The sequence below is a fragment of the Armigeres subalbatus genome, chromosome 1, assembly GCF_024139115.2.
Source record: "Armigeres subalbatus isolate Guangzhou_Male chromosome 1, GZ_Asu_2, whole genome shotgun sequence".
In the NCBI taxonomy this organism is placed as follows: domain Eukaryota; kingdom Metazoa; phylum Arthropoda; class Insecta; order Diptera; family Culicidae; genus Armigeres; species Armigeres subalbatus.
Window position 1 is genome coordinate 98,571,926 of NC_085139.1, and position 72,089 is coordinate 98,644,014.

Sequence of the window (72,089 nt, forward strand, 5' to 3'; positions counted from 1 at the left end):
ATGGAATGAAACTTCATTTCAAAATACATCAAATCGCAATATGAATGTGTCAAATTGAGAGGTACTTAGTGACACTTTCAATACGATGGGCGCATTTTTTTCAGTTTTGGTCGGAATTTCTACCGATTGACTACTATATGCAGTCGCTGCTATATTCGCACACAAATGAATCAAATGCAAAGGTTCTGAGATACATGATTTATTAGCGACTCGGCCAGTGGTGGTGGAAAACCCATAATGATTCCACTCATGTGCCTCGCCAATTTGGCTCGCAACCGCCTCACTTAGTTGAACAACTAGAAGAGAAGCATGCAACGGTGATTATTGGAACCTGTGTGTGTCATATGACAATGACATTGTCTCTCCATCGATACATTTATAGCGATGTTAACGCGAACGCGACAAAGTACCGTTGAAGAATATATATAATTTTAATTTAAACTTTTACTGTCTAACGTAAGATAAACCTATTTGTTATAATAAACATTAATCAAACAGTTGCAACTTTAAGTTTTGTTAATCTAGAGTCTAATGCACCTTATAATGCCTCAGCTCACATCCTTATTTTTCTTCTTATTGACATTATATCCCCCACAGGGACAGAACCGCCTCGCTGCTTAGTGTTCATTCAACACTTCCACAGTTACTAACCGCGAGGTTTCTAAGCCAAGTTACCATTTTTGCATTCGTATATCATAAGGCTAACACGATGATACCTCATGCCCAGGGATGTCGAGACAATTTCGAAACCGAAAACTGCCTAAGATTGGCACTGGGAATCGAACCCAGCCACCCAGTTGTTCTTGCTTTATAGCCGCGCATCTTACCGCTAGAATAAGGAGGACTCCACTCAACTCACCTTATCAAAAATCATAATTTCATTAAGACTTTTCGTATTGCACTTTTCATCAGTTTCTGAGAAATTGCAACTAGTCAACTTTGAGGATGATGATGTGGACTGGTGAGTGGAGCCCCGGCTTCCCCCCATTAGCTAGTACGTTTAAGTTTGGAAGATGATATTAGCATTTCCATATCATTGTAAATCGTTTAACTTCACGTAGAAGTAATACACTCATATCATTAATTAGTTTGTGAAGATTTCAGGCGAACATTCCAGTTCGTTCACCCAAAACAAAAAGTTGTGACATTCTTTGCATTAAGTTTTAAATATCGAATTTCGCATACAAACCGCTAAGAGAATGTTATATTTATAACGCCAGCTCATTGCATTAAATCGGTTTATTTGGTTTCGATCAATACATCTTAACAGCTCTCGTTGGTTCCTCCAGTAAAAATATAGGCATCGTGTACAGCAGTCTTCCAGACTCTGTTTAACTTGATAACGGACAGGAACGCGGATAAGCATAGTGCCAATTCCACTTACATCACCCTTTGCTATCTCTATTACCCTTCTACTTGTGATTATATGATGGTTATCACATTCACATAATACAGGACGAAGACGAGTCTTCTATCACTCCTTTTTCATCTGGTGTATAGTCCAGATAGCTAGCGCGTAAGTCGAAAAACGCTAGGCTTGGGGCAGGACTTTAGGTTCAATTCTTGTCTTCGGCCATTTTTTTTTGTAAGCAAATAAAGTTGACGGAGTATATAAAAAATCGTTCCTCGACGGAAATTCAAAAATGATGTAGACGCAAACACATATCTAGCTCTTTTTTCTCGTGATCAGTGACCAGTGCAATGGCTTGCTATATTGACTTAATGCAATCTGGACATGGGCCTCAGCTTAATGCAATCATTGCATGAAATTAATGCAAGATTGTTATAAAATCATGCATTCTCTGGTTAGGTGTTTGAATCGCGCCGGGGACCAAGACAAGGTGATGAACTTCCATGCCTGTTGTTCAACATTGCGCTAGAAGGTGTCATGCGGAGAGTCGGGTGTAACAGCCGGGGTACGATTTTCAACAGATTCAGTCAGTTTATTTGTTCCACGAATGACATGGACATTGTCGGCCGAACATCTGCAAAGATGGGAGAACTGTACACCAGCCTGAAACGTGAAGCAACAGAAGTTGGACTGGTGGTAAATGCATCGAAGACAAAGTACATGTTTGTGGGCGGAACCAAGCGTGACAGAGCCCGCCTGCGAAGCAGTGCTACGAAAGACGGGGATGCTTTCAAGGTGGTCGATGAATTCGTCTACCTTGGATCCTTGCTAACGGCTGATGATAATGTTAGGCATAAAATATGAAGGCGCATCATCTGTGGAAGTCAGGCCTAATACAGGTCCCAGAAGAAACTGTGGCCTAAACAGATTCACACCGCAGAAAATGTGTCATGTACAAAACGCTGAAAAAACTGGTAGTCCTCTGCGGACATGAAACTTGGACCATGCTCGAAGAGGACTTGCAAGCATTCGGAGTATTCGAAAGACGGTTGCTTAGGATCATCTTTGGCGGTGTGCAAGAAGACGGCGGCGAAGGATGAACCACGAGTTCGCCCAGTTCTATGGCGAACCCAGCATCCAGAAGGGGGCTAAAGCCGGAATGGTGCGATGTGCGTATTGCAAGAATGTCGGTCAGCAATCCTGCAAAGATGGAGTTCGGTTTCGACCCAGCAGGTACAAGAAGGCGTAGAGCGCAGCTAGAGATGTGGACTGACCAGGTATAGACTGCAGAAGCACTTGGCGAGCATGGGGCGCAATAGAGGATGGAGAGATGTGACCTCGATGTGTGTATTGTAGCATAAAATTGTTGATTCAGTGTTATATGTTTAGATGTAAGCTAAATAAATTAAGAGTGAGAGTTTAGCAGAAAGAACAGAGAAGTAAGAAGTGAGATATGCAAAATGAAATGCGTTCCTTCATTCTTCTTCTCTTTTCCTTAATTCATTTTCCTTTCTTCTTACTTTTCCCTTCTTCCGTTTTTATTTTTTCTTTCTTGTATCTTCTTCCTCCTTTTTACTTCTTTCTCCCTTCTTCCTTATTTCTTTTTGCATATTTCTTTTTTCTTATTACATGTTCTTTTGTTTTTCTTCCTTCTTTATGTTTTCTTTTTCCTTTCCCCTTTTCCATCCTCCCATCTTTCTTCTTCTTCCTTTATATTTCCTTTTTCCGCTTTTCTTAATCCTTAATTATTCCTTTTTCCATAGTTTATAGCTCCTAACTAAGGATGTAATTTCTTCTACCTACCTTCTACCTACCTTCTTCTACCCTTTCGCATCTACCTTCTTGATTCTTTCTATTTTCTTCTTCTTTTTCTTGTTTCCTTCATCTTTCTTCTTTCTTCCTTCGTCCTTCTTCTTTTTTGGGGTTTTCTTGCTTCTCTCTTCTTCCCTATTTCAAGTTTCTTCCTTACATCAATTTTCCTTTTCCGTTTTTCTTCTTTTTTCTGTTTTCCTTTTTCCTTGATACTTCTTCTTTTTCTTATTTTGTTCTCTTCCACCTTCTTCTTTCTTCTTCCTTCGTCCTTAATGCTTCTTCCATCGTCATTCTTCCTTCTTCCTTTCATCTTGTATCTTCTTTCCTCCTTATTATTTCTTCCTTTTTCCTTTGTTCTGTTTTCTTTTTCTTTTCTCCTCCATCTTCCTTCCTCCTTATTTATTCTTTTGTATTTCTTTCTTTGAAAGCGAAAGGAAGGAGCAATAAGGAAAAAGGAAGATAAAAGATGAAAGGAAGAATGACGATGAAAGAAGCAAGAAGGATGAAGGAAAAAGCTAAAATGAAAGAAGAAGAATGAAGAAGTAGGAAGGAAACAAAATTGAAAAAGAAGGATTAATAAGAAAAAAAAGAAAATAGATCTAAGGAAAAAGGCTAGAAATTAGGTAGAAAAAGGAGCAATGAAAGAGAAAAAATGAAGAAGGACGAAGGAAGAAAGAAGAAGATGGAGGAAAAGGTAAAGAAAAGGATAAAGAAGAAGGATGGAAAAGGAAGAAGAAAAAAGGATGAATGAAGAAATTATATCCATCCTTTGTTCTTCTTTTTTATTTTTTCCCCTTCATTGTTATTCTTTATTTTTCTTCCTTATTTCATATTTATACCTTTTTCTTCTTCCATATTTCATTCTTCTTTAGTCCTTCTCGTCCTTGTATCGTTTTCATTTTTCCTTCTTAATTCTTCCTTTTCTGAATTCCTTTTTTCTTTTTTCTTTCCTCTTCTTTTTTCCTTCCGTCTAGCTTCCTCTTTCGTCATTCTTGCCTCTTTCATCGTTATCCTTCTTTCTTCTTTCTTTAGAGTTTAAACGTCTGTAATAAAGACAAATAATAATAATTTCTTCTTCATTCTCCCAATTTCCCTATTCATTTTTTTCTTCTGCTTTCTACATTCTTCTTTTTTTGCTTCCTCTTTGCTTTTTCTTTATCCCTGCTTACTTCTTCCTTCTTCCTTTCCATTTTTTTTCTTTTTTCTCCCGTCATATTTTTTCTTCTTCTTTGTTCCTTCCTGTTTCTTATTTCTTCCTTCTCCTTCCATCTTCATTTCTTCTTTTATCATCCTGCTTTCTGCTCTACATTTCTTCTTCCTTTTCCCTTCTTCGTTCGATTTTATTCTTCCTTTTTTTCTTTGCTTTTTTCCTCTTCTATTCTCGTCATTTTTTTCGTTTCTTTTCTTACTTCTTCATTTTTCTAATTCCTTTTTCCCCATTTCTTCTGTCTAGCTTCCTTCTTCGTCCTTCTTACTTCTACCATCATCCTTTTTTATTCTTTCTTCTGCCTATTTCATTCTTCCTTCTTTCTTCTGCTTTCTGCATTCTTCTTCTTCTTTCTCTTTATTCCTCTTTTATTTTTCCTTCTCCTTGCTTACTTCTTTTTTTCTTCTTTTCCCGTCTATTCTTTCCTTCTTCTGTTTTATATTTCCTTCTTCCTTCTTTTTTCTTTCTTCCTTATCTAGTTCTTCTTTCTTTTTTTTTTCTTCAACACTTTTCTTTCTTTTTCATTTCTTCGTCAATCTTCAAGATTTTAACTTTTACATTAATTCTCCTATTTTCCTTCTTCATTCCTTCATTTTTATTCTAACTTCTTCCTCTTTCCTTTTTTCATTCTCCCTTCTTCTTCCTTCGTCTGTATACTTCTTCCATTCTTCCTTATTCCTTCTCCCATCTACCGTTTGCCTTTTTCCGATTTTGAGACATTATCAGGCCAGTTCATACGTGCAGCACTTTTTCGATTTTTAAAACAGCTAGAGGTTTAAAAAATATGTTTTTTTTTTTGGAAAAATTGACCTTAAATTAATAAAATAATCGACAATAAAATGTGTAAGTTAGCATTTAGGTACTAATAGGCGGTAGAGCATGTACTTATCTTTGTCTCATCCCAGGGGCACCTAGCCTGATGAGAGTTTAAGGGGAGCTACGATGGCCCACACCGTCCTTAGCCGCTGGGTTCTTCACGAGGGTATCGGCTCAGACACTACGCGCACACAATGATTTGCCCGCTTGGCGTGGAGGGCAGTTAACCCTGGGAGGTGGTTCGGACCTAGTTTTGCACTTCGATTTCAGCGATCTAGTTCTTAACACTCGCGGGTTCGATCTGTTAAACTCAAATCCCCGTCGGGACGATACACGACCGGATTCTCCAGAGTATAATCTTCTTCATTAAGGTAGAAAGCACCAGCACGTTTTTAGTCACTTTCTCGCTAACGACGTTTAATCACTTTTTCACGCACCTTCTTCGAACGGAGGCTCAAGCCAGAAGAGACTCGATATGCCTACTTTTCATCTCTCCAGCCCCAAAAAACTCCCTTTTTTCGTCTCCTCTTCATAGAACATTTTCCGCTACCTCTCGGTGCGTATGCGTAGGCGTACGCGTAGCCGTATCGTGGGGATAGAACGTAGTGACGGTGTGTCAAGCGGGCAATTTTATAGGGATTTTTAACAATTTTAATTCTTACTCCTATCCTTAAGAAAATTACATATATTTTATAATAATATTAATTCTATGGGACATGGCATATGTTACACATGAGACAACATTTGCAACGGGAAAGGTCATTTGGGCGATTTTGATTTCCATTTCTTGGATAGGTCAACTTCAAGGAACATTTGTGATTATTCTTGCTAGGAGTGAACGTGTTTCGGATTACAATTCTTAAAAAAAATTACGCACCGTTGGCCTTTGCAGTTCCATGGTTCCATGTTCCAACTTTTTTGCAGTGCCTATTTTTCAATACCTGGGTCGTTCCTGATTGTTTCGAGTTTTAAGTTGTACGTAACGATTAGTTTTCCAGTTGGCTTATTGGGCCTCTGCATTTCCTGGCCGTCATGTCAGGTCTGTTTAGACTCTAACTCACACCAGGGTAGGGCTTGCTTGCGGATACATACAAGAAGAATAATTAATTATAGGATAAATGCTGCTTTTCTGCATGAAATGCGAAATAGAAAATTAGCTTTGCTGTGCATTAACCTCACTAAGTTGAATCCAACACCACAGGGGAATAAACTTAGGGTTTTTAAGTGGAAGTTTTAAATTGTCGTTTCCAACCAGAGACGTCCTACACATTTGGCGAAAATCAACTCTTTTATTTTTCACAATTTTTAACAATTAAATAAAATTCATTCAGTGAGTGCCACTAATAGATGGAGTGATTTTTGAGCAGAATGTTTGCCAACTGTGTAGGACATCTCTGTTTCCAACAATCATCAAGGCTTGTAACATAAAAAATCAAATCAATTAACTGATGAATATTATTATTTAAGAGGCTTTCTGCCATTGCCTGGCTCACCTCTGGATTAACTTATGATATTCAAGCATTATGGCACTACATTATTTATGGTCCGTCTGGAGAATTAAACTTAAAAGTGACAGTTCGAAAATTAGCAAATAACCCGGTCATAAGAATGCCTGGTGCTACCCAGAAATTCCAATAAGACATCGATGCAAAATGATTCAATATCTGTCAAAAGTAATCTTGCTCTGCGAGCAGGATTATTCGATAATTATTGAAATGTCACTTTAAGTTTAATTTCAGTTTAATTATCCAAATGAGTCACAGTGACTGATATGTGACAAGTGTGCTACTCGGGTAATGCACCAAACGTAGTTTACGTCGAGTGGTCGTGTCTTGAACATAACTCTTCTGTTTTTTCTATTCTTGTTTAGGGACGAACGAAACTTTCGATCGAATGCAGTTCATTCGAATCGTTTCTCTATTTGATTTTGCTGGCGTAAATGAGAATACGCATCAACTTTCGTTCGAAAGCGCGTTCGTACATGAACAAGAATAAGGGTGATTAACAAGGGTTTAGTCTAGAGATGAGCCAGCCGAGGACTGTAAATCTTTTTAATAAAGATGTAAAAACCCAATTAATTCACCTTGCAGTGATACCGAAAAGCTATCATTTCACTCCGAAAGCGAACTTTTTACAGAAGGCTCGTAGACCCATAGTGTTATATACCAATCGGCGCAGCTCGATGATCTGAGCAAATGTCTGTATGTCCGTGCGTGTGTGCACAAAACATGGCTAAAATTGTAACCATCTTTTCAAATAGTAATCCTCAAACGATTTTCCCGTAATAAGTAACATTCGAAAGGTGGTAAGTCTTGTTGATTACTATTTAATTTGATAATGATCGGTCATTGCGTTTAAAAGTTATATAGAAAATGGTGAACTAAACCAAAAAGGTTGGTTACCTACAGGGATCGCGTTACCTTTATCGCTGGACACCAGGCAGTCGCGTTTTCAAACACACCTCCTGGTGAACAGACGGATGTACCTTCTTACTCTATCTGATGTCAGAACAGAAGGACAAAAGGCATTATCAGCTTAGTACGCAACCCTTAGCTGTTGGTCTTTTGTTATCAGTCGACCTTTGGAAGTGTGAGATAAGAACTTGAACGAACCAGAGCTGTATCAGATGCTCCTTTCTAGAAGTCAACTCATCGTTAAGCAGCCCTATATTTCATAAGAATAAGAATCCAAAATGGTATCTTGACCGCAGTGGAAGTCCTCAATGAATTTTTATTTGCGGGGCGGCAATGTCCCAGTTAAGTATGAAATTAGAAATCGCTTCTGTTTTTTAGTAGTATTTAATATTTAAGGTTCTCCCAAATACCTATCGCTAGGCGCCTGCGATTCTTTCGCGGTTGGTATGGAATCGTAAATGGGACATTACCGACAGCGATCTGACGATAGATTTGCGGCGACTAGTTGTCTGGGAGAGCATTTAACCTCTATTCAACTGCAAGTTGACAGTTAACCTAACTAACAACTTTTAATAGTAAATTGAGAGCTTTTTGGGAAAACTTCACCTGTCATAAGACTATTATTAGTACTATCTCATTTAATTAATTGTCCTCAACAGTAACGGGGTTTTGCATGTCTGGCCACTATCAGTCAAACCAAATGTGTGGTAGCTGACCTTACTTGAGGTCTAGAAATACATATCTGCGCAATTATAATCAACTGATGGAATAAAATCGGATAGTATTAGTTCGTGTTTCATGCAAGTCAATAGCATATTAATAGACAACTAAAATTTCGCCCAACGGTGCTTGGACCATCAAACAAAAAAAAAAGTGTCTCAACAAGTTTGTTAGAGATTGGTATACCATCATTGATGTTATCTAGAATCTCAATTGTACGAACAGAATCTCATTCTCTAAATAACAGTACGGCCCCTACGGCGGCTGCGCGCATCTTCAATCAACACATTGAAACACTCTCACTTGCAGTCCCGAAGCGTTGTCTTATCAATCATCCAAGCTCCCTCGCCAGCGTGATGACGCTACAATTGATGATAGCGCTGATGATGCTGGTTTATTTCCATTCGTTTGCCGCTAATGCAGGGCGCTATACTAACTAGGCACGTACGCTGGTGTTTGCGGAGCTCTCCATCACGACTGAAATACAACCGCCAAATATTAGCACTTGTTCTATTGACAACACCGGGCACGGTTCCGCTATCGCCATTATCAGCTTGACTCGAAGCCAAAGCGGACTCTTTCTTTCTTTCCGTTGATTTTCTTGTGGAATTGCGGAAAAGTAGTGCGAGATCGACGAGGATGGTTTGGACGAGACCGGCGAGTGTTCCGTTTCCTTCGGTGTGGCACACCTTCCGCGCTAAGGATGTGGACAGCGACCAGCTGGTGAACTACGTGGTGCAGGATTTACCGGAGGACCGTTTCGAGGAGGCCATCAATCACATGCTGGGAATATTCATTCACGATGAACCGATGTGCCATGCGAAAAGTGAGTACTTTTTTAAATGGATTGGAATGACCGTTAGTGAAGGCTTGACCGTAATGACCGTGCATTGAAATGTTTCTAAGAAACTGATACTCACAGTGACAGTAATGACTCAATAAATCATGATGATCAACTAATTCGTTACGTGGAAACGCAGTGATTGCTGTTAGTATTCATAGGTCAAGATCATTGTTGAAAATTTGATGAACCAATTAGTCAAATTACCGCTCATATTTGTACGATATAATAGCCTGGCAACATATGCCAGAAAACCGCAATATCGTGTTATGCTGGGTTGAGATTAGTTAATCGAGAAACTCTGCCTTGACAAAAGTTGACCAGGTTCAACTTTCTTTCAATATATGTGAGTCAAATAGCAGTGTTTATATCAAGCGACTTGCAAAATCAACTTGAATAGTCTAACCCAAGCTTTAGTTCATCAGCAATGATGATTGCGAAGCATGTGCAAACTTTGTTGACACGAAACTGTGTATGAGGCTCGTCGCATTGTTTGGCTCCATACACATTATCTAATACAGGAAATGTTGCATTTTGATAAGAAAGTGCAGGGAGACGTGGGGTCCCATAAGCCCAATCAGATGATTATGAATCGCTGGCCATGCAGGTATTCAGTTATTCACAGCAATTTCACCATCAATTGGTCTTCAATTGCTATTTTATTCATGGACGTTCCTATGCAAACAAGCCAGGAGCATAGGCAGGCCTTACACTAGTCCTTCGGAATCGATAACATAAAAACCAAGCACGTGTTTATATCTGCATTTTACATGCATAAGAAATTATTTATTGTATATTTTTCGGACATTTTCTTATTTTGAAGGTGTGGTTTAAATTTTAGTCAACTTGCTTGTCATAAGAAGAGTTAGTACTATCCAAATTTTTATTACCAGTATTTGGTGCAAGCGGAATTACTTCCTGATGTCCCCAAGCGGTGAAGAGGTTTTGACGAAATGTGTGCGTTATCACATTCAATCATTGAATTGCTGGACGGCTAACGAATACGATAAATGTGGCAGTCGAAAGGTTGGTGTCATGCTAATTGAAAATCGCATTTGTTGCGAAACATACAAAAATGGCTTCCACTTGTCTTGGCTAAATTGCCTCATTGGGAACTAGCAGATCTGAGGGCCACAGCTGTGCCAGAGTTTCTACAGTTATGCCCAATAGTTTGAATGTTTGGGTAGTTATACTCCTAGCGTTTATACTCCGTAACTAATAGAATTAATACAACGAAGTGTTAGGCCGGGTTGTAGAAAAAACGTCACGCCTAAAATTCAGCAAATTACACATTTTGAAATTATGCCTCTGAAATAAATAATTGACAAACTACCAAATGCTCAAACCTTAACCAACAAATAATAAGAAAGATCTGTTAGGGCAAATTCCATTTGGCCGAATGGAACGTTTGGCTGAGGCCGTTTTTGGGCCGAGTCTGGCCGAAAATGTCATTTTGCTTCAAGTGACTTACGGTCGAACTGGTCATTTGGCTGAAAAATTTGTTTGTCCTAACAGGCCATTTGATCGAAAGTGTGGTTTTAACTAAATGGTCGTTTGGTCGAAAATGTAGTGGACGGCATTTACAGTCGTATGATCTGTTTGGCCATACAGCATTGGTGATCAAACAGAACGTTTGGCTCAATGGTCTTTTTCTGCCAAAAGACAATTTCGGCCAAACGGCATTTTCGACCAAATGGGGCAAGTATTGTTTGGCTCAAGATTTGATTACATTACTACACTACTCGTATACGAATTCTATAACTTTAGTGAAAACCAGCAACAAAACTTACGCAATTAGAAAAAATAACTCAAAATATATTTAGGTTATTGGGTGCAAAATATGACTCTTCATTCCAACTGGAACTTGTCCTGCTTTTCAACTAAATAATCTATTAGCATTTTCTCAGTTTGTATGTGGGGAAGGGTCGTTTGGCCGAAACCCATTCATAGACCGAACAAACCATTACGCCGAAAGGGTCATTTGGCCGAAAGGGTCATTAGGCTGAAAGGGTCATTAGTCGAAAGGGTCGTTTGGCCTGTGAGAAATTAGGAATGAGAAGAGGGACGTCTCACTACTCACTCTTCATTTATCACGTCTCGCTTTAAAAAAACGGATCGCGAAGTGAGTAGTGAGACGTCTCACTAATCACTTTGCGCTTCTCACTTTTTACAGCGAGAAGTGATAAATGAGGAGTGAGAAGTAAGACGTCTCCCTTCTTACTCCTAATTTCTCACTTTTCAAATGACCTATTCGGCCAAATGTCTTATTCGGCCAAATGTCCTATTCGGTCAAATGACCCATTCGGCCAAACGACCCTGATAGTTATAAATCTTTTCACTGGCCAGATTCAAACTACGGGTCACTCGCGGAATAGCGCGTTTCGGAAGTTGGCTTTAAAAATACTGTTTTAAACTTAACTGCGACACGACAGACAATTTATTAATTACGAACAAAACTACAAAACGTGCGATATTAAATGGACTGTATTTTTTCTTCCCGACCGGCACGGGTGATATGCAAGAGCGAACTAAAAAATCTATTAAGTGCTGCGATCACTGCGATCGACGCGACGGCAGTTAGCTGCCGAAGAGCTACCTATACTTTGACCTGACTCGCTGGTACGCATTTACATACGCAATAGATATAGTGTGAAAAGGAATATACGACGATGAAACACACTCGTATTGTCTGTCTTGCTGCTGCCTATCTGATTGCCTAGTGAGGTGCATCTTGGGATGCAACATTCTAATTCTGTACGTAACATGCCGGCGGCCTTGAGTTTTCTCAACACAAACTTAACTAACAATTCGAATAACATTCTAACTGACTTAATATAACACAATATGCTCAGATCATTGATTGTAACAAGCAGTAGTACTTCACATAATACAGAAATGTCGATCCTGTTTGGCAGCTCACTGATGACGATGTCCTAATCACGTAAACGATGAATCCGTGAACTGATGTCATGCGTCTAGCAGAAATGGAATTCGCCACTGGAGACTCCGATGATGAACCGATCGAATCTGTTGAAGATGAAACACGACTGTAATCCTAGACACGGACTTACAGAGGAGACACGTAACTTATGGTTCGGCTCCCTGGCGGACGGACTGTCCTAATGTTGCCAAAGTTGCCCCGTGGGGGCATTGAATACTCATCTGTTGTGCAGCTCCTGCTGCCGGTGACACGATGAATTGTACTGATGAAAAATGGAAAAATGGAACTAACATCCGATGGGGTAGGATCTGCGACTCTTGCACTTCAGTAGGCTAGTAGATACCGATGACTAGCGATGTACAGGTGAACAGGAGATCTGTTGAAGAATACGAAGCGATTTGGATCCAGAACAAACACAAAAGCGGATCGACGTAACTTATGGATCGCCCCCATGGCGTAGCGGTAATGCACCGCAAAATGCCGACAGTTGCTCCATATGGGGGCGTACTTAGCCTTATGATGATCCAAAGCAACTGAAGAAGTCTCACTGATCAAGCAGACGATTTGGCAGCGACGATGTCCGGAGCAGGTGCAGTTGATGTTCACATCCCTAGTGAAGGAAAGCAAAGCAGTAGGTTCCAACTGAATACTAAGAAGGGATGCACGTAACTTGAGAGTCGCCCCCAGACATCAACGGCTAAATAATTGCCGCCTGCTGCCTTAAGTGCCCCAACGGGGGCAGAAATACTTATTTTACTTGACGAACTTGTCTACTGAGCGTGCTCGACTTGATGCTGATTGTCCCGGATGGGAAGTATACAAATCTTCTGGATACCTCTACGGAAAGTTCTATACTGCGTACGAACTGTAACTACTCGAATGATGTCATCGGCGCCTGGGTGGATCTCCGTCACTCGTCCCAAGTGCCACTGCAACGGAGGCAACTTGTCTTCTTTCAGTAGGACCATCCTTCCAATGTGAAGGTTGTCTCTTATCCTCGTCCACTTGTTGTTGTGAAGGTCCGACAAATAATCTGTTGACCATCTCTTCCACTAGACTTGACTAAACATTTCCTCTAGGCAGGCAGCCAAGAATGGCGCAGTTGTAAAATCTGCTATCATCGCTATATAGACTGCTATGACTATTAGGGAGACGAATATGCACAGGTAACACTTAACAGTAGCCATCTTGCGTGATGCTTGTCGGACGTTCAACGTATCACTAGACGGTAGTTCCTGCACTACATCTGCTATCAACGGCTTTTCCTCAAGCGTAATTGACTCCAACTGCTGCACTGTGCTGTCACTCATCTTCGGCCATGTATTGGAATCCTCTTGAAGCCACTCAGGCCCATTCCACCAAACAGAACTCTCGGCAAGCTGTACTGGTGTAACGCCACGCGAAATAATGTCAGCCGGATTCTCAACTCCGGGTACATGGTTCCACTTACCACGCAGATAGATCGCTGCTTCATACGCTTTCTCCGAGGCGTCACAGAATCCGTGTAGCTCACTTGAAATCACATTATCGTCGAATGCGATCCAGCGGGGAACGGAAACTGCATCCAGTCGATCCAACTTTGTCCGGAATTGTAGCCATTGTGACTGCAGATCTGTGCTCAACGGTTCATCCCAAGAATACTTCTTTTTCCAAAGCTCTTGGAGAAACATCTTCGCCTGCACAATCACTGGACCTGCTAATCCGTACGGATCGAACAAACGAGCGGATTCAGAGAGAACGATGCGTTGCGTAATTGATAACGACTGCTTCCAGAGTAGCATTTTGAACCAGAACTTATCCGTAACTGGCTCCCAACATAGTCCAAGGGTCTTCACGGTAGACGACGAATCGATGTCTAAAAATTTTCGCTTGTCTCGCAAATAACTTGGAATTGCCTTTAAGATTGCTGGCTGATTAGAGTGCCACTTCCGGAGATTGAAACCAGCAGAACTGAGTAGCGACGAAACATCATAACACAGGCTTTGTCCTTTCTTGATAGATTGCGCACCAGTTAGCATGTCATCGACATAGAAATGGCGCTTTAAGACCTTGGCTGCTGCAGGGTACGCCTGTTCTCCTTCTTCGGCACACTTCTTCAGACTTCGAGTTGCTAAGTACGGCGCTGACGAAGTGCCGTAAGTCACTGTACTCAACTGATACGTTCGAATTGGCTGATCGACGGACTCTCGCCAAAGAATCCTTTGCAATGGCTGATCTTGTTCGACTACGTTGATCATTCGATACATTTTCTCTACGTCAGCGACTATAGCGTACTTCTGGAGGCGGAAACGAAGCAGTATTGACAGCAAATCGTCTTGGACCACCGGTCCTACCATCAGTGTGTCGTTCAGGGAAACTCCAGAATCTGTAGCACATGAGGCGTCAAAAACAACTCTGAGCTTCGTTGTGGTACTGTCCGGTTTGATAACTGCATGGTGTGGCAAATAATAGCTGTGGATAGTTTGTCAAAACGACGACACTGTTCGATGCTATGCGGTCCACCATTGCAGACTGGACAATTACTTGAAGCAGAAACAAGTGTGTGAACTGCTGAACTCTTGAATGGTCTTCTTTGATCACTTGAACTGACGCCTGACGTAGAATGCAGAATTGCGCAATGCTTTTCCAGAAATTCAGTCATAGCATCATACTGAGGAATGTTCTTCGAACTGTGATGAGTTTCCCATTGGCGAAGGGTTGCTGTATCTAGTTTCTGCGACAACATGAATGCTAGAATTGTGCTCCAGTTCTCAGTGTTGTCTCCCAACTTTTCCAACTGCTGAAGATTGACCTTGAACGTCATCAGGACGGTGTTTAGGGCATCAAACGACTCCGACTTCATCACTGGAACAGAAAACAGCGCCTTCAGATGTTCGTGTGCTATCAGCTTATGATTCTCATATTTCGCCTCGAGAATATTCCACGCAATGTTGTAGGTGGCAGCGCTCACCTGAACTTGGTTGATCTGAAGTAATGCTTCATCTCTCAAAGATGCTCGCAAGTAATTAAACTTGTCGATTGGACTCAAATCACCGTTGTCGTGAATCAACGATTTGAAATTATCGCGAAAGTTGATCCAGTCCTGCAACTTTCCGGAAAACGATGGAAGCTTCAGCTCCGGATACTTCAACCGGGAAGGTTGGCAGGCAGCTTGACGTTCAGGAATCTCTACTTTCGTTCTAGGGCGTTTAGCAAGCAACGCTGACTTCAAACGAAAATACGAATTTTCAAAATTCTTGTATGTTTGCACACTATCACCGCAGACGGGAGCATTCTTCGCGCTATCAACACCATCGTCATCAGCCGCACTTTCATACTCTTCGCTGGTTTCGTTTAGAAGCACATTAATGTTTACCTTAATGATACAGAACCGATCAAAAATTTCATCACGAACTGCATCAAAATTATCCACAAAATCCTGCACATTCGCCAAAGCTGCGTTCAACTTCTCTTTCACCAGTTGCCTCAAATTGGACTTCGGCATTCTGAATAGCACAAAGATCACACTTCACTAGCACTGAACTACGACCGAGACCTCAAGGGAGCGGATTAACCAATTATCAACCACTAACTGTGGCAATCTCAAATGTGCCGAACTAAATAGTCAACCGGAGAACTCAAAATTGTTCCTCCAAAATTCCACAAATAAAATTCAATTTGTCCAAACCAGCACCACAGTACGGTAACAGAGCGCTTGCAAATTTAACTCTAGGGGCCGTACACTAATTACGTAAGCATGTTGTCATGGTTTTTCAACACCCCCTCCCCCCATGTAAGATTTTTCCCATACAAATTAATTTTTATTTATCTGGAGCGTAAGAAAATAGCAAACCCCCTCCCCCATCAGTGCTTACGTAATAAGTGTACGACCCCTAGACAATGCGCTTTTATTTGGCTAGCGTCACATGCAGACCACGCTGAGCCCAAGCCTCCTCAACCACACATTCACCCACACTCTACTTAGCTGAATTTAGAAGGGTAACCCTTCGGTGTATCCAAAATGTCGAAATGCAGCATCAAAATCCAATATTCAGCATAAGATGTGAAGAACGTTGATTCCAAACTGCATACACGGCCACACAGTATATTTTAAATCACTTTTGATAACTGCTATCCATTCGCAATAATTAATTAATTTGCTCACTAGCAGAAGACGGATATCGATTCCGTACAATGGATCGGAGCACACTTTGCACTCCGCATACAATTTTACAAGTTCACTTTTCACGCGCAATATCGACGGACAATGGGTCGGACACACAATTAACCCAAGCCACGCGCACTATTCACCAGGACGTGGTCCCGCGGATTGATCTTATCCGGCTCGATCAGGACCAAAAATGTTAGTTATAAACCTTTTCACTGGCCAGATTCAAACTACGGGTCACTCGCGGAATAGCGCGTTTCGGAAGTTGGCTTTAAAAATACTGTTTTAAACTTAACTGCGACACGACGGACAATTTATTAATTACGAACAAAACTACAAAACGTGCGATATTAAATGGACTGTATTTTTTCTTCCCGACCGGCACGAGTGATATGCAAGAGCGAACTAAAAATTCTATTAAGTGCGGCGATCAAGGATGGAAGAATTCATTCACACGCGTGACTCTTGACGAATGCGATCATTGCTTTCCCGTTCATTTGCAGTATGGTGAAATCTCTCCAAATGAACCAAAGCGATTTTTGATACGGGCGATTCCACAAAGCAATGAACTGAGAGAATGAATGACAGCACACTACGTGATTCAAGCAGATCGTAAATCATTAGCCGAAAATTGAATCAGAAGATTTTTGCGTGAAGGTTCACACGTGATTCAATCTGTTTATTGGAATTTGATTGCAAGATTGCATCCTTGAGGTTTCACGGGACAGTTTTTTGGGGAGCAATGCATGCAATAACATTTTTATTCATAACAAAATATATAAAGAATTGGTTGATATTCATGTTTTTTGAAATTTGTTGCATAAGTTTGTGTAAAATAGGAAGAAGGACTCCACTGCCGTAATATGAAAATTGAACGCATTGAACAACTTCGATGTGCCCCGGTGGAACCGGTGACGGGATAATTATAGTTTTACACCAAAAACATCCCGTGTGACGGCTCATTTTTCATAGTTTATCAAGAACATGCATATGTTTTTTTTTTCGATGAGCACCATGGCCACGTCTGGGAAGCTCTGTAGTGTCCTTGGGAAACTGGTAATAGGTGACAATCCTGACGGCTCTTCCTTCATGATTTTTTCAAGAACATGCATTTGTTTGTGCCGAAAAAGATAATGGACCCTATTGCCCACGTCAGGGAACCTCGCCGGGGTACCTCGGGTGAACAGGTGACGGGAAAATATTAATTTTACATCAACAAATTCCGTGTGACGGCTCATTCTTCACGTTTTTTTTAAGAATGTGCATATTTTTGTGCCAAAGAGAATTATTGACCCTATTGGCCTCGTTCGGAAACCTCTAGAGTAACTTAAGGAAACCGGCGATGGGTAACAATTTCAGATTAACACCAAAACCTGGCATGTGACGGTTCTTTCTTCATGATTTTTCTAGAATCGACATATTTTGTTTTTTTTTTCGAAGAGGACCACGGACGCCTTTGGTAACCTCCGGGACCCTCTGGAGTGCCCCGGTGGAACCAGTGACGGGACAATTTCCGTTGTACACCAAAACTCCAAAATAGGAATTTATATAGGGTAAAGTGCCCAATAGTGGACCCCCAACCAATAGTGGACCCTCCAGCCATTTTTGCATTTTTACAGCACAATGTAAACATTTTGCTATGAAACTCCATCGGGAGAACCTACCCATCTGATCACGTCCGGGAACCAAAATATGCCGGCTCGTTTTTCATGATTTTTTGAGAATATGCATATGTTTGCACCGAATAAAACTATGGAATCATGCACCGAAACTATTTGAAACAAAATTCTATTCTCTTCGAGGAGCAGCAAGTCTTCCAAAGGATATAGTCTATCCAGCCTCCCTTTTGCACCAAAAACTCTCTTGCTTTACTATATGGAATAAAAACGTAACATTCGGAAATATTTAAAGAAATATCACAAGAACAAAATTGAATGTATTAATGATTTCATGAAATGGTCATAATTCCACAGCCAAGGTTCCGCTAGAATTAACAGGAAATGGGAGAAAATGAAACGTTGATTATAATAGAGCAAACTGTAGGCGAGCTACGATTCTTCTCCTTCAATAATGGCAGCGATTTGAGGAAGCAGATCTGGATTGAGTTTCAGCAGCAGATAATTTTCCACAGCAGCGGGCGTGAGGTTCATTCTTCGATCGTTTAGCACCAGCTTCAGGGCGCTGAAAGCTCGTTCGACAGAAACTTGAGTGGCCGAAACTGATAGTACAATCACTGAAACTCTGTAGAGTTCGGGGCTTACGAACTTCTGGCTCACCCAATGCTTCAATAGATTGAAACGAACAGGCTTCGCAGCGCTCGTCGACGGACCAGGACGCGACGTATCGAGAATCGATACCTTCTCTCTCAGCTCTAGCTGCTTCAATTTGACGTTTCATCCTGAAATTCACACGCTACGGTTATAAAGCGAGTTGACTATTGAAATTGAAAAGTACTTACTTGTTCGGATAAAACCAAAAAGGTGACCAAATAACGCAAGCAATTAGCAATCCGCGAATGCTTTCGAAACAATCATCGTGATTCAACGAATGCGTTCACTTATGATTGTTTTAACAGGCAATCGTGGAGTGCTTTGTGTAGAGCAAGAATGAATCAACAGATGAACACAATCATTAATGAAAACTGTCAACTCTTTCATGTTTATGTTTTGTTCTTCTCTTTTCGCATGAATGCGAAACTCTCCACATGCTTGGTTGCTATGATTGTTTGTCACAGCAGAGGTATGTTCATTAATGATTTCAAATTGAACGCTGCGCGAATGATGCTTTCCATGCTTGGCTGCGATCACTGTGATCGACGCGACGGCAGTTAGCTGCCGAACAGCTACCTATACTTTGACCTGACTCGCTGGTACGCATTTACATACGCAATAGATATAGTGTGAAAAGGAATATACGACGATGAAACACACTCGTATTGTCTGTTTTGCTGCTGCCTATCTGATTGCTTAGTGAGGTGCATCTTTGGATGCAACATTCTAATTCTGTACGTAACAGACCCTTTCGATCAAACGATCCTTTCAGCCAAACGACTCTTCCCCGTTAGGGGAGTGTTGCCAAACCGACCCCCGGCCTATCTCACAGATGGCGCCGTCGTCGAGTATGCCTGTATTGTCAGTAGAATACTACCACAGCACTACTAATTTAGACGTAGGCAGGCATATTCCAAGGTTGTGTTTTTCGGAGGTTTCGAGCCATATTGTGTTTTGACTACGCCATATTGTGTTCGAATTGATTTCTTAGCACAGGAGATATCGGTAAAATATTTTTAGCGTGCATTGAGGAATTGAACGATAGGTTATCCTTCTTGCTTCTGGTCTTGGCCGGTCTTGGCTATGTTGCACGCTACTTGAGTTAGATAGTATGAGCTGGTATTGTTGGATGGCGCGTCATTTGTTTAAGCTTGAGCTTGAACTTGATGACCGTACAATTCGTAGTTGCTACTCCGTGATTGATCAGAACAATCAAAATTGCACAGGGAACCAAAAGTTGGGGCTTGCAATTAGCATTCCAACCTCAATGTGCACAGATTGAGAATTCAAGACATTAAATAATCAATAACGGCGCCGGCTACGTCCTTACGGTCATCTGGAAAAGGAAGGAATGTTGGGGCGACAGCCATTGCTACTAGAGACCGAGATCACCTCTGCATCTCCAGATCCACAGATGCCACATGCCAAACTGTTCAATGAATATTTTAATACAAAAAAAAAATGAAAATAAGTGAAACTTGATTTTATCACTTTGAGTCTTTGTCCAAAGAGGCTCATCTTAAAAACGAACAGTGGGTAATGTCTGTGACATCGAGTTTGACATAACCGCTAAGTGGACGTAGGACTTGACTTGACCATGCCTTCAAGATACATAATATGTCCAAATTTCTCACATCAACTATTTTGGATAAATAATCGGCGTTGCATACCATTCCTTGGCAAAATCTTCTCATCAAACCGACACATAAATCAAATCTACCTCGAACAAGAACCATCAAAAAAAATTCAGGAGGTATCTGCCCGGTCACGAAATATTAGCCTCGACAGTGGCAACCTTCCCACAAGTTGCCTCAGCAGGGGATGTAGAGATGTATCTCTAGAGGATGTATCTCAGCCCTTCCTCTGAAGAGCCTTCTAATCCGTGCGATAGCGACTGAAGGAGAACATTATTTTTAACTCTTAGAGCCTTGAAAAAGGCTGTTTGCTTCGGCTAAGTGCGAAAAGTAAGGAAATGATCTTCTCAAATAACCGCGAATTTCTAGTGATGGTATAAAAAAGACTGAATGCTCTGCGAGCGAATGCATTTTTCTTATATACCTTATTTTGAATCTTCTCTGCTTCCCAATTGGTGGGCCAATCAGCTAGTGTCCTGTATCCCGCTTTTTTTTACAGCCAAATCGTCATCATCATCAACGCGTTCGAGAAGGGCTTCTTCTTTTTTACGCTTGGTGCTCGCTGATGGCGTCTATTTCCTAACGGGACTTTTCGCTTGATACAGGCCAATAAGCCGGGCAAGCGAGCTTAGAGTTGCAGTTTAGGTGAGAAGTACGTGTTCTTTTCTGAGACAACATTATTAGTAGTAGATGGAAGGAAACACCCGGACATGAGATTTCAGGTGATAAGACATGGGACGATCATTCAGTCACGTTTGCTTTGTGTACGGTCAGTATCAAACAAAGCTTTTCTACGTATTTTTTTTATCATCGACAAAAAACCCACATTTGATATAAAATCGATTGATAGTTTATTAATGTTTGAGCTGTTATCGGTGTTTTTTATCCAAATAAGGTTATGTGAGAGATTTGGACATCTTATGAATCTTTAAAGGCATGGTCAAGCGAAGTCCTTCGTCCACTTCGCGGTTAAATCAGAAAAATTATCCACTGTTAGTTTTGACGCAATTTATGAAAATCACGCATAAAATTTTATCTCTAGAATATTGGATTTGGCACCCAAGTACAATTTCTATCCCGAAGGGTATTGAAAGCATTGATATTGATCTCTATTATTGGCTCTCTGAAGAACCGTTTGTTTTTTTGACATACATGCTGCATCATGTGGCTTTTCTTCAGCCTGTCTCGGCTCATCACCGATGCCGGCCGGTTTCGGCTCGATCTGGGTGCTGCGGCCGGTAGCTGCTCATCATTGCTTCTTTGTCGGGTCTGTAGGGTGGACTGCTGATATACTGGCTAGATTTCGGCTGATGATGGTTGCTTCGAAGGTATCGAGCCGAAAAAGCGGTCGGTGCAGACTTCATTCCCTTCTCGGCAGACCCAGACCCCGGCTGCTCATTCGCTGGTGTCTGCACCAATCAGATCGTGGTAATGGAATGATGGAAGAATTATGCGGTACCCATATTTATAGGTTCCCTTGATCTGAATGTTTTTCATTGAAAACAGTTTCATGCCTATTTAAACAAGTTTTTCGGGTCTTATCAAGCATGGACATGGAAGGCATACTTGAAATCTGTCGATTGAGGGGCTTACCGCAGAAATTCGTCCACTGAGACGAACGCTATTAACGTTTAAAATCTTTCAACACAGCGTAACGCGATCGATTTGAATATTTTGAAATGACACCCGTTTTAGTAAAGAGAGACGTAAGTCCTACGTCAAAAAAAATCAACCTCTCCGAAACACGCACCACACGATAGCACAAATTTTCCTCTTTCACGTAAGCGCAATTGTGAAATGTTCTATCGGCGGCCATGTTTCCACACATTTTTGGTGGTGGTGGATTAGATTTATATGCAATTTGCACTAAAAATACCGAAAAAAAAAATTAAATTTGTTCTAGATCCTCCCATAGAACCTTTTAGTTTGCACACGACATGAAAGAGGAGACCATATTCCTCCACGTAATGGGTGTCTCAGAGAAACTGATTCTTTAAAAATCATAGTTCCCCTTAGAGACACCGTGTTATATTTAAATCTTTTTAATCTTATCATCATTATGGTTTCCACTTGAGGTTTATAACATGTTAAAACAATACATTTTAAAAGTATGCGTCGACACTTGTTGTGACGAATCATCCAATCTTTGTTTCAAAACAAATATATAGGGTAACAGTTCCGATAGTCGTAGGTGTTCCTATAGTTGCGGTAGTACGGTTTGCAAGGAATTTACAAATTAAACGCAGTAACCCACATCACCGATCAATTAGTCGACCTGTCATAACACGATGGAAACAAAAATAACATTGGAAGCTCATTTAAACTGGTAAAGTATCTTTAAAAAACTTTATTTTTTTCTTTTCCTTGCACCAATAGTTGCGGTAGTGTTCCAATAGTTGCGAATCCCGTATAAAACTTATGGGATTCGCAACTATAGGAACGCGAATAACAAAATACCGCAACTATTGGAACACTGTACCAATAATTGGAGGATTGATTTTAGGTAACAATAAAGGATTCTGATGAAATTATGACACGCTTTGAATAAAATAGAGATAATGAGCTTTCGGATGCACTCTTAAGGTAAGGGAAATGAAGTATGGATTAGGTGTTATGGAGAAATTAAAGTTGGAACGTGCTAAGTTCCTCCACTATTGGGTCTTTTGCCCTACTTGAAAAAAATCATTTTTTTCAATGAAAAGCGAAAGTAGAAAGGTACCTAATCGAGTTCTAAACTACGAAAGTAGAGGGGCGAGGGGGGGGGGGGCGAGCTCAGCCAAACAAAAATATTGGGAGCGAGAAAAACTGCTGTCAGCAAATAAATACAGCCAACCAGGCGCAAGGCTTACTTTGATCAATCCTCTGTTGAACAGCGCGTCATTTTCTGAAAGTCGGGGTGATCCGAAACCAACCCCCCATTTTATTGCACTCTACTTTTTTACCGCTTGATTTGAAAGGGGGAAGAGTTTGAACGAGTTTCTAAATTATGTTTCAGATATTTTTTTCTGAGATGGGACAAAAATTAAAGATGGTCGGGTTTCACATTTTGTAAACCCGAGCCTTACCCGAGTGCGATTTAGATACACGCTAACTTTCACCTACTCAGTGACTAAGTAAAATTGTATTGCTCTCTCTCTCTATCCCACGGAAATTTTACCCAATTTCCGTCAAAAGCAGGACAACTCAAAACTATGAGTAATCCTGGTTTTGACGGAAATAGAGTAAAATTTCCGTGGGAAGAAAAGAGATATCAATAAATTTTACTCTGTCACTGAGTAGGCGAAAGTTAGAGTGAGCCTTAAACCCGAGCTGGACCCGAACTAATTTTTTGGCGGAAAACTTAAACTAGATATTTTATATTTCTTTTTACACCCAAAAGGGTATAGGCCTAAACGACGAACAAACCTTAAAATTACCAGAAACGAATTTAAAAAAAATCAATATTTTATTTGTTAAACTCGTACCCGACCCAGACCCGACATTTTATCATCTCACAAACCCGTACCCGACCCGAACTCGACATTGCTGTTCTAATTTGGCCCTTTCATTTTCCCCCCTGGTCAAATGGCCCTTTTCTGTCAATCGACCAATTCGGTCGAGTGGCATTTTCGTCCAAATGACCTAATCGGCCAAACGTTTTCTTCAGCCAAATGACCTTATATAGTAATGAAATCCCTAGTGAAACGTGAAAGGTCGATCTGCAGTGAGCGGAGGTGGTAGTTGACTGGTGAGGCGGCAAACAAAGCATTCAGTTGCCTTTGCTTACCTTTGGTGGGAAGTTTTGAAATCAGGAGTTCTTTTGCCCTACTCGATGCTCGATGCTTTCGGCAAGGTGTTTCACCAGATCTTCGCTATCTAGCCGCTCATTAATTTTCTGAACCTCCACAAACACAGCATTCATCTAATTTAGGGAGTCGATTCTCACTTGCAGTTGAACACCTGTCACGCACTGGATCGAAATCAGCGATGACCGCCGAATCAACCGCTTTTCGCATAGAGATCAAAAATTTTCCCTAGACCACCTTATCCACGAGATTTTTTTTTCCATTGGGCAGCATTGTCGGCGAGCACACTCACGCAAAACGTACGTAAACGGTAGGAAATCAAAACGAATCTCGTTTCCGTCGAATCTTCTTTTCATCGCGAAACCGAGCGAATCAGATCCTTCCCGTCGGGGTGTATTAGCTTTCGCAACGAAGAAATCGACGGGAAAGGTTTGTTTTAGTCGAACGTATTGCTCCTTCCTGTAGTGAACAAATACCCTATCCTACGCGGTAACACAATCAAGGGCACGAGCGGTTTGAATTATGTACCGTTTCTCACCAAATGTCACAATGACTTACATAATTCGAAAAAGTCAATCAACTTTCATTAACCAAATAAAGTTGATTTCAATTTGGTTGGAATAACCTTTACATTTGATTTAAAGAACCACTCCAGTCCAGCAAAGAGCTTTCCGTTGGCAGCCTTTAAAGAAAACAGCTTCGACGATGGCGGCTATTTGGGGTTCAATAACCTGCTCGATGACCGCAGATTATCCCAAGATGATCACGAAATGTTTTCTTCTACACATAATAGAGTAGTGGACGCTTTGACATTCTCCCAAGCGCAAAACTTCGTCGACCAAATGCGCTGAATTTTTCTTCACCCACCGGCAGTGATAACATAATTCTACACTGAAGTGTACACGTCACACCATTGACCAACCACGGTGCTCCCCTGACCGTTATTAACAAAAAAAATTCTCCATCAAAACTAATACCCGGAGCTGAATTCTGGGGCTATACTGCATCTCTGGACGAAATTTGAAAAAAATCGTAGGGCCCGTTTTGGAGTTACGCCCTTTTAAGACGTAACTGATATATATCAGGAGCACCGTGCCAACGCCTGGGCAACACTTTGTACTTATAACGGTACCTTTTAGCGCTTTCCGACCGTAGTTTGGCCTTTAGATCCGGCTTGAAGGACCAAAAAATGTTAACATGAACTTGTCTGTTCTCGAAAGATACGCATAAAGGCTGTAATTGAAATTTCCATTTTATTCACACTTAGCTTAATTATTAGTATAATTGGGTCCGACTCCAACATCATCTTAACGACAAACAGACAACTGCCTATTTATTCCCTCTCGCAACATTTGCGAATCAGGATAAGACAATTTTCACAGTCAGTGGTAGCTCCACAACACTGCAGCAGTGGCACTCCCATACATGCCACCGACAAACTTTTACGAAGCTCTTTTACTTTACGAGTTACAGGAAGCATTCAGGGTGAGATTGATTTATTTGTCTAGTTTTTAGAAAAATGTTTATTTGCAATGTGTCAATTTTATCTCAATTCATCGATATTTTTCGAATTATCTGATATGTCCAAATTTTGGAATTTGTTTAATTAAAACAATGGCCCCTTTGTGAAGTTTATGTTATTATTAAAATACTGATATTACTTAACAAGGATATAAATACAATATTCGAATAAATATTAGAGGGTTTTCAATTGTTGATTTTCCTTGAAAACGCTTAACATTAAATTACGTATTTTTTCACAGAACTGGCCGAAGACCCGGTAAGCGTGCAGGAAATCGGAGAAATATGGCGTGAACTGGTTAAGCATCGAGTGGCATTAGTCTGCTACCGCGAAGGCTCTGATGAGATCGCAGGACTCAACATGACATTTGTCTCCTGCAAGGATGACAAAAAGGATTACGCTGTAAGTACCCCAACTTGGATTTTTGGTTTTTGATTTTTTCCAAATGAATATCAGACGATTATTTTTCGATTTAGCCCAAAGGTGACCGCTGGCAGGACGTATTCGATGCGGTGATGTATTTCTCCACCAAGAGCAACGTGTTCGAACGGTACCAGGTGGACGAATATCTGTCGGCGATGGGACTCTCCGTTATGCCCAAGTACCGTGGCCGAGGTCTGGCGACGGAAATTCTCCGGGCACGGATCCCGCTGTGCAAAGCCGTGGGACTGAAACTGACTTCGACGGTGTTTACGGCTATTGGCTCGCAAATTCCGGCCGCCAAGGTGGGCTTCGAGGAAACATTTGTCATGGAGTACGAAGAGCTGGTAAAGATGAACTCGAGATTCGAGTTTCCCGGGATCCCGGGGAAATATTGTAAGAGTATGAGTTTAAAAATTGATTAAAAAGTGAACGTGGGTAATCTTTTGTAGTTTTGTTGATGACACTCACTCACTTATGGGTTCTGAATACCTCTTGGAGTACTTGGGGGCTAACTTCGACATCCCTGGCCTACTTGATCCGTGTTTTCATATCGATCTTAACTCCGCTATTCCACGCTAACTAGCTGCCATGATATTGGGAGTATTCGAAATTATTCTCTACTGCTTGCTTGGCTATTGTAGCGTTGCGTTGCGTTGAGGGGTTGTTCGTGTTCATATCCAACGATTAGGTCATGTTGTCGTTGATGGTGTGACCAGCCGTAGAGGCCATCGTTCATCTTCCTCTGCCTATCAGAGGGTCGTTGCGTAGCATAGCAACATCATCAGACAAATCGAAGTCGTTCAGGTAACCGATAGGGAAACTGTACCGGTTTTGGCTATGTTCCTATTTTGCCCAATTTTGTGAATAGCTCCAAAAATTAAGCAATTCACGAGGGTTTTATTAGTTCCAACAAGAGATATATCTTTCACATTTCTACGCTGCTTTTAACTGACCGATTATTTTGTAAAAATATGTATTTTTCAGGGTTGGCCAAATTAGGCACTAAGGTGGCCAAAACCGGTGCACTTCCCCTAGTAATAGGCTGCCAGAGTAGCATATAGTCTGTCGCACCCACATCCTGCTCCTGGCTGAGACGGCAGACGACGTTAAAGAAAAGGTCACGGTGAGTTTTGTATCGATTCGTCTTGACTTTTCAGGCAAATGTTATTTTGCTAACAGGTTCGCAGCCAAGCCTCCCTCGACATCATCGACATTCATGTACTCGATGAAAGAGCGATTCAATGTATTCGATTGTCTACATGTTGACCGATATCTCACTGCCGTTGGGTTGGCCATCAATCGCCATCACCGTGGCTTGGGAATTGCCACCGAAATGATTCGCGCCAGAATTTCCATTTGTGATGAGTTTCTCATTCCGGTGATTTGATCACAGCGCGTCACTGAGAACGTAGGCTTCCAGACAGAAGCGGATGTGACTTATGATTAATTTGCCAGAATTCGCTCCAACTTGGCCTTGGAATCAAAGATCAGAACCTCAAAATGAGGAGTCTTTGGGTGAATTCAGAATATATTTGTTTATCTAATTTAGTAGACTTTTCTTCATCAGAGATAAGAATTGTTTACAAGAAAGTGTGGTTGTGCGCAGACTGCATCGAACGACGTAAGATATATGAATCACAGCGATACTTCAGTTCAAACCGGTAAACACGTTATCATTGGCAAAAATAAACAATTGTTTTGATCGCAAACGGTATCTGAACGAAGACACCTTTTTTCTAATTTTTGTACTTTGATAACGCCACTGGACTTTATCGTGCAAGGTATCAGTTTCGAATAAGAATCAGCTGACGATGGGCTGGCAGCGTCCTGAAGCAGTTCCCTATCCTAAGATATGGCACCGGTTCCAGGCCAAAAGTTTGCGAATAGACAGCTATTCGGAGTGGTACACAGTTCAGGATCTTCCGGAGGAGCGTTTCGAGGATGCCTTGCGGCACATGAGCAGCCAGTTTGTACGGGACGAGCAAATGAATAAAGCGTTGCGACTCAAAGATGATTCGACAGCCATGGAGGAAATCGTGCAGCTGTGGAAGGACATGCTTTCGGAGCGTTTGTCTCTTGTTTGTTTCCGAGAAGGATCCGATGAGATCGTGGGAGTTAATGTGTTGGGAGTGGCGTCAAAGTCCATTGAGAACAAATGGAAGGTGAGTCAGCAGTTTTAATAAGTATTTGGATTCAGATTGCAACATTTAAATTGGTTTCAGTTTAAAAGTGATGTATTTCAAACGATCATCGATACGGTCGGCTACGTATCGCAGAAAGCAAATGTTTTTGCGCACTACGGTGTGGATCACTACTTGAATTCAATGGGATTGTCGGTGGATCGCAGCTATCGGCTGCGAGGTATAGCAACTGAAATGCTTCGGGCCAGAGCTCTGTTTTGTGAAGGAATAGGTCTGAAGGTGACGTCGGCGTGTTTCACAGGAGCTGGGTCACAGGCCGCCGCCCGGAAGGTTGGATTTCAAGAAAATTACTGCATCACATATGGAGAGCTGGCAGAAGCCGATGACCGATTTGTATTTCCTGGGTTGGAACTGAAGAAATGTAAATACATGAGTTTAAAAACTGGTTAGAGATAATATGAGTGTTTGACATTAGAAATCAATGTTCAAGAGAATTGTTGTGACTTTGGCAAGTTTCTGTGGATTCCCTTTGATTACATTGCGCAACAAATCATGAACAAATTTCTCGCTTCAAGATGAAACCAAAAATTAACTGAGGTCTCAAGTGAACCCTGGCGAAAGAATTAAAAAAAAATGAAGAGCTGCTTTAAAATCCAGGACGCAAGTTTGTATGGAAAATTGGGGATGTTCAAGCCAAGAGGAATATCAAACATTGCTGGTTGACCAATAATCGCATAACTTACGGGTGTATCAACTAGACCTGTGCGCCGGTCATGTAATCGGCGGCGGCGGCGGCGGCGTGGTGGTCACTTTTGCTTCGGCGGCGGCGGCGTCACGGCGGTGCGCCGTTGGGTTTTATCGGCGGCGGCGTAAACCGGCGTGGATGAAAAATCAATGGCTGAAAAAATTAACTTAACGCGGATTTTTGGATTCACACAGTACGAATAACCCGTATAAAAATCGTCTTCAGTTAAAACGACACTGTTGTTTCATAAGGGCGAATGTCGCAAACGTAAACAATGCCTTTTCCTGCAAATTCCTCAACAACTAGAACCGCTTCCAGCTTACAACCACTTGGAACTGGTGGCGCTCCGCGCCTTCTATCGAACGGAAGTTGAAAATACCGCCAGAAGTCTCTAATCTTCCTGAAATCAGCAAAAGAAGTCAATGTTTACGTTTGCGACTTTCGCCCTTATGAAACAACAATGTCGAAAATTGAAATATTATACGGTTGCCGATCATCAAACAGCACATTCAATAGTCAATTGCTGACGTAGGGTAGAATACGGCATTGGCAGGGTGCAACAGTTGTTGGCACCTCAAAAAAATTTGCGTTTTGCAGCAAACATACACTATTTATGAACATAATTTTGATTCAATCACACAATTTCAAGTCTAAGCTTTCATTTGAATAAGTTGTTTGTGTAAAAGTAGCAAGATTTGATGTGTTAAACACCGAAACAAATTTGCACCTACGAAATCCTTGCCATTATTGCATTGCCAAAGAAAGCAGCGCACGAAAAGCAAACTGTTACTTACTTTTTGGATCGCCTGTTTCTCCTCTTAATTGCGTATGACACGACAAATTAAGCACATAAACTACTTTTTACACTTTATCATCACTTGATTATCACCACAAAGAGCAAATTTAAGCAATATTTGCTCTATATTTCACTAAATAAAATCGGGACTGTTCGTTTTCTTTGATAGCAGCACACTTTGGAATAGAGCGAGAGAATGTGTTTGTGAGCATATAAACACGCTAAAAACACGCTAAAAACACGCTAAAAAAATACCACGCGCAATTCCATGTGATTTGATTTTAGCAAAACTACGAACAAAATATCCGGCGTTGGCATTTATTTTTAAAAAGTGTTAGAATACAAATGCTTCTATTCAGATTTTACTCAGACCATGAATTTTATCAAAAGTGATAGCCACACCGTAGTATTTTAAGCCTTATGTGGCTGACAGAACCGTTTTCCTTTTGCAACTTTAATACTTTCTAACCTCATCAAAAATCATAATCATTCCTGTTCCTACACAGCGCATTTCAATAATTGCCTACTTTTAGGGTATTATCAATTATTCGACTGTGAAACGTAGTGTACGAATGAGGTGGCTCCAGCTCAATCTTATGTGTATAGATTTGGTTTTACATAGTTTACGTCGTTGTACACAACCCCCATGATTATTTTGATGAAACAAACATATCATGTAAGGACCTTCAAATCTAAGGACCGTAAAGAGCAAGTTGTATATTTGAAACTGGTTGATAGACTTTTGCTTACGCGTGAAGACTCTAAGGCATTACAAAAGACAAAAGATGTAAATCTTGGCAACGGACAAAAAGTATGTATGTTCCCTTCTCCAAAATGGCCAACATTATTCAAATAGGTTAAAAATGGTAAAAGTTATGAAATTGTCAATATCTGGGTACACGGGTACCCTATCTGCCATTCACGTCTGTTTTTTGTTGGCCGCATAAGGGGTAAAATTTGTTTTACAATGTGTTTAAATGTTTTTGCCTATAAAATTGATGCCAAGGCTAAAATTCATGTTTTGTTTTAAGCCAGTTTTGATAATTAATAAAATTTCTTCCAAAATTGAGTGAAGCGAGATGAGCGTGCGGCCGATTATTATGAATGAATTTTACTACTAGAGGATATAAACAACCAGCATCTGGCACCAATACATTAGTAGTTTTCTACTTCCATGTCTAGTTGCTGAAGGAGCAAAATCATTGCTGATAATAGAAATTGCTATGCCAATAGAAGAAACGTTGACCTGTTACTTTATATTAAATTTACTAAGTTTGTGGTAAAAGATATTATATTAAGTGAACACCAATCATCAAAGGAAGAGCACACGAATGTATACCAGTTTAACTATACCTGTGTTTTAGTGTAATTATTCATTATTTTTATCATTCAATTTGGCAAGTGTCTTAGACTGCCAAGAATGGGTATTTTCCCCTACCTGATTACAAAATGTTGTTGAAATTAACATAACTGAAAATGCGCACTGGCTGAGTAATACTATTGGTACACGATGGTAACAATCAAAATGAATATATTCCCTTAAATTTAGTTGAATATGTCAAAAAAGTTCTTAGTGGAGTTCCTGAAAGAATTTCTGGAGGAAACCGGGATTTTTTAAATTCCTAATTACTTAGAAAATGTCATTCCTTGAGAATCTAGCATTAGCATTCAGCAATTCATAGGTGGTACAAACATAGTCTTTTGTAAGAGACTATCTCTTAGATGGAAGCAAGGCACTCTACAACAGGTGACATCTGCCCTGGCCACGTCCTTGGGAATGCTGAGGAAGAGGAAAGATTTTTAGTTGGATACCTATTTAAAAAAGATTTAGAGAACTCTACTCATAGGTGTCACGGGGCCGAGCTCGTCTTGGTAAAACCTTATGAGAATTTCTGCGAAAAATCATGTAGGTGTTCTACGTAAAATCCATTCAAGTTATCTTTGGGAAAATCATTTAGTTAAATCATATAATATTCCTGCTGGATTTCATTCGGAAATTTATTAAGGAATGAAATAGTTTTTAAAATTTATGAAGTATTCTGTTCTTCAGACGGAAACGGAAAGAATTCCCGAAGAAAAATCAGAAGGAACCTTTCAAAGAAATTTTGGAAAAATCCCTACAGACATTTAAAAAAATCCTAAAAGAATTTCTGAATGCATCCCAAAGGCAATTTTTGAAGGTATTTTCGAAGAAAATTTTCGAATAAAAAAATCTAAAGGGGTTTTGAATGAATTCCCGAGATCCCGAGAAAAAAATCACAAGAAATGGAGAATGTTGTAAAGAAATCCTGAGAGAAATGGCCAAAAATTTCTTCCTGGAGTTATAAAACATACTGGAATTTTCTAAGGTAGTTCTGAAGGAATTCCTATGGAGATTTCAGGAAAAATTGTCAAGTAGCTTGCTAAGTAATTTCTAAAAAAAAAAATCCGAAGGAATTCCTTAAAGAATCTTTCGAAGCAATTCCCAAATTAATTTCCGAAAAAAATATTAGCAAATTTTGGAAGGAAATTAAATAATTTTCGAAGGAACTTCAAAAACATTTTCTGTAGATATTTCAAAAGAAATTTGTGAAGGATCTCTGGAAGGTATATCGGAAGGGAATTACTGAAAAAAATGTTGAGGATTCTACAAAGCAATTCCCGAAGGAATTCCAAAGAAAACAAAAACAAAATCTGGAGGAAGTTTTTACTTAAAGGATTCCTGAGGGAAGTTCTGGAATATTTCATAGAAACCCTTCGAATTTTTGGAGAAATATCTTGAAATTTTCAGCATTTATTTAAGAAATCCCTGAAGGAATATTTGAACGACGTCTTGTCTTGTTGGAATGTCCAACGGATTTGTCGAGAAAATCAAAGATTGTCGGAGTTGCTTAAAGTTGCTTAAAGTTGCTTGGAATTCTTAAGGAATTTTTTGAAGAATACCTAAACGAATTTTCCAAGGTTTTCCTTTCCTTCCTGAAGGAATATGTGGAGAAAATTCCGAAAGAATTTCCGAAAGACTTCCTGGAATTCGATTACGGAGGAGTTTTGTAGAACTCCTTGAGGCAATTTCCGAGGAAATAACCGGACGAAAATCCAAAGGAATTTCTGGAGGAAATTGCGAATAGATTACTGAAAAAAACCCGAAGGAATTCCTGAAGAACTCTAGGAATTACTTCAGAAATACCAGTAGGCATTTCCTCTGAAAAACATATTAGGATTTTTTCGTAAATGCCTTTGAGATTTTTTCTTGATTAATGACTTGTGAGGTAAGTCAGATTTATTCGTTTGTCGGAAAAGATGTTCAATTTTTATACACACAGTTAAGTTTGCCATTTAAGGTGTTTTTTTATGATAAATTGCGAAAAAAGATTCGACTGTCGGAAGGACTTGAACCCCCACTTTTCTATTGAGTATTGTACGTTTACTTGCTAGGTGGACATGGTTGGTTAGATTAGCCGTTCCACCAAGTGTTCGTTAAAGTAGTCGCTAGAGTATTCGCTGTTGGTTTGAGCGAGACAAAGTAAACGTCAAAAAATTCCAACCAGCAATCTGAGTGAAAGAGCGAATATTTGTTTACCGGCAACCACGTGCTTTTTGGCATTTGCATTTTTGGCGGACAAAAGAATGAGCACGTGTCCCAGTAGGTGAGGGGTAGTTAGATGTTTATGATATTTATTACCTGATCGTGAGATATGAAATGTTTAATATTCGCCCCAAAAACCGCGAAAAAAATACCTACATTGATTCATAAAGTTCTGCGACTGTAATATTGAAGAATTGATTTCATTTGACTAAATATTTGTAATCATTAAAATTAAGTTTTATAAGACATTAACATTGCCGTTCCCCTCGAATTTTTGCGCTTACTCTGAGTAGCCGGAAAAGTAATCGGGAAAATCTTGATAGCGAGTATATCCACAATACATGGATGTATTACCAATTATACAACAGCTGCCCTTGCGAGAAGCTGTTCCATAAACAGCTAATAACAATGGGATATCAGCACCCAAAAAACAAATCTGACAATTATTGTATAAAATCTGGGCATATACAATTCTGTAAGCTTTTTAAACAAATATTGTATTAAATAATACAAATTTGTATTATTTCAATACAACAAATATAAATACAAATACAAATTTGTATTATTTCAATACAACACTTGTTTTAAAATCTTCCAAATTTGTATATGCCCAATTATAATACAGTTCCTGTAAGGTTCTTATGCAGAACTGTATTAAAATCTGCCATCCGCTGGTTGGGTGAGTCAATTCCCCGTATCCATCGAATCGACTTTGGTAACATAACATTTCACACCTTTTCTCTCTACCCATCAACAAGCCTTTGAGATTTCCTGTAGAAATTCCTTCAGATTTTTTTTATGGATTCCTCTGGAATTTCCTCTAGGAAGAGGAAGGGAGGCCTTTTAGAAATACCTACAAAAACTCATTTAGCAGTTCTTTCTGGAATTATTTTCGAAAATCCTTTCAGTTTCTTTTTAGAAAATGCCGTCAAAAATGTATTTGGAAATTCTTGCACCCTTCAAAACCCTTCATAAATTTCTTAAAAATTACGTCCATTACTAATCAAATTTTTGAAAGAATTACTAAAATAAACACTAAACAAAAAATTTCTTCGAGACGAGCCAGCCTTGGGCTGAAATGAAGACATAAAAAAACTAAACGAAGAAAAATCAGAATGTATTACTGAAAGATTTTCGGAAAGAATTCATGAAGGCATTTTTGAAGGAATTCCTGCAGATAGTTCTGAAAGATTTTCTGGAGAATGTTTTCAAGGAATTGCTAGAAGAAGTTCTGAAGAATTCCTTTAGGAAAATTTTGAAGAAATTCCTTATGCTATATTTTGAAGAATTTATTTAAGGAATTCATGGAATAATTGCCAAAGAAATTCCAAAACGAGAAATTTCCGAAGGAGTTCTCATAGAAATTTCCAAAAGTATTGCTTTAAAAAATTAAGGATTTCCTTAGCAATTTTTGAAGAAACTCCTAACTCCTTAAGGAGTCTCCGAAGGAATTCCCAGCGGAATTTTCGTAGGAATTCATGCAACAATTTTCATATACATTCCTTAAAAAAAATCCGAAGGAAATTCGTAAAGGATTTTCTGAAGAAATCGTTAGGAATTTCGTACGGAATTTTCGATGAAATACATAAAGAAATTTCCAAAGAATGTCTGAAGTAATTCTCTAAAGAATTTAAAGGAAACTTTTCGGAGGAATATCTGAAGGAATTTCCAACGAAATTTCTTTATTTATTTCCGAAGTAATTTCTGGAATATTTTCCGAAGGAATCCCTGGAGGAAATTCCGAAGGAAATCTTAAATGAATGTCGAAACGATACTTCTTAGAATATTTTTGAAGTTTTTGAAGAAACATTTCCTGAAGCTTTTACTATAAAGCATTAAACAATTTCAAAAAAAATAAAATCAAATTAAAATTTCGTAATGTTTGAAACTGCCTGACGATTCAACTAAATAAATTTACTAAATACTATGCGGCGAGGCGACAACTTCCCAGTTCTGGTTTACAGTGGCAGTTAATAAAAAAGAAGGGTTTTCAACTGATGCTCGCAATATACAAAGCGGTTTTCATATTCAAAAATTAATTTAAAACTTAAAATTTGTTATTCGGACACAAAGAAAATATTACTAAACTGTATATTGGTGAGCTGCAATGATTTGTCTACAACAATGTCAGATCGTATATTAATTGGGGAGGAGCTTTGGGCATGTATTCAGGTCCTCACAAAAGCATATGTATCAAAACAAACATATTTTGCGAGTCACATACAAGTTTAGGTGCCCGACAGAATGAGGCTTTGACTTAGACAAATCCCAGAAACCAGTTAAAAAATTTATGTATTATTTTACTAGATAAAGCCTCATTCAAACTCTCAATCTAATCAACCAACTAATTGATTAACCAAGATATTATATGTCACTACATCGACTTAAAGACACCATCACTTTTGGTAGATTCGAAATTGAATTCTGACGAGTTCCACCTTAACATCATTTTTGAATTGTCATAAGACGAGTTCAGTACTATTTATTGATTTATTGCTATAATTGCTTTAGAGATACGTATTTTGACCTCAACTGTTATGCCATCTTCAGTGTCCCGTTATCGATTCGACCGAAGTTAATTGATTTTTTCATTGCTATTGGTCATCGGCGTGGCAAAATTATGACCGGCGGCGCGCCGAGCCAAAATCGTCGGCGGCTGCGGCGTGAGTAAACCACCGGCGGCGGCGGCGCGGCGCGGTGGCGCACAGGTCTAGTATCAACCCAGCACTGCATTCATGTTTCTTCAGAATTTTCGTCGTTTTTCTGTTTTGATTCTGTTTTTTTTTCAAGAAGTAAGTTTTAAGCAATCTCAGAAATGTGAACTGGCGTGCTAGAGTAAGTATTATCGTGCGGTCTACAACTGATACGGAATCGAAGTTAACTGTTTATGTCCATACAGGCTCACAGATCCAAGGGTATTATTCACAATTAGGATTTGTCCTGTGCAAATGATCCAGGCACTCCAAATTGTTGTTGGCAATCATCTACATCTGGTTAAACCGTTAGCACCCCATCATGGCTATACTGTTCAGAAGATATGATTTGATACTTGATACTTGATAGGCTACATCTTTTCGATGAGCCTATGCCGAATGGAGTATCCTCCACTGGACTCGATCCTGGTCCAATCGCTCCCAGTCGCCCTGAACGTTGAGTGCCCTCAGGTCTTCTTCAAATGCAAAAAAAATTATCGTGTACTGTGTACTGTGTGTGTATCCACGAAGCCTACTGCTTTCCTTCTACTAAATATTATCTTCGCTGTATAAATAGCATTATCTAGCCCTTTATTGACTTCTCCAAATGAAAAATAGTGTGCGTGATTGTATTGTATTCCTCTCGTAGTATTTGTGACGTTTTTGCTGTAAACAGGATTACCACACAATTTTATTTTATACATCCTACACATTGACATTAGTGTTGGTGATTCTGGCTTTGGAGAACTCAATACACCTGGTAAAGCTTGATCCACTTAGTAATTTGGCCGTTTCTTTCCAATTACTGTGGTGCCTCTGGTGGCCGTACCGAGAAGTAAAATACATCGCATCGTTACGGAAGGTTTGTTTGATTTATGGTGAAATTTGAAATATTGATGCTCACGTTAAAAATTTATCGAAAATGGAACGCGAGAGATGGGATCAAATTTTGCACACTCACGTTGGAAATCCAACATGGTCAGGAGGAATGATTTCAAAGTATCTAAAATTACCAAAACTAATTGTAAAAACTGTCAAATGTTATCGGGAAACACTATTGCTGGATCGCGTAGAACAAAACAACCGTAGAAATGGAACATACGACCAGAAACTAAAAGTGCAGTTGTGGAAAGAAAACTAAAGTTTTCATCACTGTAGCGACCATAAATGGGCAAATATACAAGGAAGAGTGTCTTCAGAAACGATTTTTGCCATCCGTGTAGTCACACGACTGTCCAGTGTTGCTTTGGCCTGACTTGACATGCTGCCATTAAAACCCGGAATTGTTGCGCCTACCTTGGGCTTCTGGTGGGTTTCGGTGATGACAGCCGCGTCAATCTCCTTCTCCTGGAGGAAATCGCTGAACTCGACAATTTTTTTCTTGAGAGAGCAAGCATTCCAATTCACCAGACCCAACCTAGTAGCCATTTTCAATTACAAAAAGGCCCAAAGTGTAAATCTGGTCGAACCGGGATTTGCAGCTTCGAAGCCGACCCGCAAGTTGGCTGAATATCGGAGCCACCTGCTCCGGTGGTGTAGAGCGGAGCGGAATCCTCCAGGGGTAGAGGGTGCTCATCTTGCTGGCGGAATCCTGGGGGAGGGGGCGGCGGCCATTCGCTGGTGGACGGGCTGGATGTTGCTTTGCTTTACTTGACTTCCGGTGGGACCGAGGCAGCAGCAGCGGCGGAAGGACCGGGATCGGCCGTCGCGGAAGCGAGATTGTCGGGAAGTTTCGTTCGTCGAGCAATGGGGGCGAGCTTCGGGCTGGACGATTTCTTGTGGAAGCTTTCTTGCGGATTTCGCAGAACTCCGCACGTTTCGGGCAGGCCTTCGTGGTGGCCCGATACTTTTCCCCACAGTTGGAATCACCCTCTTCCATTTGCTCGCACTCGTCGATACCGTGGTCACCGCCGCACCGAGTGATGCAGAGTGCGTTCATGAAACAGTTCCGCGTGCTATGGCCGAAGCGGAGACAGTTCATACACTGCGTGACGTCACGATGCACGGGCGTGTACTTTGTCCACTTAGCCCTTTTTCGTCCACTTCGTCGAGGCCACGCAGCACGACATTGATGGGTTTGCTGCCGGGAACATCGCGGGTGTAAAACTGGAACCGTTTCGCATTAAGGTACTCCAGCACATTGTCGAAATGAGACCTTCTCTCGGTCATTAACTTCACACCTTCGACGCACAGTCGAAAGGTGCACTTTAGGCCCCGGGAGAACAGTTTCCGGAGGTCGGGGCGAAGGTCCAACGGGTCCCCTTTCATGAAATTCGGCGGGCATTTCTCATTCCGCTCTGGTAATTTATCGTGGAACAGAGGCTGTTGCTTCTTCCGTTATTTCTTGATACCCAGCAGATCGCCAGCGTCACCATCCTTGAGCGAGGAGTACTTGTTGCTCAAGAGAAGCTTTTCACTTCCCTCGTCGGGAGTATAAAGCCACCAGAAGAATCAGAGTAGTTACAGCGTGAATTTGATAATTCGGTTTTATATTGTCCAACATCTATCTTGCTGTCGTGTCTTGTACACAACCCTTCTGTTTTTTTCCTTCCGATCTACCGATAACTACCGATTTTTTTACAGTCAAGTTACCGATTTACAAAAAAAAGCAATGTGGCCACTCTGCTCTCAGGCGAATGACAAAAAAGTTTTACCCTAGCGGACATGGATCTGCCCAAAAAAATTGAAACGCGATTTCTTTTTCTAAACTCGTAATAATTTATCAAAATTAAGTGAAATTTGAAAAAAGAACTGATCGCAAAATTTAAAAAAAGGTAAGTACCTAACAAAGTTTTGTGTAGTTTTTTTATACATATTAATAATAAGTGTGACGAAGGGGGACAAATTTACAAATCATGTTTATTTTGTGTTTGTTTCTTTATTAAGGAGACTTTCAGCCCTAGGCTGGCTCGTCTCCGACATCATGTTTATTCGCGGTCATATGACGGGTAAAGTCTTGCTTAGTTTATTATTTTGCAGAATAAATAGTAGAATGAAGTATTTACGGATCATGTTAAAGCTAGTTAACTGTGTTGAATCTAAAGACATATGGCCCTTCTACATATTCGCTAGTATACTATAAAACTTATTAGCGCTTGAAGATGAAACTGAATCATGCATTTTCCCAGCAGCTGCTCCATTTATTGTTATAAAAACAGTCGACATTCAAAAGCGGAGACTGGATGACTTTATTTTCAATTATGAACATGCCAAGGGGGAAATAACGCCAACTGCTACCACAGACTGGAATGCGAGTTCAGGTTTTTGCATTCTTCCACATGGGCGCAGGTCATTCACAGATAGAAAAATCCACTGAAACTAGGGGAATTGGGGGTAGGACACCCAGGTTAAGGAAAATGCCGTTTTGCCTTTCTCGTACAACAAAGTTGTACCGAAAGGCTATAGGACTACTCCAAAAAACAACTTTTGATAGAAGGGCCGGAGACCCATAGTGTTATATACCGATCGACTCAGTTCGACGAATCGAGGTGACGTCTGTTTTTTTAAGGCCATAAAAAATCTGCGCGACAGACACCTTAAAGGCGAACAGGGCTGGGCTCCTCCCGACCTGCTAAAAATGTGCCTCCGGGGTGATTCTGGGTCCCTTATCATCCTTGCCTCGATCCCCCCGCGACCACCGGATGCTGCGACTACTTCGGGGGGTGGGGGGGTTGCTGTGCTCATGCACTTCTTCTAAAATTCCGGCCCCTAGCTTATGCTAATCTACTGCTACTCGATCCCTCGGCGGTCGTGTCACAAACTTCCTATCTCGAATCCTCCTGACTCCCCCCGGCGTCGAGGGTGGTCTACCAGTTCCGGTGAAGGAAACTTCCGCACTGATGGTGTCCCGACTACCGGCGGCTATCGCAGGGGACGCTTTCGCGCATTGCGCCTACTTCGTCTTCGGGTTGCAGAGGTAGTCCGACAGTTCCGGTGGTGGATGACGTCCGCACTGGCGGTGTCCTACATACCCGAAGCACTTCCTTCTTCTTTCTTCAGCAGGTTCTCGGTTCGAGTACCGAGGTCCGACGATTCCGGTTGGCAGAAGACTTCCGGTTCATTGGCGCCTCGACGACTCGAGACCAAACACTGCTCACTAGAGTGATTCAAATTTTGACTTTTTTGCCCCCCTATGCTTAAACGATTGCATTTGCCATTTTAATAATCCTCCTAAATTTTTAGCAAATTTGGATGTAATTTGATTGTGCACACGTCATTTGAAGTTTGTATGGAAATTACTATGAAAACTGACCCTTATTTGAAAGACCGTTCCGTGAGGTGGCCCATGAACTATTAAAATATAATCAATAAATTGACTACACAGAATACTGAAAGGCTGAAAGGCAGTTGTTGTTGCGAAGCGATTTGCCGTTTGGAAGCAAAGTTATGAAGAAAACAAAAATGCTCATTATTGATATTGATGTTATTCTTTTACGTGTTAAATTAAATTTTCAACGATTCAGTATTTCTTCAATAACTTTTCTTGTGAGCATCAAATCGCTTTGCAACAAAGACGACCTGTTTCCTAGTAAAATTTCCTATGTTGTCGATTTACTCATGTGTTTTTAGACCTTAATGGGAAGCGTTGGGAAACGGTTTTCCATAAAAGTTACTGTTTTCATAGTAATTTTCATACAAACTTCAAACCGCGCGTGCTCACTCAAATTACATCTAAATACACCCGGTTCTTTTTTACACGGGTGGGTTTAAGCTAAAATTTAAGAGGATTATTAAAATGGCAAATGCAATCCTTTAAATATCGGGGAGCAAAAAGTCAAAATTTGAATCACTCTACTGCTCACTGTGCTGGATTTCCTCCAAACCGACGCTTACTTGCTGGTCCCTTCTCCATCGCCGCTGCAGCTCTGACAGTATTTGCGTCACGACTCTGGTTACTGCATTCCACGTACATACCTTCATCGCAACACAATCGCTCTGCGATGTTGTCCGCCCTTATGGCAGGCATTCTGCTACGTGCCTCCGCAAACCTCGGGCAGTCGAATATTACTTGCGCTGGAGTCTCCTCTACGTTGATACACGCCGGGCAGAATGGCGATGACGCATGGCCACACCGGTGCAAATATTAGCGGAAACAACCGTGTCCGGATAGGAACTGAGTGAGGTGAAAGTTCACCTCCCCATGCTCCCTGTTCACCCACGTCGACACATTGGGGATTTCTTTTTTTTTTTTTTTTTTTACGTGGGAGAATGCATTAACACACTAACCCAGTACACGTGCATTGTAGTTGCCAAACTACCACACGGAAGTGTACTGGAGTGTCGGACTCGACCATCCCGGAAACACCGACAAAACCCCCTATGGCGGCACCATCGTTTCCCCCAGGAACTACCTCGCAGTACTACTTCTGGGGGGACGGCAGTACTAAGCGTACTCACTCATTATCGCTCACACAGGCACTCGTCCCACGCGAGACTGACTCGCACCCCATTCACTCCATTTGAGTCTTACTTGGATGCTCTCCCGGACGCTTCGCTGCCATGCCTCGAGGTGTCAATAGCGGTAACTGCCTGGGCCTACAGATATTGCGCTACGACACTCTGCCTCAGCACGAGCAGATCAATCACACCACTGCCGAAGCAGACCATACGCTACCCTGCCGAAGCAGGGACACTCCCCATGCACCACATGTGCACAACTGTAGGTGTGTGGGTACAACCCACTGCTACCCTGCCGCCGAAGCAGCTTCTCCAAAGACCATTCGCTCCATGTGACCCTTTTCAGGTGCTCACTCTAACACTCCACTGCAAGGCACGTCGACACATTGGGGATGAGCCGATGGGTCCACCTTCCATTATCCGCATTGTCCCACTCCTGCTGCCACTTCACCATAGAGTCCTGTCTCACCGTCTTCCTCACATTTCTGGTATCTCTCCATTGGTAGCACTCGATATCCTCTGCTAGGGTTAGGCAAACTGCCTCCGACGAAATGGTTCGTTACGCACTCGTGACTCGAATGGCCATTAGACGAAACACGCTGTTCAACTTTCTGCGGTTACGTTTCGTCTTCAGCGCAGCTCCCCAGGCTGAAGCTCCGTACTTCAGTATCGAGGATGATACTGCTGCCAGAAGACGTCTACTGCGGCTTTCAGGACACGTTCGGCATGATCCTTACATACGCGCTGACCATTTTAGCCGCCTTTTCGCAGGAATCCGCGAATCCAAAGATCTTCACGCCTTTGGGCAACTTCAGTTTTAGAACTCCGTTGTACATAATGTTCCACAGCGTTGGGCCTAGTATGGAACCTTGCGGAACACCTGCCGTAGCCCTAATCGACTTCTGCCCCGAATTCGTTTCGTAGACCAGGATCCGATTCTAAAAGTAACTTTCCAGGATTCTACACAAGTAGTCAGAAACCCGCATACCGTGCAGCGCTGCGGCGATGGCCTCCAGCTGGCACTGTTAAAAGCGTTTTTAACGTCAATCGTTACTACAGCGCAGAATCGATTGTCACGCCTCTTTTCTTGGCCGCTCTCTCTGAAACTTCAATGACCGTCCTGACTGCATCCACCGTCGATCTGCCTTTTCGGAATCCGAACTGCTTTTCCGATAAGCCAGTCTCGCTTTCAGTGAACTGCATCAGCCGATTAAGGATAATCCTTTCCAGAAGCTTCCTCAGTGTATCCAGTGGAACGCAAATGGGCCTATACGATGCTAGATTCCCCGGCGGGTACCCTGGTTTCGGTAGTTTCTGGATCTTTCTCTAATCCGGATAATAACCAACTGCAAGACATTACAGCAGCACCATCCTGAACATCTCTGAAAACGGCAGTATCGCAGTTCTTAGAGCTACGTTTGGAATTCCATCCAGACCCAGAGCTTTCTTCATCTTCAGACCTGATGACAGCTCGTCGTTGGAGACCTGCATACCTGGTTTCTCCATCTTCATCTGCGCACGGTGTAGGCGGCCACATCGTAGAATCACGCTGTAGGAAGAGACCGTCAACGATGATCTTCAGCTTGTCAGGACACATTTCCGCTGGCGTCGCTGGACCCCTGATCCTCGCTGTTACGACCCGATAAGCGTTGCCCCAAGGATCAGCGTCAGCTTCCCGGCACAACTCCTTGAAGCAGTTAGATTGGCTGACTTTAATCTCCCGTTTGAAGGCCGATCTAGCTTCACGGAAGATTATCTTACGCTCCTCTCTGACTGTTTCAGACCTTGCTCTCTGAAAGCGTCTTATGGCTCTGAGACACGCAGCACGAAGACTAGCAAGAGTTTCGCTCCACCAGTAATTTAGCCTCCGGCTTCTCCTTGGCTCCAGTCTCCTTGGCATCGTCGCATCGCATGCCCTCGCAAGAGTTTCTGTCAGCTCATCTGCATCGAGATTTGTAGCGCCGCTGTCTGCTCGAAGTGATTCGATAAAGAGAACCTTTTCGAAGTCCTTCGCCTTCCATTTTCGCCCGCTATTCTTAATCTTTCGCCGTACCGTCGGCATTCGTGTTCCAACACTATACCGAATCGCCTGGTGATCACTATGTGTATAGTCCTCACTGACTCTCCAGCTCATGTTCCTCACCAGCGACGGACTGCAGAACGTGACGTCGATGATGGATTCCCTGCCATCTCTGCGAAATGTACTAACGGTACCTTCGTTGCACAGCCTGACGTCCAGCTTTGCCAACGACTCCAGCAAACTGTGACCTCTGGCGTTAGTCAGTCTGCTTCCCAAATCCACTGCCCAAGCATTGAAATCGCCTCCAATGATCACCGGTTTTCGGCCGATCAGCTTCTTCGTGAGTGACTCCAGCATCCGCTTATACTGCTTCAAAGTCCACCTTGGGGGTGCGTGACAGCTACACACAAAGATCCCGTTAATTTTGGCGATTACGAAGCCCTCGCTTGAACTGTCTGCCACCTCTTGGATATGGAATCTGCCCATCACTTGGATAGCCGCAATCCCAGTAGCATCCGCCACCCGGTTGCCGTTGTCAGAAGGAATCCGGTACGGCTCTGTGCGGTTTTGCAATGATTGAGATTTAACTGGATGATCTTCATTAATCTCGACCCGCCATCGCCTTCTTGTAGGCAGGGCATTGGAAGCCACCCGTCATATGGTCGGTCCCATCCTCCGGTTTGCAGAGCAGGCATCTTGGTTGCTTCGTGCAGTCCCTAGCAACGTGTCCTTTTTTTTATTTATCATCAGACTAAGGCCGGAGTGGCCTGTGCTGCACATAAAAGACTTCTCCATTCAGCTCGGTCCATGGCTGCACTTCGCCAACCACGCAGTCTGCGGAGGGTCCGCAAGTCGTCCTCCACCTGATCGATCCACCTTGCCCGCTGTGCACCTCGCCTTCTTGTTCCCGTCGGATCGTTGTCGAGAACCATTTTCACCGGATTACTGTCCGACATTCTGGCTACGTGCCCGGCCCACCGCAGTCTTCCGATTTTCGCGGTGTGAACGATGGATGGTTCTCCCAACAGCTGATGCAACTCGTGGTTCATTCGCCTCCTCCACGTACCGTCCGCCATCTGCACCCCACCATAGATGGTACGCAACACTTTCCTTTCGAAAACTCCCAGTGCGCGTTGGTCCTCCACGAGCATCGTCCAGGTCTCGTGTCCGTAGAGAACTACCGGTCTTATAAGCGTTTTGTAGATAGTCAGTTTGGTACGGCGGCGAACTCTATTCGATCGGAGCGTCTTGCGGAGTCCAAAGTACGTACGATTTCCAGCCACTATGCGTCTCCGAATTTCTCTGCTGGTATCGTTATCGGCGGTCACCAGTGAGCCCAAGTACACGAATTCTTCAACCACCTCGATTTCGTCACCACCGATAGAAACTCGTGGTGGGTGGCTCACATTGACCTCTCTTGAGCCTCTTCCTATCATGTACTTCGTCTTCGACGTGTTGATGACTAGTCCAATCCGTTTAGCTTCGCTTTTCAGTCTCATGTAGGCTTCCTCCATCCTCTCAAAGTTACGTGCCATGATATCAATGTCGTCGGCGAAACCAAATAACTGGACGGACTTCGTGAAAATCGTACCACTCGTGTCAATCCCTGCCCTTCGTATTACTCCTTCCAAAGCGATGTTGAATAGCAGACACGAAAGACCATCACCTTGCCGTAACCCTCTACGGGTTTCGAAGGGACTCGAGAATGCCCCTGAAACTCGAACTACGCACATCACCCGATCCATCGTCGCCTTGATCAACCGTATCAGTTTATCCGGAAATCCGTTTTCGTGCAACGTGTCCTTCTCCACCACATTTCCTACAATGACCGGATCTGTCTGGCTACTGCAGTTTCGCGCCTGGTGTCCAAACCCCATACATTTGAAGCATCGCTCCATCTGTTTGGTGATTCGAGGGGTGAGTCTTAACGGACACATAGACCATCCGACTTTCACCTTGCCCACCTCCACAATTTTGTTGGCAGCGTCTACCGGTAGTCGTATCGCTGCTATTTGTGCACCACCGTACGCTTTCCTCAACCGAATGGTCATCTGAACTTCGCCCAGCGTGCATTGTGTAGTCAGTGCATCCCTCAGTTCGTCTACCGTAGTGATCTCGTCCAGGTCTCTGCATTCGACCACTGACTCCTGCGTTAAAGCCCTTACGTTTCCTTCACTACCTTCAGGAATTGACAATGAGCTCCTGAAAGGCCAAACTCTTGACCGTGTAATCCTTCTTCAGCTCGAACAGCAATTCCCCCTTCTGAGTACGCCTAGTCCTCCCCACTTTTTCATCCAAGTCCTTGAGCACCGGGTCCTCTCTCATTTTCCGTAATATCGCTGCGTATGTCGTCTTGTCGCTCACTTCGACTATCAAGGCGTCCCCCTTGATCCTCTCACGAGAAGAGCGATGTTTTTCTTTCTTCTTCTGCTCCTTCTTCTTTTCCACGTCCTTCTTCTGCTACTTTCTCTTCTCCCGCTGACTTTCCACGGTTTGCCAATCACCTTTCTTCAGTACGCTAGCACAATCTTGCACGTTCCGCTGCTTCTTCGGGATTTCCTGCTCTCCTGGAGATTCCCTGCTTCGCTTCTCCGTGCGAGTATTTTGGGGGTATATGCCGTCGAAATATACCAGGAAATCTGGAACACGAAGACTATTAGTATTAAAAATTCAAACTAGGGAAAATTAATTTTTGACGCGAGTAGAGGAAAATGCGTCCTTTCTCAAGCGAAGCTTACTGCGATCTCCTTGCCATAGCGGACATGGCTTTGCCCAAAAAAAGTAGAAAACGCACGTTTTTTCTAAACTCGTAACAATTTAACAAAATTAAGTGAAATTGGAAAAAAAAATGGATGGCAAAATTAAAAATAGGTAAGTACCTAACAAAGTTTTGTGTAGTTTTATTTTATACATATAATAAAAGCGACGACGGGGGACAACATCATGTTTATATGCGGTCGAATGGCGGATCAAAGTCTTTATTATTTAGCAAAATAAATATTAGAATGGAGTATTTACGGATCATGTTTTATCTAGATAATTGTGTTGAATCTAATGACATCACATTCGCTTGTATAATATAAACGCTTATTGGGACTTGAAGATGAAGCTGAATCATGCATTTTTCCACCAGCTGCTCCATATATATTTTTTAAACCACTCACTCGACATTCAAAAGCGATTGATTGCCTATTGGCCCTCATGGCAGCGCAAAAACAAAACGGGTTTTGGGAGATGCTTTTTTATTTCATCCAATTATTCCAATTCAAAGAACCTTGATATTCACATTGCCATGTTGTTTTTTTCTGAATGAGTGTGTCTACAGTGTCCTACAACTCGTTACAAGTAAATGTACGAAATGTGTCACTTAGGATTCAACAAATCTCCATTTTGATCATATAAGAAATTATCCGGCCTTTGTGACATGGTCTAGTAAATCCGGGATTCAACTAATCAAGTAATCGTAATCAGTTTTATATGACATACTTCGGATAGGGGACGAATTTCTTAACGCTTAATGCCTAACGAAATCTTATTTGGTTGACAACTGACGAAGTTATAATCATGTCAGGATCATCGGTAGCCGGTTACCCTTGACTGACGGTACATTCCGCCATTACGAACTAAAAATATAGGCCCCTTTCTAATTCTGATATTACCCAAACCTAAATTTTATCTCGCTGGTATATGTCACTGAGTTTTGTTCTCAAGCATAATTTAAAACCCTAAAATTTTATTCCTAAAATCCAAAAACGTAACCGGGTACTCTTTCGGTAATGTAAGGATCAATCAAATTAAATAAAATTAACGTAAGAATTTTCAACGATTCCTTAGTTCTTTTGTTATCCTCTCCATTCGGTTACATGCCGTTGACTTAAGCTCCGATAGCATTGTCAACGAGCTCCGATGCATCACAGCTAGCTTCTTGTGTAAAAATAAATTAAACCTTTGCTATTGGCAAATGTGACATCATATCTCACCGCAGTGATATCGCAGATTCGTTATCAATAATACTCAAACGAGCGAAAAACAATTGATTCGATTCGAAGATGGTATGGTAACAAAACGGGCCCACCATTCGATTCAAATTTTGGTCGTCGTACCTAGATAAGAATGGTCGCTTATCTTCCGATGTGGCCAGTATTAAACTAGAAGCGGTTGACAATGGTTTGGAAGCGCCCAGAAGCAATCCCCTATCCCAAGGTTTGGCACAAGTTCCAAGCCAAGGGTTTACGCGAAGATGGCCAACTGGAGTGGTACATCGTTCAGGATCTGCCGGAGGAGCGTTTCGAAGATGCCATGCGACACTTGAGTAAGCACTTCGCTCGCGATGAACAGATGAATCAAGCCAAAGGGTTGGATCAAGATTCAACCGCCATGGAGGAGGTCGTTCGGTTGTGGAAGGTTATGCTGCCGGAGCGTTTGTCGTTGGTTTGCTTCCGAGAGGGTTCGGACGAAATCGTGGGAGTTAACGTGCTTGGGGTGGCATCCAAGTCCGATGAGGACGAGCTGAAGGTTGGTTAATGTACATGTCCCCGCATTGAGCTAGTATAGGAAGAGATGGATTGATTTCAGTTCAAGAGTGACATCTTTCAAACGATCTTTGACACGATCGGCTACATATCGCAACAGGCCAACGTTTTCGAGCACTATGGAGTGGACCACTATCTGAATGCAATGGGTCTGTCGGTGGACCCAGTCTATCGGGGACGTGGGATAGCAACCGAATTGCTTCGAGCTAGAAGTCCTCTCTGCAAAGAGATTGGCCTCAAGTTGACGTCGACATGTTTCACGGGAATTGGATCACAGACTGCTGCCCGGAAGGCCGGGTTTGAAGAGAACTATAGCATTACTTATGGAGAGCTGGCAAAAGTCGATGATCGGTTCGTGTTCCCTGGGCTTGAAGAGAAGAGCTGTAAATATATGAGTTTGAAGATTGAATAATTAATTGAAAACCAAGACCGTTGTTATTGAGAATAAAACCAAAAATACTGCATAGATAAATTTAAGGTTGCTTGTTAAAAAGACTTGAGTAATTGATGGGTTCAAGATATTTATAGGTTTTATTTTCACAAGATGTTGTTATTTCTATGAAAAGGCCAAAAAATAATAATTCAACTATCTATTACAGCTTACTAGTGTATAAAATGAGAGTTCTTTATGAATGGATGTCGTGCAGCACCTATCAGTAATTCTCGCAGGAGCTTCGCTTGGAGCACAGTTCAGAACGGCAAGTGTGTTGTTGAGTCCATCAGCAAGCTTGGGATGATTAAATCCCATCGGTCCGGTGGATGGCATGCTTTCTTCTCCATAGTTCTATGGATCATAAAACATACCTAGAAAGAACAATACATGAGTTTAATCAGCTAAGGTTGATTGACTGCACACATCATAGTCGACCAATTATTTCATTTGAACGACGCCATATTCATGATGATGACGGAAAAGCAACGCGTGTCTAACGTGTCTCCATTTATCACTACCGAAGGCCAACAACCTTTTTTGTTTGTTTTCTTTCGTTTTGTCTTTCTCGTATTCAAAATATACGTAAAGGCTATTGAATCAATCCAAAAACAAACTTTTTATAGAAGGCCTGGAGACCCATAGTGTTATATACCAATCGACTCAGCTCGACGAATTGAGGTGATGTCTGTATGTGTGTATGTATGTGTGTGTGTACAAAAATGTGAGACACACTTTTTGGTACTTAGCATTATTCGATTTGCTCGCAACAAGTTGCAGTCGACGCGGATTGCGGTCTAGTTGTTTCCTATTGAAAATTGGCCCATTCAGTCATTGCGTTTCAAAGCCATTGAAAAAATTCTGCCAAGGGTCCCTCTTGAGAAAAAATTTCAAAACGAAAAAAACATTTTTATCAAAGATTGCAGCAATGCATTCATATGACCGCAAATGCATATGAATTGATGGAAAAAGTAAAATCTATCTCCCTAAAGTTCTATTTCGACCTCTCTTAGGTGTTTTTCATATTTTTTAATGCGCGAGGTAGGCACCACCAACGCTAGGTGGATTGATCTGGGTTTTTTCCTTTTTTCATCTTGTACTCTTGCTTCTCCGTTTATTTCCATAAGAGAGCAGTTCTCATTTTCCCATTTTTATCGCATTTGTCTTTTTCTTCTTGTCTGAAACTTGATTATGCATATGTACAACATGTGATAGATTTAGTTCGGAAAAGGTATTGGAGGTAACCGCCCTTCGGTGGGGTTTGATCCCATGACCCCAGTCGGGATCAAACCCCACCGAAGGGGCGGTTACCCTCCAATAACTTTTCCGAACTAAATCTATCACATGTTGTACATATGCATTGCATAATCAAGTTTCAGACATAGTAATTAATTTCCACTCCGGGTGGCTTAATACCCGGCATATAGGCAATTAACTTTGAATGTACTTTTTTTTTTTTTTTTACTTATTTTGTTCTCCTCCTCCCTCTCATTTACACAAAAAAAAATAAAATACCATTGCTTAAATTTCCATCGTCTGGATACTTACAAGCAGTGTTCTCCTACACTCAGGGCAAGAAATTCTGCCCTTTGATTTTACTCCATCTAAACGATTTTATAGTCTTAACTAAGAAAGTTCAACTAATAGAGGGATATTTGTATTTTCTAAATGTCATGTCATGACATATTCAATTTTCATTTTAATACAATCTGCTACTAACACAATGACGTACACAAATGCACTTATGCACCTGAACTCTTCTTCCACTCCCCATGCGTCACCTGTACACAGAGACACATTATGGCATTATATATTCCTCACACACTCACCTATCTGGACTGCGAAATGGTGAGTTGACATCTGGATAGGAGCGACCTACACAGCTCTGGTCCTCACAAGTTCCAATCTCACGCTTCCACGGGTCTTCCGACGACAATCGACCGCCAGCTAAGGGTTTTGTACTTAGCTGGTAGTGCAGCCTGCACTGTTGTCCTTCTGACATCAGCTAGAGTAAGGGGTGCGACCAAAGGGACCATCGTCCCTAACCCCTAATCTCAAGGCGTTAAGCGACCCGTGCCGAGGGATGCATGGCCAGGGGGTGAAATAATTAGCTAGGCCTTGCCTGGGCACTAGAGTGATTCAAATTTTGACTTTTTCGCTCCCTGTGCTTAATCGATTGTTTTTGCTAGTTTAACAGTCATCCCAAATTTTTATCTGATTTGGATGTAATTTGATTGTGCACGTGCCGTTTGAAGGTTATATGAAAATTACTATGAGAATTGCCACTTATGTAAAGGATCGTTTCGTGAAGCAGCTCAGAATCTATTTGAATATGTTTAACGCATCACCATCACAGAATAGATCCTAAGCCGAAGGTCAGTTGTTGTTGCGAAGCAATCTGACTTTTGTGAGCAAAATTATAAAGAAAACAAAAATGCTGATTATTTATATTGATGTTATTGTTTTACGTGTTAAATTGAATTTTCCACAATTCAGTATTTCCATAATAACTTTTGTTGCTAGCATAGAATCGTTTAGCAACAACGACGATATTTATATTTGTAAAATTTCCTGTTTTGCTAACGTATTTATACAACTTTAGAGGTTAATTGGCAATAATGCGGAACGGTTTTTCACAAAAGTTACTGTTTTCATAGTAATTTTCATACAAGCTTCAAACTGCTTGTGCTCAGTCAAATTACATCCAAATTAGCTAAAAATTTAGGACGATTATTAAAATGGCAAATGCCATCGTTTAAGCATAGGGGAGCAAAAAAGTCAAAATTTGAATCACTCTACTGGGCACCCTCCACAGTAATTGTCCCTTACCGCGTCATGCTGGGCTCTGGCGTGGTGGCGTGGTTTTCCCGAGCAACTCGTGGGACCAAAATGGAAAACCAAGTCAATTCTTCAATGAATGGTAGAAGTGTAGGCGATAACCCCTTTGCAAGAGGTGGGTTGTTCAGGTCTTCGCCTAGGAGGCCAGAGGCAATAGTCGGATGCTCAGTGCGCAGCGCCAGCGTGGGTCACTTAACCTTCATCTGGGCTAAAAAAACCCCGGTAAAGGGTATTGGAGGCCCCTGGCCTGTGGAGGCGATGAACTGCAAACGCGATGGGATTTCGGCCTTCGAGGTGGCGACGGAACAGCTGGACGCCATCATCGACTTTGCCTCATCGAAGCATAATATCAGTAAGGACCACAAGAGGAGCTTGCTGAAACTTCGAAAGTCGATGTTGGACGCCAAGCTGGAGAGGGCGGTCGGAATGGCCAAGTCTAAACCCGTGAAATCCGTGGAGTCAGAGTGAAATCAGGAGTGATTCAGTCCCATTCCAAATTTTCGACCACAATTCTAGTTTGCATCTGGAGCAAAATAGAACAAACATGTTGGTTTCTCCAGCAGTGTTTCATTCATGTTTTTCAAATTTTCAACTAAATGCAATCATTATGTTGCTGCCAATGTTGGGGGCAGCAGGGACTATGTCCAAGGGCTTGACGATCCCTCCCCAGGCCATCTGCGAGTTGTGGCGCCTGCCTAGGATGTGGTGGGGTTTGACAGTGGGCCCTGTTGAACCTCTATAAAAAGCTGCATGAATCCGCAAGTAGGCTGCGCCAAAGCGACCGTGTGCCGCTCAAAGCGCACAAACACAAGTCCTGATGTTAGGTGGGACGCTAAACATGCTGACATGACGGCCCTCCGACGAGACAGGAGGTTTGCGCAGGCCCAATAAGCCGCCTTTAAAAACAACTATTACCAACGACATAGAAGATAATACGACTCGATACAATCGGCAACGACCTAGGCGACAAATAAAGGATCACGATTGGAAGCTTGAAACATGGAACTGCAAGTCGCAAGGCTTCGCAGGTTGCGACAGGATAATCTACGATGAATTACATCCCCGCAACTTCGACGTCGTAGCGCTGCAGAAAATCTGCTGGACAGGACAGAAAGTGTGGAAAAGCGGGCATCGAGCGGCCACCTTCTACCAAAGCTGTGGCACCACGAATGAGCTGGGAACCGGCTTCATAGTGCTGGTTAAGATGCGCCAACGCGTGATTGGGTGGCAGCCAATAAACGCAAGGATGTGCAAGCTGAGGATAAAAGGCCGTTTCTTCAACTATAGCATCATCAACGTGCACTGCCCATACGAAGGGAGATCCGACGACGAGAAAGAAGCGTTCTATGCGCAGCTGGAACAGACATACGATGGATGCCCACGGCGGGACGTCAAAATCGTCATCGGTGACATGAACGCCCATGTAGGAAGGAGGAATGTATAGACCGGTCATCGGACCGGATAGTCTGCATACCGTATCGAACGACAACGGCCAACGATGCATAAACTTCGCAGCCTCCCGCGGAATGGTAGTCCGAAGCACTTTCTTCCCGCAAGAATATCCACAAGGCCACATGGAAATCACCTAATCAAGTAACGGAAAACCAAATCGACCACGTTCTAATCGACGGTAAATTCTTCTTCGACATGACGAACGTACGCACTTACCGCAGTGCGAATATTGAATAATCGACCACTACCTCGTTGCAGTATGACTGCGCTCAAAACTCTCGACGGTGATCAACACGCGTCGGAGTAGTCCGCCGCGGCTAAACATTGGGCGGCTACAAGACGGTAGACTAGTTCAAGACTACGCGCAGCAGCTGGAAGTGGCACTCCCAACGGAAGAGCAGCTTGTAACTGCCAGTTACGTCCACCGTCTATGCAGTGGACGTCCACACGTCCCAAACTAGCTTACCATTGGGGTTCTTAGGGTTGCCTTACCTGCTCAAGGAATTCACGAGGGAATAGCAGAAATAGGACAAGACAACGACGCACAAACATGCATACTAGACTGGCCCAAATTAGTATGGGAAGAAAAAATGTTGTGGAATTCCACGGGGCACCCCCAGAAATGTGTCTTTGGGTGAGAAAATCAATCTCTGAAAATTTCAGCTCAATCGCTTGTTGCATAAGCTGGCGCATTTGATTTGAAGTTTGTATGGGGATTTCAGCCAAAATGTATAGGAAAATACACCTCCGTCACTCATTCGATCTGGAAATTGGTTCTGATTGCTCGATTGACCTCAGAATTGCAAAAACGGCAGTTGGTATGCTACAGAACAACTTCACAGAACATTGCATGATGATTAAATGAACTTTTATATAATTTTCGGCTGATTTATTAGCAGCTGATTTTTGTATTTTTGGATTTTTTGATCGAATCGCATCAGCCGAAACCTATATAAAAGTTCATTTAATCATCATACAATGTTCTGTGAAATTATTCTGTAGCATACCAATTGCCGTTTTTGCAATTCTGAGGTCAATCGAGCAATCAGAACCAATTTCCAGATCGAATGAGTGACGGAGGTGTATTTTCCTATACATTTTGGCTGAAATCCCCATACAAACTTCAAATCAAATGCGCTAGCTTATGCAACAAGCGATTGAGCTGAAATTTTCAGAGATTGATTTTCTCACCCAAAGACACAATCCTGGGGGGTGCCCCGTGAAATTAAGCCACGTTTTGTTTCCTGGGCCAATCTAATGCATAGGGATAGCGTATGAAAGAAATTTACTGTTCAAATACATTTTTATATAATTTATTTTTTCCAATTCATAGTGCCAGGAGTGGGTTAGTAAACAGGGATAAGGAATGGATGCGGCCGATTAAAACGTGGGGGCCCATTGGCGACATGCGCGCGGGTGACGTACCTTGGATGACTTTTCATTACCGCCGATAGCCGGCTGGGCTGCTAGTTGGACACGAAGACAAGGGTGGTGGGGTTCGACGAGCGGGTTGATCTGCTGGCGGTATCGGATTTCGGCTTCACGAAGTGAACAGCCGGCGTGGCCGAAAGGTTGAACACGATGACGAGGGCTTTGCTGTTTGTCGAGGCTTCTTCTCGGCGGGTATTCGAGGCGGCGGCTTCTTCTCGTTGGTTTGGCTACCGGCGAGGCCGGATTCTGGCTTCGCGAAGTGAACAGCCGGGGTGGCCGAAAGGTTGAACACGATGACGAGGGCCTTGCTACTTGTCGAGGCTTCTTCTCGGCGGTACCCGACCGTGGATTCGTGGCGAGAACAGCCGGCGGGGCCGCAGTCGGACAAGCACGAGGACGAGGGTTCTGCAATTTGCCAACGATTCTGCTTCTCGGGTTGGCTTTCGGCGGTACCGAGGCTTCTTCTTCTCGACGGGTTCGCTGTCGACGGGACCGGATCGTGGCTTCGTGGAGAAAACGGCCGGCGTGGCCATAGTTATAAAACTTGGGTACGAGGGCTTTCTGCTGGCCAAGGCTTCTTCTCGGCGAGTCCGGATCGTAGATTTGCGGAGGAAACAGCTGGCGTGGCCGCAATGGACAAGCACGAGGACGAGGGCTCTGCGATTTTTAAGACGGGACCGGATCGTGGCTTCGTGGAGAAAACGGCCGGCGTGGCCGTGATTATAAAACTCGGGTACGAGGGCTTTCTACTCGCCAAGGCTTCTTCTCGGCGAGTCCGGATCGTAGATTTGCGGAACACGTTGTATTCGCGGCATTTCTGCAGTACTTGGCGAATGGCGAACACCTGGTCCATGGTGGAGCGTTCGCCCATAAAACCCGCCTGGTACTGTCCCACGAACTCCCTTGCAATTGGTGCTAGTTGACGGCATACAATTTGAGAGAGTACCTTGTAGGCGGCGTTCAGCAATGTGATTGCGCGGTAGTCGCTACAATCCAGCTTTTCGCCCTTATTGTAGATGGGACACACGTCACCTTTCCATCCACTCCTCCCAAACCTTGGTAATGGCCCAGTGCAGCGCACTAGCCAGTGCCTCACCACCGTGTTTAAATAGCTCTCCTGGTAGTTGGTCAACCCCAGGGGTTTTGTTGTTTTTCAGCCGACCAATTTCCTCCTAGATTTCCTGGAGAGCCAGTAAAATTATGTCCTGCGCGCGTTCTCCCAGGTTCATCACCATACCGCCATCTTCGTCTGCCACATCGCCATTCAGGTGTTCTTCGTAGTGCTGCCGCCACCTTAGGATCACCTCATGCTCGTTTGTAAGAAAGTTCCTGTTCATGTCCTTATACATATCAGGCTGTGGCAAGTGGCCCTTACGTGAACGGTTTAACTTTTCATAGAACTTTCGTGTGTTATAAGCGCGGTACAGTTGCTCCGTCTCTTCACGGTCTCGATCTTCCTGCTGGCGCTTTTTTCTCCGGAAAATCGAGTTTTGTCTGTTCAACGCCCGCTTATATCGTGCCTCGTTCGCCCTCGTGCGGTGTTGCAGCATTCCCATGTTGCATTCTTCTCTTCTACTAACTGCTCACATTCGCCGTCATACCAGTCGTTTCTCTGATCCGGGGGCACCGTGCCAAGTGCAGCGGTTGCGGTGCAACCAATGGCGGATCCATCTTCAAGAGACGCTGCGCCTAGCTGTTCTTCCGTTGGGAGTGCCACTTCCAGCTGCTGCACGTATTCTTGGGCTAGTCTACCGTCTTGTAGCTGCCCAATGTTAAGCCGCGGAGCCCGACTTCGACGCGTGTTGTACACCGTCGAGAGTTTTGAGCGCAGACCTCCTGCAACGAGGTAGTGGTAGGATTCAATATTCGCACTGCGGTAAATGCGGACGTTCGTGATGTCGGAGAAGAATTTACCATCGATTAGAAAGTGTTCAATTTGGTTTTCCGTTTCTTGGTTAGGTGATCTCCATGTGGCCTTCTGGATGTTTTTGCGGGTAAAGAAAGCGCTTCGGACTACCATTCCTCGGGAGGGTGCGAAGTTTATGCATCGTTGGCCGTTGTCATTCGATACGGTGTGCAGATTATCCGGTCCGATGACCGGTCTATACATTTCATCCCTTCCTACCTGTGCGTTCATGTCACCGTTGACGTTTTTGACGTCCCTCAGTGGGCATCCATCGTATGTCTGCTCCAGCTGTGCGTAGAACGCTTCTTTCTCGTCGTCGGGTCTCCCTTTGTGTGAGCAGTGCACGTTGATTATGCTATAGTTGAAGAAACGGCCTTTAATCCTCAGCTTGCACATCCTTGCGTTGATTGGCTGCCACCCAATCACACGATGGCGCATCTTACCCAGCACTATGAAGCCGGTTCCCAGCTGGTGGTGCCACAGATTTGGGAGAAGGTGGCCGCTCGATTCCCGCTTTTCCACACTTTCTGTCCTGTCCAGCAAATGTCCTGCAGCGCCACGACGTCGAAATTGCGAAATGTAATTCATCGTAGATCATCCTGTCGCAACCTACGAAGCCTAGCGACTTGCAGTTCCATGTTCCAAGCTTCCAATCGTGATCCTTTATTCGTCGCCTAGGTCTTTGCCGATTATATCGAGTCGCATTATCTCTTATATTGTTCGTAATAGTTGTTTTTAAAGGCGGCTTATTGGGCCTGCGCAAACCTCCTGTCTCGTCGGAGGGCCGTCGTGTCAGGGCTGTTTAGCGTCCCACCTAACACCAGGACTTGGGCTTGTGCGCTTTGAGCGGCACACGGTCGCTTTGGTGGGGCCTACTTGCGGATACATGCAGCTTTTTATAGGAATTTAACAGGGCCCACTGTCAAACCCCATTACATCTTAGGCAAGCCCCTCAACTCGCAGATGGCCTGGGAGGGATCGTCAAGTCCTTGGACATAGTCCCTGCTGCTCACATCCACATCCAACGCCGAAATCAGTGCTTTACTAATCTTCTTCTTATTGGCATAACATCCCTCACTTGGACATTGCCGCATCACAGCATTATTAATCATTTCCAGAGTTACTAACTGCGAGGTTTTTAAGCCAAATTACCGTTTTTGCATTCATATACCGCGAGGCTAGCACGATGATACTTTTATGACCAGGAAAGTCGAGAAAAATTCCAACCCGAAAATTTCCTAGCCTGGATCGTGAATCGAACCCAGCTACCTTCAGCATGGTTTTGCTTTGAAGCCGCGCATCTCACCGCAAGGCTAAGGTAGGCCTTTGCGAATCTAAGCGAAAAAATCTGTCGGCGGAGGTCTAGCATACTGGAGTTGTGGGTTCAAACCCCACCAAAGGAATTTGTTACATTTGTACATTGTAAATTAATGTCCAAGTCGGGTGTTTTAATCCCCGGAATATAGGCAATTAACTTTGATTGAACATTTTCGAGCTAAATCTTTCACATGTCGAAACATAGTATGTAATAAGAAAATTTATACTTTCTTCGTTTTAAACCAACGTGGAATTTTCATATTTTGTTTCGTTTCGCCATGAAAAAGTGTGCACTAACACATACCCTTATTATACACTAGCAGACCCGACGAACTTAGTTTCGCCTAAAATGTATTTATTATCTGAATAGTTCTCAAGTTATGCAGAAATTTCCAACTGGGGAGGGGTCTGGAATCATCTTGAGAACCTTCCCGGTCCCAAAAACCTCTGCATACAAATTTTCCTCCCGATCGGTTCAGTAGTTTCGGAGTCTATAAGGTTCAGACAGACAGAAATTCATTTTATGTATATAGATATGTATCATCAATGGGTCAGAATAATAGAGCTAGTAAACTTTTATTAAATTATTGGCTCTATTGTCAGAATGCACAATTTGCGACCGTTTCTGCGCGAATTTGACATCAGTTGCCATTGCCATGCACAATCTACTTCAACAGATTGTAATTGATAAGATAAACATACACTGTGATATTTATGTTGCGCTGTGTTTTGAGTTGAAGAATCTTTCGATGTGCTTGAGATCTGAGCTTTGGATAGGTTATTCATTCTGTCTTGTATGGTAATGTTTCCAATTTCATGACAATTTCAAGATGACGTAGAGACCTTACTGTGCGGAATATGAAATTCCACGATTATTTTTTGCATTCAATTGATGAACGCATAAGCATGCGCACAATTGGAAAATAGAATTTCGGATCAATCGTAAGATGTCAACTAAATTTGTTTGTTCGATACTTTATTACCATCACTCGAAGAATTTCGCGATGAGCGCGTAGTGTTTGCGTTCAATTCGGTTCGTACAATCTTTTACACTTAAAATTAGCATTTTAATTTATCATCTGCTTTCTCCTAAATATTCTGCGCTTATTTGTCGCATTCATTGACTGATATCGGGTTATTGAAAGTATTAAAAATATAGCTTGGGAGGAGACTGGCTTTTGCAGCCAGTCTCCAAAGGATTGCGTCCTGCGTACAAGTTATTCCGCTCCAATGAGCGGTTAATAAATTTCCTGCTTTAGGTACGTTCCCCACTTAAAACCTATAGAGAAAAATGACTCGCATTCCTGTGCGAATTTTTGCACAATTATTATGTTGGTTTGGAAAACGTTCCTAAACTTCACAGTTATTCAAAGCAGGAAAGGAAAAGTCAGACGTTTGCCCCACGCCACCCGTCTTAGTTTAGGAAATGCGGTTTCAAGTATTTAAGCATACCGAACGTGCGGAATCGCTTGACGCCTATGACGGTCTGCAGCTCTGAGTCGCAGATGGCATATTGCTTGTTCTTGGGATCGTACAGATTACGCTCCTTGATGATGGTCCACACCTTTTTGACGACCTCGTGCCTAGGAAGAGCTTCTGCTCCGCAAATAGCGGCCAGCTCCGGCGACAGATTGTATGGTCGGGTGAAGCCCGTTCCCTTACCGCTACCCTTCTTGGCTCCAGGAGCCTTCTTAGCCTTGGCAGGCTTCGATCGCTTCCAATCTTCGTCCGAGTCGGAATCGGAGCCACCCTTCTTCTTACGGCCGACCTTCTTGGCACTACCCTTAGGTCCCTTATTCGGTTTGTAATCATCGTCGGATCCCCCATCGGAGCCATCCGATTCCTCCTCACTGTCCGACCCGCGCTTCTTCTTCTTGGCTGGTCCCCGCTTGGCAGGTGCACCACGCTTGCCCTTCTTTTTCTTATCATCGTCGGAGTCCTCCTCTTCCTCCTCCTCATCCTCGTCTTCGCTGTCTTGCTTCTTTTTCGATGGCTTCTTCTTGGGGGCTTCCTCTTCTTCCTCATCGTCCTCTTCCTCTTCTTCGCCGGATTCGTCCTGTGCATTGACGTACTCCATCACGAGATCGTCCACCTCTTTCTTGCGGCCCGACAGGTCACACTTGAGATTGGCCTCGAGCTGTAGGCGCACCTTTTTGGCGGCCGTTTCCTCCAGGTTGGCATCCTTGAGAATGGCTGAAAATGATACAGAAGGAGAGGTAAAAACGTTAGTTGGGTGAAGTTCACTAAGAATGAATTGTCTGAAAGGTTATACGAACAGAAATCAATGCTTAGCTATGGCGGGTTGAATGTGTTTTTTATGGATTAATCTCCGTACCTGGATTCCGAAGCCATTGATGCTTGACTAAAGCATGGTATTTCCATTTTAAACTTTTCCTTCCGGAACAGGAGTTTAGAAAAATGTCACATCCAGCTTAATGTATATAAATTATGGCTCTGCTTACATGAGAAATTTCATTGGCTCCATGTCTGTGCGATGTCAAGCTACACAAAGTAGGTAGATTTTTTAATGCTTATTTCATACCGTTTTTATTTTTATCGAATCCGTCATTGAATAAGGCTTTCTTCACTCCCCTTTCAATGAAAAATATTCAGATACAGATTAACTCATTGTCGCCATTGAGAACAGCCTTTACAGCAATGATCAGCAATGAGCTCTCAAAATACGTGACTGTCTCACATCTCTTTTTCAAGCTACAAGTATTCACTGACGGAGGTTCGTAGAAGTTGAAACAATAGTCTTACTTATCGCAAAGCAAATACTAGTTTTACGAAAAATAAAATATAGTAAACAATTATTGAATTGCGTTAAAAAACTGATCCAAATCTCAAAATTCATATAATGATAAAAATTATGATTAAAAATGCGAAGTAAAAATCATTTTTTTTATAATTTGTAAAAATATTTCATCAAGCTAAAATTAAAAAATGTTGGGATTCCAAATCAAATTTATTTATGTTTTTTCATCCATTTTAATGAAAGTAACCTTTACTACTGCACATACATCAGTGCTGAAACTCCATCAATACTTTCAAACGAAAATCTTGCTCACAGTATCACAGAAGGATATCTAATGGAAACGAATTTCAGTCTTTTTTAAGATTAAGCATTTCTGCGTAATTGAAACGATGATTTGTTTATCAAATGGCACTAATATAGAGTGATGTGAAGGTTATCTCACTGAATGTAGTTACACCTCAATGATACTCAACGCAAGAAATATTTCCTTCATCCTCGCTCGAGAACAAGCAAACCCTACATCACCATGGAGATACCAGCGATAATTTTCAAAGGGTTCTTGGATCCTCTACCGGTCGGAAAAAATCCTTCCCGTAGCCTCCCCCAATCGCTTTGCGTCTCGAGACCTTTAGAGCTTCCAGCGGCGAGATACATCCCAATCACCAATACACTCAACGAAAATGCGCTTCGACAGCGGCATAGCCCCGAAAAGAAGCACCATTTTTATTATCCTCACCACATCACCGGGTTCACTTTTTTCCCTGTTTCCACGGCTAAACTTGATTGATTTTCGCACTGGAACCGATAGAAAGTTAAAACCACTTACCGGCAATTTCCTTGCGTAATGCGTCCTTAGATGGTTCCGACATTGTGGTTGCGCTTTTTTCCTTCCGCCGGTGAGTTTACTTCTAGAACAAGATAAATCTGCAAAGCAACTGGAGAGAGTCTTACTTCCCGGTGAACTGCTGTCGGTGAACCGCACTTTCTTTATGTTGATTTTGCGAACGCGAGTTTGGGTTAGGTTGGTCCTCGGTAGAATCACGGCGATGCTCTACCTACATATTCAAATGCAGCAATCAAACACTGGCGAGCTAAAGGCAAGCAAGCGAAAGCACACTCACACCATGGTACGTTGGCGGTGGGTACAGTTGACTGTAGGTAAACACGGCGATTTGGAACTACCCAGGTTTGGATTGGGCGTGACGTTTGGTGGGTATAAATCCCGATTGTGGTGTTGTAAAACAAATTTGAATTATTCACCTAACGGAAATTAAGTTTTTCTCATACATTATTTGAGTTTTTACCATTGATTGGAATCAAACCATAGCCGGGTTTGATAATGAAATCAAAATTACTTCTAACAAGAGTTCTGTTTGAGTGATTTATAACTCAGTTCAATCAAAGATAATTGCCTATTTCCGGGGATTAAACCACCCGACTTGGACGTTAATTTACAATGTTATGAAAACTCATATGTGAATATGTACGTTATGTGGAAGATATTGATTTGAAAAATGTATTGGAGGTAACCACTTTCCCTTCGATGGGACTCGAACCCAGGGTCAGGCTGTAGGGTCATGGGTTCGAGTCCCATCGAAGGGAAAGTGGTTACCTCCAATACATTTTTCAAATCAATATCTTCCACATAACGTACATATTCACATATGAGTTTTCATAACGATTTATAACTACCACAGGAGTCAGAACAATATCACAGGAATCAATATGGAACTGTTGCTTGCGGCGGCAGAATAGCTCTTCGGTAAAACTTTATTGTTAATTATTAACAGTACGTGAATTTTAAGTAGAGATTACGCACATAAATGGGCAAAAAGTAATAGTTTTTGGATATGTTTGATAGTTTTGTGTTGAATCGAGTGTTAAGTGTTGGAGAATAAAAATCGTTCATTGGCATTACAGGGAACGGATCTTTTCAAAGTTTTCCATTACGTAAATTCCGCAAAGTTCTTCCACAGCTGTTAAAATTCTACCGCAAATCTAAAAATCTTCAATATACTGAAACTAAAATCTGATATTTGGCTTTACCATCGTAGTATGCCATGGCAAACAGCAGAGAAAAAGTATGAAATGACAGATGCGGTAGTTTAAAAACTTACACCGGAAAAAGGAAAGTTTTCTCTGGAACAGCAATACATAAAAATCAGAAGGATTATGTACAAGACACGATCGCAAGACGTAAACTACGTAAAACAATTAGGTGAACTCATATTTGATGTGCCTTTAGTCTACTATAGGGCAAGTACAGTCACACTTCAAAATAATTATATCAACGAAAAACGTCATATATTTGAGTGTTTTAGCACATAGAACAGAACTAGAACAAATTTTGCTCAAAAAGCTGTGTAAATTACAGTACATTAAAATACTGACTGTGGTAATACGTCGTTTGGTGGCGCTAGGTGTCATTCATGGAGTCATGGGCTATACTGTAACTGTTGATGTTTATTTTACATGCCCTATGGAACCAACAAGGTCAAAAAACAAGAATATCTTTGAGCGCAAATTATGGCCGTTTTTATTCTTCTAGTGCTTCGCTGCTAGCTGTGATGATGACTGTGGCTAATGGAAGGGACGGTAAATATTCAAAAGAATTAAAATAAGGAAAATACAATCAAAGGCGATAGCAGCTGCTCATTAAGGCTCAAGACTTCATCACAATGTTTTGAAAATTAATGACTGTATCGCTTGTTTGTACACACTTAATTTTATTCACCGAGGCCGGCAAAATAAATTGCCGAGAATCCAACAGCTGAGATTTCGGTAAAAATCTCGGTAAAAGTTCAAAATGCCGAATGGTCGTAAAAGTGAGATACCACTCAGCTGTCAAAATTTACCGAACCGTTCGGTAGTACATTGCCGGAATGATCGGTAAAGTGCTTTGCCGAGATTCAGTAAATCTCGGGTACATATTCAAAAGAACGTATCTGATTTTGTGAACAAAGATTCAAACGTCGATTTGTCCGATCTGATAGGACTCCCCCGCAAACCAACACCACCAACAGGTAGCTGAAGGCTTCCACTACCTGTCTGTGGTGATGGTTTGCGTGGGAGTGCTATCAGATTGGACAAACCCACGTTTGAGTCTTTGTTTACAAAATCACATACGTCCTTCTGAATAAGTACCCGAGAAATGGTTATTGGTTTTATTTGTTTTCAGTTAATTTAAAAAAAAAATGTCATGAATGGAACATGAATTTAGAATATATTTAAGTGAAATATCTTGGCTGTGCATATGCACAGCACATGTTACAAAAAATGGTTTTCGTACGGCCGAGTTGCCGAATAATATGCAATTAATTATATTTAAGTGATTCATTTGCAATTGTACATTAGGTAATACATTCTAAAAAAATATGGAGTTCGTGGTAACACCGAACTATCAATACGATCTTTACACTCCGGCAGCCATATACTGTTCTGCGATTTCTTATATTTATCTGTTCTCATATATGATTTGCAAACAATATATAGATTGGCCACTACACACAAGGGAAGCGATTGCCGTCGACATTATACTTGTGACACATATATGATACCAATATCACTGTGCAGCAAAAAATCATATGTCTGTCTCCCAAAATCACGCTAGTATCACGATAGCGCGATGATTTCCGTACCCTGCCCTTCGACCGTTGTATTGTACAAAACAGAACATAATTTGTTGTTTGAAATGTCAAATACGCCGTTTGACATATGAAATAAAAACAAACATTTGCAAGCTGACTGAGTAAAAGTCGTTTTTTCTGCAATTCTGGATGATATTTTTCACAACATTGGCAAAATAATTATTCGTAAGCCCATTATTTACTACAATTATGCCCTGAAGATGACTTCCTATTGATTTTGCCAGTTCTTGGGTTCACACTTAACTCATTTCACCGTATTCGGTAAATTTTACCGAAATCTCAACAGCAGAACTGGTCGGTAATTTATTTTACAGATTTTTTGTATTTTTTTCCATTGCTCAACTGTCAAAATCACCGAAAATCAGTTAAATTATTTACCGAAGAGTTCTGCTGTTGAGATTTCGGTAAAATTTTACCGAATTCGGCGATTTATTTTAAGTGTGTTGTTACCGGAAAGATCTACCGTCACTTTTGCATGATATTCAATGGTTTGAGTTTTGTATCGTGTGATTTCGAACATTTTGTGCAAGGATTCCATGGGTTTTAATTGAAATGAGGTCTAGGGACTGGAAAGGATGTGGGATCTTTGATTTGCCATTAGTCAGCATTTACTTTTTAAATGGGAAGAATGTTTTGTACCGTTGTTTTGGACAAATTCAAAATTGTATCTATGACCCAATTGGACGGTGCTGGCTTTATCCTTCAAAATGTCCAAATGAATTAAACGATCAATGCCGTTTGCACTAAAATCGCCCCAAACCATAGAATAGAGTGATTAACGTCCGCAGAAATAATCGTCCTGCGGAATATTTGCAAGAACTCGCATATTTCTGCTAAAATAGGGAGCTGGACCATGTACTAAAAAACAAGTAACTCGGTTGTAATGCGATCGAGTAATGAACGGTTGTGGACGGGAATAGGGGGTACTGCCCAAATGGTTCTCTACCCTACCTATACGAAGAAGTGGAAAACTTTGACGCGAATTCATAATTTATTCAAAAAATATGGGTAAATATTGTGTAATACTCATAAAAAACTATAGTAACAGATTATGATTTCTATACATTTTGATGAAAAATATAGTTTTGGAAAGCGGTAGAATCAGTTTCAAAACAAGCTGTCAAATAGATACAACGGTAGAAGGAAAAGATGTATGTCATCTTGTCACTGTACGCGTACAGCGTGATACGAAAACCATTGTGCGGAAATCATATATCTGTCGATAGTATTACTGTGTCTGTAACGTGGTGTGAAAATTGAATCGCTCCGTTTGTGTACGCTACACGCTAAAATGAACTACTCAAAATTGAGTCGAATCTCACTCATTTTCATTAAAAACAGGACAACTCAAAATTTGAGTAAAGATACTACTTCAATAAAATGATGATTTCGCGAAAGTTAAGCTTGGCCTTCCATCAATTTTAATACGACAGATGCGAATCAAGTTTATCTATCTATCTAAGTGCATTTTACGACAAACAGACTCCTAGTTTAAGTGCAATCATCATTTTATTGAAGTAGTATCTTTACTCAAATTTTGAGTTGTCCTGTTTTTAATGAAAATGAGTCGGATTCGACTCAATTTTGAGTAGTTCATTTTAGCGTGTATGGCAAATCCGCTGAAATTAATTACATATAGAAATTTAAATATATTATATTATGTTCAATGATTTTCAAGTCAATGTCAAATTGAAATAAAAAAGATTAGTATAAGCAAAAATGAAATCACATTGAATATTCACCGAGAAAAAATAAAGATAATGATTTTATCATTTTATTAGTTTTCGCGTCTTTTCTTCCGATTGCGAGGTTAAACGTTTGACAAATGAGTTTGCCGAAACTCAGGTAAATTTCAAATCACCGATTATTGTGGCAAACGTGATTGCCAAGTTTCAGTAATTTTTGTAAACGCAATATCTTTTAACGAGATATCAGTTAAAACTGACTTTAACGATCATGCTCGTCAACATATTTTACCGAGAAGAAAATTGTCGATTAAGGCTGTGAACCATTCCACCGATTCGTTTAACTTTTAGTTAAAATATGACACTTCGATGGTTATTTTCCCATCGTGGTTAAAATTTTACTCCGAAGCCGACCCATTTGACTTTTGACAGATTAATAGTTTATCGGAACGAAATGGATTTGGCGCCAATTTTCTCGCGAACAAAGTTTAACTATCGAACTGTCAAATCTAACCATGCTCCGGAGCAGGGTTATTTTTAACCACGGCGAAATAACCATCGAACTGTCAAATTTTAACTAAAAGTTAAACGAATCGGTGGAATGGTTCTCTGCCTAAGTGTGTTATAGTGAGGCAATTGGTACGGAGTACGTAGCAGCGATAAATAAATTTTGTTTACAACTGGGGTGGGTGGAAATGGGGTATGGTAATGGAGTATGTCAGCTGATGCATGTTGAACCGAGAAATTGAACAACCCTAGGACCAGTGTATTGCCTTCTGCGTGAGCTATTTATTCTCTTTCCACAAATGTTACTAGGATTTATATTAAAGAGTCAGTACTGAAACAGAAGAGCAAAGGACCGGTCCTATTGCGATCCGTACTTTCAAATATATTGAGAACTTGAATTTCAAAGCTACGTATTCAACTTTTTTCGATCTACCGAAGATTCCCTTCCACAACGCGGTTTTGCGAATTATAGTTTTCACAGCTTTGGGGGCTCGTCCGAGAAGTGGAAATCGCGGTCGTTTGTGACGGTGATATAGTGGTTTATTCACCAAGAGTTCAAGGATCAGTATACGGACATAACATCCCGTGTGGAGCAGTGCACAAAAAACGATCCACATCGCATCGAGTAGCGTGTGTTATTATTATTAATGTTATTATTATTATTGTTTATTGAAATCATGTAACTTAAGACATTTATCTTTTTTAACGTTACAATGTGGTATTAAACGCTGAATTCATTGCCGTATTCCTAAAACTATCTGTTCTCTTTAGGTGAAAATACCCGTCTACTGCAAGCTACGTAGGAGTTCTCTCTTGAAGTTTGCATTAGAATTATTCAATTTAATAAAGTTGGGTAAACTGTTCCAGTAAACAACGCCTCTGACGAAAAAGGATTGACTATAGTACGCAGAGTTATGCTGTGGTACTCTAAAACTTTTTGTACGGGTTTTTCTCAAGGGTACGAGCTTGTCAAAAAGGTATACTGGAGATGAATTTTTTATTATTCTGAATAGATGCACGCATGATCTATATTTGTAGAAATTTATGAAAGGATATCCAATCAGATTATTTAAGTGTGAGACATGTGAATAACGAGATAAACTATACACATAGCGTACGCAAGCATTTAAGGCGAGTCTAAGCTTTTTCATTGAACCAACCAACGCATTAGTGTAGATGAAGTCTCCGTAGATGAAGTGAGGAAAAATTAATGTTTTGAAGAGTTTTAGTTTCGTCATAGAATCTAAGTGTCTTGTTGTTATGTTAAGTCTTTTTAAACATGCATTTATTTTAGAGCACTGGTTATTAACATGTGCGTCCCATTCTAAATTGTTTTTAGATACAACTCCTACCTTAACAGTGACTATATAGCATCCCACAACGGTTCGGCGAAGACAATAGTTCTGTGTGAAACAATAACTCGTAGTCTGTGGTGTTATTTAGTGATTCTCCTGCGTTTGGTCGAAAAGATCAAATGGATAACCCTTACGGCAACTACTCGTTTCCGCCCCCGTATCCACCGACCATGGCTAATCCACCACCGATGAATATCCATCCAGACAATACGTTCGCTCGTTTGGTGGATCAGTTGAATTTCTCGAACATGACCCTCGCAAATCTTACGCAACAGATGGGGGAAATGCGCACTGAACTGCAGTCCCTAAGGGCAGACAATACTCGTTTGTCAAACGAACTCCGTATAAGTCGCACGTATCCTGAGCCACCAGTAGTGGCAAGCACGCCGCATCGGAACAGCGTGAAGCAGAGTGATAATATAAACGATAATCATGGTGTTTCATATTGTGAAGACAATCGTAGAAACAATGACGATGTTTCCCTACACAGTGGTGCACGATACTCAATCGGTGGAAACATAGTGGACGGAGTGGCAAATGATATCGGTGGCAGCAATATAGAAAATGAGCAAGTATATGAAGAACAAGCAGTGGTTGCCTCCGGCCGTGGACAACCAATCGGAGACCAGTATTTAACAGTGAATGAAGTGGGATCAGCCTTCTACGAGTTTAGTGGCACTGAAGTGTATTCAGTCGAGAAGTGGATCGCTGACTTCGATGAAATGGCTGACTCTATTAGACTGACCGATTTGCGAAGATTCGTTCTGGCGAAGAAAAAGATGACTGGCCTAGCGAAGCTATCATTGGGCACTGTGAGCCATCTTACCGGTTAGAAGCTACTGCAACAGTTTTTTCTGAAGGAGTTCCAGAGAAAAGAGAACAGTGCAGTTATTCATGAAGCTCTCCGTGCTCGAAAGAGGAACCTGACAATGGGCCTGACAAGACATTGCTGTACGGTGCGAAATCTATGGAAGAGTTCCGAGAGAAGTTGTGTATATATCAAGGTTTGAAGGATTCCAAATACGGTAGGGATAGCAGTACCGACGAGAGCATTCTTCGATTCAGGGTCTGATGTACCACTACTATGCACCAACTGGAAAGACAAACTCGATTTACCCATGAATACGCAAGATGCAAAGAAGCTGACAACTCTCAACGGTTCGGTGTGGACGCAAGGAACGTGTTGTGTGGAGGTAGAAGTAGAAAATGTAATTCTGCAGATTGTTTTCGATGTCCTTGATGCGAAGGACATGCCTCAGCCAGTATTGCTCGGAAGAAACTTGCTTCTCTATGGAGACGTCAACGTTACAGCGGAAGGAGCGAAGTTTCAACCAAAGGATGAGCTCTTTGTTGTGAGGATCATGGTGCAGGACGATACCGAAGAAGTACTAACACAAGTTAAAAATCCGGATATTCGCAAGGAAGTGAAGAAAATTATCAACAGTTACCTACTCTCCGCAGCAAGTGTCAGATCCAAAGTGAAGCTCAAGATTGTGTTGAAGGATGAGGCTCCGATCCAACAACTACCGTGGGGCATCGAAATCCGTACACTTAAGCACCTTAGTATATGAAAAGTCATTAGAAAATAGGAATCGAATGTAAATAAAACGTTTGTCATTGACACAGGCGCATGAAGGCTTCTACTTTTGAAGTGTTTCACATTTAATCATTAAAAACTACGAAAACATGATAAAATAATGAATTAAATTAACTACTCCTGACTCGAAATCCGTACACCGTGGACGGATTTCGAATCAAAGGATCAAAATCCGTACAGCTATTTCTTCACTAAATATTTAAATTGAAACGGTCTGATTGACTAAACTACCACTGGAAATAGTTCGATACGCACCTTGAGAAGTGATCCCTTCGATTTGTATTCCGCTTATCTTATGTAATGATTTGCAATTAGCAATTAAAACACAGTTACTTTTGGTGCAATTATGCTCTACCCGAAAACAAAATGGCGGCACAAACTTTGCGTTTGGTGGGTGGAGATTTGTTTTTGATTTTTGTTGTTTTAATTTCAAAGCCTTCTTTCCAATTCTATGCCCAAGAAGCTTACTGTCAAGTATCTGAACAGGGTAAGATTAATTATTCCTACATTAATTATCTTTAACCTCCTTTAATTTATTGATATCTCATGAGGTGGACGGATTTCGGTGCTGTACGGATTTCGGTCCCGCACGGTACCAAGAAGATTAGCTCCACTAGAGAAAGACATTGCACAGATCCAAGTTAAGAACTGGCTAGAACAGGGGCATTATACGCCCTAGCATCTCTGAATTCAGTAGCCCAATAGTACCAGTGCATAAAAAGGATGGAACCAGGCGCCTTTGTGTCGACTACCGCCGATTGGTGATAATTCGCGATCACTTTCCTATTCCCTTGATCGAGGACATTCTAGATGATCTACACTCTGCCAAAGTCTTTACTACCTCGGATCTGGAGAATGGTTTTTTCCATGTTCCAGTGCACAAAGAAAGTGTGAAGTACACCGGATTTGTAACTCCGTCTGGGCAATTCGAGTTTCTGAAGGCTCCTTTCGGATTATCTACTTCACCAACCGTTTTCCAACGGTTCATTAATGATGTGTTCAGTGAGCTGATTCGTGACAAAATAGTCGTGGTTTACATCGACGGTCTGCTAATACCGACCGAGAACGAGGAAGAAGCTTTACATCGATTGAAGATGGTGTTGGACGTTGCTGAGAAAAACGGATTACGTATCAAGTGGAAAAAGTGCCAGTTTCTTCTAAGAAGAATAGAATACCTCGGTTATGATATTTGCAGCGGAGAAATTCGACCAATTCTAGAGAAAACCGAGGCTGTGGTCAAGTTTCCGGAACCCCAAAACTTTCGAGAAGTTCAGCAGTTTCTTGGGCTAACCGGATATTTCCGGAAGTTCATCGAAGGGTACTCAATCATCGCCAAACCCTTAACGGATTTATTGAAGAAGGATGTGGTTTTCGTGTTCGGTCCAGAGCAACGTTCAGCAATAGAAACGCTGAAAGCAAAACTATGTTCAAGGCCTACCTTAAGTTTGTACCAACCGAGTGCGTTGACCGAGCTACATAGGGAGGAGGTTCGGTTGTGGGCACCGTTCGGTTATGGGCACCCCTATGTATCTTTTGACAGATAAGAGATGCTGTCATTCTGACAACCGTCATTTGTTTGCTATAATAGCATGATGTTTTGTGCTCAATATCAAACCGGATGGGCATCTCTACTTTGAACTAGAAACAAATAAATTTTTCGTACAAGAAAAACAACACGAAAGTTTTTTTGGCCTTTTTCAAAGTGTCATAAATTAAAGGATTTATTTCAAAAAGTGAGTTCTAATGCGCATTTACACAGTAAATTTAATTTATGTTGAGGTTCAATGACGATTGCCATCAAAACTTTAGCGCTTACACAACCTCACTTGATCAGTACCGTTGCTGATGCAGCATGTGTATAGCCGCCAGACATTCTAAATACTCACGCTCCTCTAATGTGGACGTGTACAATACACATGTGGAAGTATTGGCTTGAGAAATGGATTGCGAGTGATTTGACTATGTGTCCAATTTGGGAATCTCGAGCTCGTTCAGTAGCCGCTAAATTGCGAAAGCCGACGGGGGTCCCTCGTAGTTTAGTTGCTTAAAGCACCAGTCTAGCGTACTGTAGGGTCATGGGTTCGAGTCCCATTGAAGGGAAAGTGGTTACCTCAATACATTTTCCAAATCAATATTTTCCACATAACGTACATATTCACATATGAGTTTTCTTAACATTGTAAATTAACGTCCAAGTCAGGTGGTTTAATCCCCGGAAATAGGCAATTACCTTTGATTGAACTAGCGCGAATTTTTTCTTCTCGTTCCAAAAAGGCTGCGAAATTCGGTTGTGGGCACCTTTATTGGTTTGTTTATGGGCACCCTCATTTTGTTGATAAATCATTCAATATCGTTTCACTTGTCCCTTAACTTATTTTTAATAACGTTTTAAGGCAGTTTTTATAATTAGTTTGACATAATTGTTCGAAATAATGAGTTTATTTAATATTTTTGTTCTTTGGGCATGTCTAGTCATTATACACACACTTTTTGGAACAAATCGTTGACCGATTTGAGTCCAACAAAATGCATTCGACAGGGAATGCTTTCCCATTGTTTCCTATTGAAAATTGGTCAGATCGGACTATGGGATCAAAATTTATGGTAAAAATATTATTTTTTGAAATGAACGAGAAAGGCACTATTGCCGCTAGGGTGATTAATCAGGATTTTTTTGACTGTGATGCATACCAATAAAACGTAAATCAATGAAAATTAAAACCCATTCACCTAAAGTGCTATTTTAGATCATTCTTATGTGATTTTTTCAACATTCTTCTTAATGCTCCGAGGGAGGCATAATCACTGCTATGTGAATTGATTTGAGTTTTTAGCGTCTCCTGGCTTTTAGAATGAATAAACTATTCCTTGTCTTTAAATCTGGGTGGTTTTATTCATGCTTCTTTATTTTTAGCTAAGTTTTCAAGGGTGCCCACAATAGAACCACGAAATAAAAATGTCCAAAAATGTCAAATTTTCTAAATTGTCATTTTTTTCTAAATCGATGAAATCATATTAATTTCTTTGCTAGTAGTAAGGTTATAAGTTCAGCTTTCGATTGCTATGCAAATGTCGACATAAGATCAACCAGGGCCAAAGTTATGGACCAAACACAAAAGGGTGCCCACAACTGAACCTCCTCCCTACTGACGCCAGTAGGGTTGGTTTCAGTGTGATCTTGTTGCTGAAGTTCCCAGGCGAGAGTGTTTTCATCCAGTATACTACTATAGCAAGAAAACATCTACAGCAGAGGCAAACTACACCAGCTATGAACTGGAGGTGCTCGCTATCGTGTCTTCCTTGAAAAAAATCAGGGTATATTTATTGGGAATCCTTTTCAGAATAGTTGCTGACTGCGCCGCTTTCAAGATGACCATAGAGAAAAAAGAAATTG

General features: G+C 41.7%; 4 protein-coding genes across 4 annotated transcripts; 3 read left to right on the forward strand and 1 right to left on the reverse strand.

Annotated features, from left to right (window-relative positions):
- The first annotated feature begins 8,745 nt into the window (after window positions 1-8,745).
- On the forward strand, window positions 8,746-26,322 carry LOC134227318 (uncharacterized). The gene is made up of 3 exons (XM_062708746.1): window positions 8,746-9,146; window positions 25,702-25,862; window positions 25,937-26,322. Exons 1-3 carry the CDS (start codon window positions 8,960-8,962, stop codon window positions 26,303-26,305), a joined length of 717 nt encoding a protein of 238 aa, XP_062564730.1. The 5' UTR covers window positions 8,746-8,959; the 3' UTR covers window positions 26,306-26,322.
- Window positions 26,323-27,564: 1,242 nt separating this feature from the next.
- On the forward strand, window positions 27,565-28,515 carry LOC134227397 (uncharacterized). The gene is made up of 2 exons (XM_062708867.1): window positions 27,565-28,045; window positions 28,106-28,515. Exons 1-2 carry the CDS (start codon window positions 27,695-27,697, stop codon window positions 28,472-28,474), a joined length of 720 nt encoding a protein of 239 aa, XP_062564851.1. The 5' UTR covers window positions 27,565-27,694; the 3' UTR covers window positions 28,475-28,515.
- Window positions 28,516-47,350: 18,835 nt separating this feature from the next.
- On the forward strand, window positions 47,351-48,199 carry LOC134227453 (arylalkylamine N-acetyltransferase-like 2). The gene is made up of 2 exons (XM_062708994.1): window positions 47,351-47,755; window positions 47,816-48,199. Exons 1-2 carry the CDS (start codon window positions 47,405-47,407, stop codon window positions 48,182-48,184), a joined length of 720 nt encoding a protein of 239 aa, XP_062564978.1. The 5' UTR covers window positions 47,351-47,404; the 3' UTR covers window positions 48,185-48,199.
- A 9,908-nt stretch (window positions 48,200-58,107) lies between these two features.
- On the reverse strand, window positions 58,108-60,948 carry LOC134203532 (mitotic apparatus protein p62). Its single transcript, XM_062678386.1, has 2 exons — window positions 60,731-60,948; window positions 58,108-59,339 (listed from the first exon to the last, which is right to left on the reverse strand). Exons 1-2 carry the CDS (start codon window positions 60,771-60,773, stop codon window positions 58,561-58,563), a joined length of 822 nt encoding a protein of 273 aa, XP_062534370.1. The 5' UTR covers window positions 60,774-60,948; the 3' UTR covers window positions 58,108-58,560.
- Between the last annotated feature and the right edge of the window lie 11,141 nt (window positions 60,949-72,089).

Bases quoted from the DNA above. Each gene is read 5' to 3' on its own strand.
- LOC134227318 (XM_062708746.1), top strand. From the start codon at position 8,960: ATGGTTTGGACGAGACCGGCGAGTGTTCCGTTTCCTTCGGTGTGGCAC. The intron at 9,147-25,701 runs GTGAGTACTTTT...ATTTTTTCACAG, and splicing joins ACCGATGTGCCATGCGAAAA to AACTGGCCGAAGACCCGGTA. The intron at 25,863-25,936 runs GTAAGTACCCCA...TTTTCGATTTAG, and splicing joins ATGACAAAAAGGATTACGCT to CCCAAAGGTGACCGCTGGCA.
- LOC134203532 (XM_062678386.1), bottom strand. From the start codon at position 60,773: ATGTCGGAACCATCTAAGGACGCATTACGCAAGGAAATTGCCG. The intron at 59,340-60,730 runs GTAAGTGGTTTT...TATCATTTTCAG, and splicing joins ATTACGCAAGGAAATTGCCG to CCATTCTCAAGGATGCCAAC.
- LOC134227397 (XM_062708867.1), top strand. From the start codon at position 27,695: ATGGGCTGGCAGCGTCCTGAAGCAGTTCCCTATCCTAAGATATGGCAC. The intron at 28,046-28,105 runs GTGAGTCAGCAG...AATTGGTTTCAG, and splicing joins CCATTGAGAACAAATGGAAG to TTTAAAAGTGATGTATTTCA.
- LOC134227453 (XM_062708994.1), top strand. From the start codon at position 47,405: ATGGTTTGGAAGCGCCCAGAAGCAATCCCCTATCCCAAGGTTTGGCAC. The intron at 47,756-47,815 runs GTTGGTTAATGT...GATTGATTTCAG, and splicing joins CCGATGAGGACGAGCTGAAG to TTCAAGAGTGACATCTTTCA.